This window comes from Vitis vinifera, chromosome 3 (genome assembly GCF_030704535.1).
Source record: "Vitis vinifera cultivar Pinot Noir 40024 chromosome 3, ASM3070453v1".
Lineage (NCBI taxonomy): Eukaryota > Viridiplantae > Streptophyta > Magnoliopsida > Vitales > Vitaceae > Vitis > Vitis vinifera.
This window is the reverse complement of record NC_081807.1, coordinates 17,820,740-17,892,828: the sequence shown is the minus strand read 5'-3', so window position 1 is coordinate 17,892,828 and position 72,089 is coordinate 17,820,740. Positions and strand designations below refer to the sequence as shown.

The following is a 72,089-nucleotide window of genomic DNA, read 5'->3' as shown; positions in this document are numbered from 1 at the left end:
ATTGGTTCTTTTCTTGAGATAAAGTTAGTATTGGAGATCTATTTTGGGATGTGAACAATTTTTTTTTTTGTAATGCTCTTGTTTATATTAATATTGTTATATTTATGAATATGATGGAAGAATTTATGTTTAAAGCTCTTTTTTATTTTAATGTTGTTATATATATGGAGATTTTGTATTTTTATGTGTCGTAGTTTTAGTTTTTGATAAATTTGAAGTGTTGCGCTCCTTGTATATTTGGTCTTTTTTTTTTTTGGTCTCTTAAATTGTACTTAATTTTTATCACTTGTTAGGGCTTGAACACAATTTCAAAGGGAGATATGATCTGGTTATCTTCATAAAGGAGTGCAAAAATAATAGCAACTTTTGAATTCTGGTGTTTGAAACTATTGTCTCTTTGAATCTTAATATAGGTTAGAAGAGCTTTTATTCCATGATCTTTCTAATAGATACTTGAATTGGACATCTATACTGATATCATGATTGGTGATGACATAAAAAAGGGTATTTCCAGTGGATAAAAGAAGTGTCATTATTGTTCAGTTTCAAGAAATTTATTTTCTTCACACATGAAACAATGTTTTAACTTCATTTTTTGTTTGTAAAGTAAAACTATAAATTTATCCATATGGAATTTTGACTCACTTTGAATTCTCTTATGTTTCTTGTTGTTTCTTGTTGATGTAAGAGTTGTAATTTTATTATTTTTTTCCTATTTCTAATTATTCTTTTAGTTTAAATGCATATCAATTCTTGTTGCTTTATGAATATTTTCCAATTGGTGAATCAATTTATGAATATCACTTCTTTTTGTGCACAATACTATTGGGTAATACTCTTTTGTTGTGGAGTGTGTGTGTTGTGGTTTACTCTTTCTTTAATTAGATTGTTTAAAAATATGGTTTATTTGTTTATTTCAATAGCATTATAAGAAAATGAAGGTATAGTGATAATGCATTAGTAAGGCCCATTCATGGCAGTTTTGAGTGGAACCAAATTCTAGTGCAAAAATTACAGTCTCTACAAATGAAGATCCCACGTGTATAGGGGACTTTCGGTGCAAGAAGTGTAAATAATGTGGGCCTATAGTGGTGGGAAATATTTGTTTCAGTCCTATAGGCCACAAAAGGCTTTTGGATGTGGCATGTTGTGGGCCGCGAAAACAGACCCAATGCAGCTATGGTAGATTAAGCCTTAACCATAAGCTCCATATATAATAAACCTAATATGCACGGTTTCATTTCTTTCGATAACCCTACACCTTTGTAGATGATGAAATATCTTATCTCTAACGTGCAATCTCCATTCTCGAATTTGCAATCTTCATTCTCTAATATTGGTACTAGCTTTGATGAGTCTTCAGTTGAGGGAGATCTTCAACAACCTTCAGCTATGAGTCATCTAGTAAGTCTCTTTGCTCTTCCCTTCTCCATGAAGAACTCCTTCAATCTACTTCCTGTTTGTTCAATTCTCCTCCATTTGTTTCTTGTGAAAACTTAGGAAATACAAACAAAGTCTCTTCCCATTTTCCTATTGTTTAGTGCTTGAGAAAGGAAGATTTTTTCTAATTGTTTTAAATCTCTAAATTTTCTATGAAAAGGAATTTTTGTCTTCCTCAACTCATAACCTAATTTAATTTTTTCAATGGGCATATGAGCCAATATATTTACCAATGGATTACATCAGTTGCACATCCTTATATTCTTTGTAGCATTCTTCTAAGTCTTGCACATCCCTATCATAATGATGTTGAGAGACTTAAAGAGTTCTAACATTTTCTTTTGGATTCATAGGAAAATGAGACTTAAAGAGCCAATTTGAATAATTTTTTGATAATGATTCGGTGGATGTCAGTGAATCTACCATGGGTAATTCTTTTGTTTTTCTAGAAATTAAAATATTGTGAATTTGTAGAATTCTTTTTTTTTTTTTTTTTTTGAGAAAAATTGGTCATAGAGATAAAAGACATATTTTTGTTCCATTAAATGTTATAATTGTTCAACTAGTTAGATTTGTAATAAGAGGAACCAATGGAGCATATAAGTATATATAGAGAGAAAGATATCTATTCTCTTAAGTTGAATATCCTTTTGGTTAGAGTAATAGGTTTCTGAATTAAGGATTCAGGAAATACATCAAAGAATGAAATTAGTCCACTCGATTATGAGCACTAATTATATAAATTATGAATACTAGGTATAGATGAATACCATTTGAACTATCCCATAATGAATTATCCAAATATATGTCTAATTATATGGATTTTTAAGATTCTTAGACATTCCCCTTGGCTTGAAAAATTAAAAAGCAAAACCTCTACTCCAAATATTCATTAATTGTTCATCATGTGTCCGTTAAAATGATCATTGAATCAAGGGATAGTAACCGTGCAAAACCAATTCAGCTTTTATTGCATTAAAGCACCTAAACATTCCTTGTTCATTTGTGCATTTTGCATTCAATCATAGAATTGTAGAAAGCCATACACTTTTAATGATAGAATTAGTTGACTGAAAGGCTATACCTTCTATGGTCAGCTACTTTTCATGGATATGAACAAACAAAAACAAATGAGATTGATATTAACCTTCCAACTTGGTAGTAGATTATAGGTCATTGACATTCTGATATTGCCAAGTATAAGGAGATGTGGTCATTAATATTATTTTTTCTGTTTCCATTTGGGTAGAGACATTTTTGGTGTCATAAATGGAAAATTCACATCATCTTATTATTGGTGGGTGTGACTTAGTTTCTAGCTTATCATTGGTGGTTTCTCTAAGAGTTCCTCCTTCCTTATGGAATCTCTAGTTTGGAGATCTTTTATTATGTCACTTTATATAGTCATGAGGTTGGCTGGTGAGTTTTGTTTAAAAATGGCATACTTTTTTAATTTAATCCGAGTTTAATTAAATGAAAAAAGTCTTTAATGTTGTTAATAGGTGTACAGTGTACTAACAAATACAAAAATAATACACCCACATTTAGTTCTTCTGTTTTGGTGTTTTAGATCAACCTTCAACAAGCATTGTTGTAGGTGATATGGATTTCTCATTGATTGATTCTTAAAAAGGAAAGATGCCAATTTCCAAGGTAATTCTATTAAAATTTTCATAGCTTTTTATGTTTAGATGAATAAATAAATCAAAAGTTCACTATAGATGTTTGAAAGATAATTTTCTTATTGCATTTGGTGATAAGTCCTAGGCAAACCCTTACAAAAAATAAATTAAAAATAAAATAAAATAAAATGTAATGAGGCAACTACTCATGGATTATGATCATTTGCTTATTTACATGATAATTTGTTAAAGTACTTATGAAATTTGATTGGATCAATTTTGTTTATGTAGAAATCATTTAGATGCTTGTATTCTTTATCATTCACTCCTTTTGTATATTATAATAAGGGCATTTGAAATGTCAATAAATGGTTTAATCTCATCAGTTTATTTTTGGTATTATGATGACACCTCCATGTTAACTTCTCCTTTGTGTGTTACAAGATGGATTACTGATATTAAATTACCCTATTAAGTCAACACTTTTACGAAGTAAAAAAGTTGAATTATATACTAAAAGAAATGAATAAAATTAAAATTGTCTTGCTTTTTGAGAACCATAAAGAATATAAGTATTGAACAATTTATGTGGACGTAAAATATCTTTTAATTATTTCCTTTTTGGATGTTTGAATGTAAAGTTATCATCCAAATCGAGTTTTGTTTCGATGAAAAAGAAAAGAAAATGCGCATAAGCTATGGTAAGGTTTTAAACATGTTTAGAATTTTCACCTTATCTTTTTAAAATCAAATCTAGTTGAAGAAAACTTCTTTTCTTGTATTAGGATGACATGGCTTCATGGATTATAATGTCTTACTTGGAAAAATATTTAGGAGCACATCTAATCTGAGCAACAAGGAAATAAGGAAGCATGAAGAATGTTTTAAATTTGACAAGGAACCTTTCAGGCTTGGGAGTGTAAGAGAAGGTATTTCTATTTTCTTGTTTTCTTTAAGATTTTTGTAGTTTCTATTTTGTTCAACTAGTTTACTCAATAGAGAGCATCTGATAAACTACTTGTAGGATAGACACTTGGATTGGGATCTAAAGGGGCACCTCACCATAATGGTTATCATTCGGTTGCTCTCAAGCAAATTTGATAGATGTTTCAAATGCATGGATTTGATACATGGAAGTGTAGATTGTATTGCAAAAGACAATGAGCTAGATTCTTATCATTTCAATTGTAAAGAAATATCTAGTCAACATTTATTTGGAAAGGAAATTGGTTGTTGAATGCTTAATTTTTAAACTTGTAGGTGTAATTTTGTATATATATTTTTTTTATTAGACAAAAGATAAAGCCTTTGTAAATTGTAATATGTGAAGGATAAACCTTAAGAAATTTCATTAAAGATGATATCCAAAATTATGAGATTTTATAGTAATATACAAAATATGCAATTTAATGTTTGAGAAAATTAAAAAAAGAAACTAAAATTTATGTTTGATAATTTCTAAAAAAAAAATAAAAACAAAACAAAAAACAAACATTCATATAGCCCTGTGGATGAGGTAAGTTGCATTTATATCTGTTATAGCTGCAACCAACTATTTACTCCCATTATATCTCATACCAAACTTTTGGTTGCAGGCAATAACCAACCCCAGCTATAAGACGTAATTTGTTGTACAATGCCTATGATCACTACCAAATCTTTAGACTTATAGTTGCAGAAAAGTCAGTGACCGCTACAAAAGGATATGGTTACACTACCCATAGTCACACTATGTTGCTGTCTATCTATTATGACACTACATGTTATGGTCATGGTTTTCACTAACTTTAGTCATGGCCAACAACTGCAACTATAGACCCTTCTCCTTGTAGTGTAGCTAATGGTTGAAATAATCACTAAATACTTTTGGAAAGTCAAGTGCTCTCTATTCCTAATTTTAATGGCATAGAAACACTAATCTCTTACCCCATCAATTTAGTGATTGATTGGTTATCTGTTTTGTCCTAGATTTTGTAATTTGTTTGTTAATATTTTTAGATGCTCATTACAACTTAATAGTGTTTCATTTAATCGAATGCATGGGAAATGTTGGTTGGACCAACAAAAGCTCTTTTAATGGATGAAATATCTACAGGGTTGGATAGTTACACTAGTGCCCTGATTGTCAAGTTCATGAGGCAAATGGTTCATATTATGGATGTAACTAAGATCATTTCTTTTCTATAGCATGCACTTGAGACATATGATCTCTTTGATGACATTATGCTACTTTCAAAAGGCCAGATGTTTCTCTTTTTTAGTGCATTCCATTTCTTGGCATTATATATTTTTAGTGGTCATTAAGATTTACTACTAAATGATACCCCAGAGTTCCTTTTGCTGATATGACATATCCATCATTTTAGGTTTTTTCTAGCAGTTACTAGCATTATTTGGTATACTTTGGATGGCTCTTTCCCTCTTTCAGTTCAATATTGTGGTATAAGGGACACAAGTTGTTGCAAACACCGTAGGTACCTTCACCTTGCTAATGGTTTTTGTGCTTAAAGGATTCATGTTTTTATGATAACTAACCCACTTCGACTTGGCAAAAAAACACATCTAGGAAAGGGATGGGATTATCACTTTTTCTTTTTTTCTTTTTTTTCTTTTCTTTTATTATATAATATATATATTGTAAAAGGGAATGGGGGACATCAACTTGCCCCATCCCAGGTTTGGGATGAGAATGGGAAATAATTACATAACTAAACCCGTCTTGTTGTCATCCCTAGACGAATGGTTTCAAATAATTAACATCCAATATCTTTATAAATCCAACCCACCATTCACAATATTGTGATTTCATTCATATAATTACAAGAAGTCAATTTTGTTTAAATCATATGAGAATGCTACCTCTCTTTTTAGTATTGGATTAATTTTTTCTTACCTTAGATCATTTTAACATGTAAAATAATTCAAACTTTTAGATATTTACAATATAACCTATTTTTTTAAAAGTATTATTTTCAACTTAACAAAATAATATTTTCTATATAATTGAAAAATGTATATTAATTCTATTGGGTTGAAGTGGTACCCGTAGTCGATGGGTTTGTAGGGAAGTGCATAGATGAAAACATTGATAATTTAATTATATGGATATATTGAGATATATAGGGAAATATCATAAAAAAATTCAATGAAAAATTATGTGAGATAGAAATTAGTCAAAACTTGTAAAAATATTGGAGAAAACTCCAAAAGATGATAGAAGTAGTAATAATACATATATTAAAGTTGTTAATTTTGATGAAGAATTTATATATGTATGATATAATGTATAATATTCGATAATAATTATACGATAAGAAATATGAATTTTCTAAGAGTGCACTCAATATTAATCTACATTAAGTAGTTGATTTAATTAAATGTTATATCAATAATTTATATTTATAACATTGTAATGATTTTCTTTAGCACTAAAATAAAGATTTATGTGGTTTCATGACACTATTAGATAAATAAATCTCATCTTAACGGAGACAATATTGATAATAAACATGAAAAAAGAAACAACAATGCATATGTTAACGTTGTTTTATCCAAGAAATCAATATATGAATTCATAATTTTTGACAATCGATAATAATAGGTAGAATTTGAAATTACATTTAATATTTAAATAATAGTTTATCTATATCTGCTTAATTAAAAATATTCATAATTTTATTTACAAATTAATATATATATATATATATATATTAAATGGAATTTGAAAATAAAATAATTAAAATTGATTAATTTATTAAAATTTTAATTTAATATTTTATTTTTTCTAAATATAAAAAAATTTATGTGCAAATATAATACATATAAGGGCATGTCTGTCAAAGTGGATGGAGGCACTCTTTTGCACCTCGAAAAACCAAGTTCAAGCCCCTGATACGCCTAAAAAAATTTGAGCCCCTTTGATCGGCCACACTAAAAAATTTAAATAGAAGTCAATTTGGATGCTCAATATAAGCCAATTTTGATGTTTTAAATAGAAGTGAAACTTGAGAAATAGGATCGACATAAAAAGACCATAGGAAAGTCTTGTAAGAATCCATCATAACATAAAAGTTGGTGCTACACTTGATCAGAGCTAGCACATAGGCCCCTTGAAATTCATGCTTCTCTTGCTTCATTGAATAAAAAAACCCTATATACACGTTAATCTTTGCCCTAATCAAACTCTCATGCCTACCATAATTGATTAATTGACAATCATCAACATTAATACACATGCATCTATTCTTATATACAAAAAATAAAAATAAAAATAAATAAATAAAATTGAATTTTGTGTAGCAGTTAGTAATTACCATGAAGAAGCCCCATTCTTGACGGCTTGGTCAAGGTCTTATGATTTTGGAGCCTTCAAGAAAACATCAATGTTAATAAATTAATTCGACATTAAAAGTGTCAACTTATATGAATAAGAAGCGCCAATTTTAAAAAATATTCTCCTAATATCCTAAATATTGACTATCAATATTTTTAATTTTTGTAGTACTGACGTTTATTTGTTTATGCATGTATGTAAATGATAAATAAGGTTGTGTTAAACCATGGTAGAGGATTATTGTGTGTCTCAGCAAGTTCAAAATAACATTCCTCCAAGGAGCAACTAGAGGTTGCAGCACTTAAAAACATAAAAAGCTAGCATATATATAAGTGCAAATCAATCTAGGTCTCACAAAAGTTGTGAACATCACAGAAGTCTATAAAATTTGGTAATTCTTGTTATTACTTAGTAGATTATCTTTGCAAGCCAAGGCCAATGGTTTTACCTAAAGTAAATAATTTTTCCAAGGGGTTCAAATTATGTATGATGGTGTTTTCTTATGCAATTATGGTTTGATTTGGTTGTGCGTTAATTTTTCATTAGGTAAATTGGATGAAGAACTATTTGTTTATGAGAGAATTAGGTTGGCAATAGAATCCAAAATTCTAATGGTCTACCTATTGACCTCAGTTAGTTTCATAATCTAAAAATACATTTTCATTTTAAATAAACAAGAAAAGAGAAATACACCTAAAGGAAGCATGTGTGAAAAAAATTCATTATGTTTAAATATCTTTTCATGTTGATTTTCACCTTTTTTTTTCATCTATTTTTTATCTTTACTCCTTTATTTGCTTTTTCTTCCAATTTTCCTTAAACTCCCTAAGCCTTAAAGCTACGTTTAGTTAGCGAGATAAGATAAAATATGATATGTATATCCTAGGATATCATATTCCATTGGATAGGAAATGCATATTAAAGGATATGATTAATTTCCAATGGGATATGATATCCTTAGATATTATATCCAATTGACATTATATTCTATGGTAACATATACAATGTGTTATGTTGTGTTATGTTATGTTTATATTTAGCATGTGAAATGAATAAATAAATAATATGAAATGTATATTATTTTTGAGTGCTTAAAATAAAAATTATATTATATTTCAATATTTGCTATTAAAAAATGAAAATTTTCTTATGTTTAACAATATTTATAATCGAAATATTTAAACTTTATAAATAAAAATTATATACAATGTTATCCAATATATAAAAATAAAACACACACACGTATATAAATTATACATATATTAATATTATTTTACAATATATTTTGTAAATCTTTTTTTAGTTTTTCTTTTTAACCTCAAATTTAATTTTATAACAAACACATTTTATTTTGCAAAATAAGTAATATAAAAAAATAAAAATTGATAAAAATAAATAAATTTATGATACATAAGAATGTATATTCTACATCTTACTATAGGATTAACATATTCCATATAGAAAGGATATAAAAAAGAAAGTGGATATTATATCCCACCACTTATCTTATCTCATATTTGGTTGAATATAAGATTGGGTAGATCATGGGATAATTTATCCTATCTCATAACCAACTAAACATGGGAGAAGATATAATGTCTCATCTCTTATCCTATCTCATGTTACATCCAACCAATAAAATATGACTTAAAAGTTTTTAGTTTCTTTTGGTTTATGGAGTTATCGAGCCCATAGAACCCAGATGGTCTAACCCAAATCGGTATAACTAAGCATAGGCTCTCTAATTGGGTAAGCCTAGGCACCTACATCACTCTAAAGACAAAGTATGATCATTTGAGTTCGGTCATGCACAACCACCTTATGCATAAGAAGGCTTCCTAGTTATGGAAGCCATTAAAAACCTATTACATTTTTCATTATGGGTTGGACACTTAGATTTTGTGACGCATTACAGGGACCATTTCCTTAATTACCTAGACAACACCCCTAAAAATTGTTGAAATTATAATCCGCCTTAAAGTCAAATTAGAAAAATTTTAGGAATTTGAGAAATATTAGAAATTGTTATTTATTTAGGTTTCGTATATTAATTAGGACTTTTGGTCTAATAGAAATTGGAGTCCTAGTATAAATATGATTAGTTTATTATAAATAAGCTTGTTATTATGTTGAAAAATAGAATGGAATAAATTTTTATTTTTAGCAAAAGTATTATCAATACCCAATTATATGGGTTCCAAAAAAAATAACTAGTAGGCCTGCAAAATGTGTTCGAATGGCCAATTGTAAGCATGTGACATTGATTTCTAACTGATATAAGCCAAAGATGTCTAATAATTAATTGTAAAACCACCCGTGACTAGGTATGGCAAGATTAATGCGCGCTCGATTAGAGACACATCCCATTAATAGAAGAGATTTTTGATAATTCATTGAGCACCATTTGACAAAGCTTTGAGCAACCAATAACAACCTCAACACTACATCTCAAGCACCACTTGCCATGGAAAGGACATCTACCCAATTGTTGACTCCTTCATGAGGAAAAAGTTGACTTTGATTATTTCATCCAACTAATTTGAATGTAATGGATCAAAACTATATAAACAAGTCCCAACGTCCAAATGCAAACTGTGTTTAGATGGCCAATCGTAAGCACGTGACATTGATTTCTAACTAATATAAGCCAAAGATATCTAGTAATTAATTCCAAAACCACCCATGACTAGGTGTGGAAAGATCAATGCTTGGTTAGAGACACATCCCATTAATGGAAGACATTCTTGAAAATTCATTGAGCATCACTTGACAAAGCTTTGAACAACTAATAACAAGCTCAACACTACATCGGAAGCATTGCTTACCATGGCAAGGACACTTGCCCAATTGTCAGCTCCTTCATGAGGAAAAAGTGGACTTTGATCATTTCATCCAACCAATCATAATATAATGGATCAAAACTATACAAACAAGTCCCAACGTCCAAAGAGGAGAAGTTTGTTCCCCCACACTCAAGCATTAGCCAACGCTTACCTACATTCTTCCTCTATATTCCTCCATCTTATCCCCTAAGCCTGAAGCCAATTAGGGATGATAATGGGATAGGTTCAAGACGGTCACTCCCATCCCAATCTCTTCTTAAGCCAATTAGGGATGGTAATGGGGTAGGTTTGAGACGGTTGCTCCCATCTCAACCTCGCCTTACCCCACTTAACTTTTTTTTTTTTTTGAAATTTTTTAAATTTTATTTTTAATTTTTTTAATTACATTAAAATAAATATATTTTATAAATAATTAAAATAGTATAATTTTTTATAACTCATTTTATTGAAAAGTATATTATTATTACTATATATTAAAAATAGAAAAATAAAAAATAAATTAAATTAATTTTATATATAATTGGGATGGGACAAGGCAATATCCAAACTCGTTCCGATTTTTTTAAAAAAAAAATCCTAAGTTCACCCTTAACCCATTTATTTAAATTTTAAATCCGTCCCATTAGGGCCAAATGGGGCAGGGCAGGTACTTGAAAAAAATGGCCCATTGCCATCCCTAAAGGCAGTCACTCATTATTGCTCCACTTTGACTTGCCATCATCAGAGGGGTGTAGACAATGTTTGTTCCCACTACACCTTGTTGTAAGTATCCAATAGCGAGATCAAACTAACTAACCAACCACTAGAGCATTGTTGGATCAAGCCATGCTGACATACCCAAATCCAAAAGTTTGAGAACCAACATTTTAGTTCTCATTTTTTGAATTCTTTTGAATGTTTCATATGTGGTGAATTTGTAGACTTAATTGGTGTGGAGCTATCTTTATTTGATACAACCTTTTTACTATATTTGGTTCCTAAAAAATGTTTAAAAAAGATATATGAAAAAAAAGGATAAGAAAATAAATATAGTTTTTTATTCAAGAAAAAAAAATTGATGGGAAGTATCTTCTTAAGAAATATCTCTATCAACTACTAACCTTTTGTAACACAAACCAAATTTACATTTTTTGTTGTCTAATAGAAATACCTAATATATAAACGAAAATACTATCCTTATTCCTACCTCTTCATTCCTTGCCCCTGTGCTCCTTGAACTTAAAGAAACATTTTTATTACATTCTCAATGGATGATAAAAGCACAAGATGGCAAAAACAACATCTTCCTGTTCAAAATGTCAACAACGAAATGGGGATGAAGTTGTATAAGCCAATAAAGTTTTGGAATATCTCCTGGAAAATTATAGTTTAACTATGAGCTTTCTACAACTTTATAATTGTTAGATAAGAGATACAATTCATACATAGGCACCAAAATTATCAACACATAAAAGTATGTAGCTCCTATCTTTAGATTTCTCACAGTTGCCAACAAAAGCTTTGCATAATATTATCAAGAAAATTACTAAGTTATTTCAGCTTCAATACTATCAATATTTTTGCATGGCAGAGAAGTACGTACATGTATATACTTGATACAATGGCAAGTGAAAGACTAAGGGATTTATTTGGAATGCATGTCCATGATAGAGGCCTACTTTAAACTGTTTAAACCCTGACTCTATCCAAGCTAGTTTTCCCATCAAGTTTGTTGCTTTGTTGAAGTTTCAAGTATTCTTCATATCCCATCCCAACATATGCCAGTGGATGGTTTTCAGGATTGATCAACATGGGTGTTGGAGTAATAACCGTGTCCAACGATGGTCCATTTGCAATAGCCAGGGATATTCGTGTCGCTTTGTTGTTGACCACAACACGATGTATAACACTCTTGTACTTGCCATTCCTCAGAATCTTGCACAACACATAATGTGTTTTCAAAATTATTAAAGTCAATTAAGATGCAATTGCAAGGATTTTTAATAGAATATTTATCTAAGGAAAGGGGAGAATAACGAAATAAAAGCAAAACTTTCTTGATACATCAAATAACACAAACTTTTTTATTATCTTATTGTTATTATTGGTATGTGTCTCACTGTCAATCTAAAAAGTGGAAGTCGTCTTTTAAAAAATGAGTTGTAAGTGATCTCGTCTTTTCAAAATGAGGAGTTCAATATATAAACAAAATAGGTAATAAAACATGTTGTATTTTTATATTTTTAAAATAACATTTTTAATAATATTTTTTTTCAAAAAAGAAAAAAAAAATCCCATTGTTCCATTAATTTGGTTATCTAGCAAAAATAGTCATAAAGATGGACATTTTAAAAATGTTTTCAATATTTCTTTTGTTAAAGAATATTACTCATTGAATGTAAGAAAATATTAAATTTTTTTTAATTGATAAACTAATTTATTAATTTAAGAAAATGATCAATAAAAATAATAAAAAAATTAATTTGAGGCATAGTTGTTCCTTGGAGGTGATTAGATTCCTTTCACATTGGAGTATGAGATATGACTGAGTGATTTGATTAGATGTGTTTATACGGGAGCATAGCCCTCTCATTGGTATTAACAGATTTTTGAGATGATTGGATTAGGACACAGACACTTTTGAGAGAATGCAACGGAGTTTAGTCATTTTAGAGATTGCCCTATACTGGGGCATAACTCTTTCATTGGCGATTGATCTTAGAGATACCAGCTTACATCGAGCCATGATCATGTCAAAGTGCATTTTTGTTGAGGCATACCACTTCGTTTGATCTTTTTCACATTAGGGCATGCTCTTTCTTTAGAGAAGGTCAGAGACTTTCTTCACGTTACCACGATGACTTTGAGGAGTGAAGATTCATTTTGATTAGATAATGTATGACTGGTTGTACTTCTCTCATCAATGTTTGCTTTGGAGATGCTTACATTGGGGCATAGCCCACTCATCGGTGATGGATTTTGTGAGATGACAGTTTATGATAGACACATACTTCCTAGAGATTATCTTGCACTTAGGGCTTACCCATTTTGAGAGGATGCATTCATACTAGGGCATAACCACCTTACTAATTTTGACATTGAGACTTAACCTTTTATTTATGATTGCTGCTTTTGATGGATTATATAGATGATGATATTTTTGGGATCAGTCTTCTCAGCTCACCTGGTTTGATTTGGCTACCCACTTACCTTTGTTGGACATCCAAACATCCTACCTTTGATTCCATTTAAGCACGCAACTCTTGGTTTCCCTACTTCAACTGCTCGACCTATTAGAGCAAGGACTGCATCCGTCGCTCACTCTCTTTTTGTTTTATTTCCATTTTCGCTTGCCAAGCCTGAAATCGCTCGGTGGCATTGGTTGATTGTGATGTAGGAGAAGTGTTAGCCATCTTGCTTCTGGTGGCTTTTGTGTTTTGCTTCCCATAGACAATGCCAAATGTTGGTGCACAGTCCAAATGGAGGTGGTCGTCTAACTCTCACGGGCTAGATGAAATGATCAACTGTGTTTCTTTGTCTAACCTGCTCGAGACATAGATGGATTTGTTCTCTACATAAAAGGATGTCTAGACTGATTGTCTGGGCACATTCCTTTCATGCTTAAGTCAACAATTGGCTTGAGCAAGTAAAGGGTGTTTATAGAAAAAAAAATAAGCATACCTTTCTTGGATTGTGTGTGGCTATTTATCCTTGCTCAAGTGTAACATCCTTTTAAGCGTATTAATAACACCTTAATTGTGCTTGATTATGCGATATTATGACATTGACTACCGAAGCATAACAACTGTCTTGCCTTGATAAGCCACTAATAATGGAATGTCTCCTTGCAATGGTTGCATTAATTATGGAGAGTGTCTGGTGCACAATCTACGTTTGAAGGTGAGTAAATGCTTGGAGGTTAGTCGAGCACCATTCTGATGTTGTTTCCGCTTAAGGATCGTCGTCTTAATTCTGGTTCTGGGGATAGACGAACCATCCACATGACCTTAGGTCTTTCTAGCAAACAGCCGTAACGCGAATGGGTGATGGACGACCTTGCAGAGAGGGCCCCATAGGTGGTAGCTTGCATATATCTTCCAAAACAAATCCATTAACATCCCCGACTCTTTCATTCTTCTCTCAATGCATGTTAATACTCTTTTCCCAAAGAGTCCTAGGAGAATCTTTCTTCATGCCTGGCATCTTTCCAATAAAGTCCTCATGATTCTCCAAAAATTTTCCATATGTTGTAATCTCCTTTATGTCAAGATGTGGCCTATGATTCTCATGCCAAAGAATATGAAAAATATGTTTTAGAAATCTTGTACTATAATAACAAAAACAAAATCATGCAAATTTATATATATATATATATATATATATATATATATATATATATATATGAGAAAATTAAAGTATTAATTCATCCAAATTTAATAATAATAATAATAATAAGAGATAAGATAACCAATCACATGCAATTTTATAAAAATAAATAAATAAATAGATAAAGAAATAAAAAAAAACTAAACAAATAATACTAAATAAAAACAAATAAATAAATAAATAGATAAACAAATAATAAATCAAGTACATGGAAGTGTTAAAAATGCAAATCATGTGAACTACGTTAGACATGTAAGAATTACCTAAAGGTGACCTAAATGGGTCTAGGTGCGTCAAGATGGGCCAAAGTGTGATTTAGTGAATCTAAGTGGGCTTAAATGAACCTAAGTGGGCCTAAGTGAACCTAAGTGGGCCTAGATGAATCTAAATGGGCTTAGATGAACCCAAATAAGCTGGATGAATCTAAGTAGGTAGGGTACTTAGTGGGTCTGGGCACCTAGTGTACCTAGTGTGCCTAAATGACCTAGGGTGTGTTTAAGTGTCTTAAAAGTGTACCTAAAGATGCCTAAGTATGCTATCCTAAAGGTTTACATGAATGAGTTATCCTAAAAAAAAGAATTCATATTATAAATCTTACTAGAATTGTTTGCTTTTTATCAGAAGCTTGTGATTTAGTTTTTGATGCAGCAAGTAGGGGAAAACAATTCTTAATTGTTGGTACCAAAAATAAAGCGGATTTAGTAGCACGGACTGCAATAAAGGCTCGGTGTCATTCTGTTAATAAAAAATGTCTCGGTGGTATGTCAACGAATCGGTCCACTATAGAAATGAGACTTCATAAATTTAGGGACTTGAGAACGGATCAAAAGACGGGAAGACTCAATCGTCTTCCGAAAAGAGATGCAACTATGTTGAAGAGACAATTATCTCACTTGCAAACATATTTGGGTGGGATTAAGTATATGACGGGAAAAAAAAAAATCCTAGATCTAACTTAAGGTTGTTAATGGTCATAGTAAAGAACCACATAAATCCCTCAACTAGAGTCTTCAGAGTGGCTCAAGGGGATAAGCTACACGAGTAGCAATGGGTCATTGGAAACTACTGTTGAGTATTGAAAAAGCACTTAATAGGGCACAAGAAAAGCACAAGAAAATCCTACACTATGTTGTCCCATGTGGTTTATATTTATACTATAAACATTTAAATCTCCATTTACTTTAGGAGTCTGACATAAACAAACACACATTTTCATGAAGCCTATAATTTATGGGATGGTTTTTGGCAGGAGGCAGAATTGGTGCTCTTAATTTATTGGAAGTTTCTTTCAATGTCATTAGCAATATAAGCAATGCACTTACTAGTCATCTGGAAGTTCTCTTTTCTGTTTAAGTGCCCTTTTTTTATGCTCATTACATCTGATCAGTTTCTTAATCTTACTGCAGGACCCCAGTACATGGATCGAATCAATACCAGATTATCATCTTCCAGAGCCTTCATACTTTTCCGACTCCTCTACCCAACCGTCCATATGGGGTCCGGCGCCGAGTCCATCAGGCAGGCATGCATCGGCCAGGATCTGATCTTCCATCTTCTAGCTCTGCTAACTACGGGTATCAACCAAATCCATCGGCCATAGCTGCAACATCTCAGCTAGGGACATGTCGCGCACCTTTACACTATGCTCCACATATAGTCCATCACAAGTACCCTATCAGTCCAGGCTTTTATTATCAGGCGAAGTTTCATGCGTCCAGCATCTCAGCCAGGAACTTACCCCATACCTTTGTTCGATACCACTGATAACCCTCCTACCCATGCAACCACATCGGGCATGCCTCCAGAATCCTTGCAAGAAATTTATCCGGCACAACCGTTACATCATAACAATCCTTTCCAATCAGAAGCTGGGGATGAGGCACACTCATCAGACATGCATGCATCCACCTCAAGACAGCACCAGAGTAAATGACTGAACGTTTAATGGTCAGCTCAACCAAATCCCGGGTCTAGAATTCAGCAGCTAATAACAATTATTAGATCCTGTTTCATTCTGGAAAGTACCAAGTAAAAAAAATAAAAAAAATTGGTTCTTATATTAATATTAAAATTAGTTAGTATTTTTAAATTATTTAATATTTATATTAATGAGCTAAAATAAGAAAAATAAGTTTAAAGTGATAAATAAAAATAAATTATTGAATTTTATTTTATTTTCTTCACTTCTTCTTCCCTAATGTTTTTTCTCTTTCTATTTTCCTCTAAATTTTCTAAGATCTTTGTTGGTTAAACCATTAATCTTTTTACATTTCTTTTGTGTATGGAACTTATTTTTATTTAAAATACTTTAGGAAAATGTTTTCTCTCCAACAAAGTGAATTTTTAATTTTTAGAAATAGTTTTTAAATTTTATCAAATATTTAATTTTTTTTAAAATAATTATATATATATATATATATATATATATATTAAAAACGTTTTCTAAAAAATTGTGAAATAGGCTGTTGGAGCAGAGCTAAAGCACTCGTAATTAACGTAACTGAAGTTGTTAGAATGTAATTGTATGAGAGTCAAAAACGACACCGTTTGGCCGGGTTTCACAACATAACTTCTATTTAACCATCATGGTTCGCTTTTCCCTTCATTTCTTCCGTCGAATGTTCATCACGCTCCTCTCTATCCCTCTCAAGATTTTCTCGGTTTTTCCCCTGCAAGAAATTCTCTGGATTTCCCTTCGGACTAGGGAAATGAATGAACAAAATCAAGGAAACGAAGCAAACAAGGGCGTCCTTCCAGAAACCATTGATCATGGCAAGAGAAAGATGGAGGAGGAAGAAGAGGCCCCGAATTCCAGAGAGCAATCTCTCCACCGCTCTTGTGCTTCTACGGTTATCCTCAATTCTTTACCTTCTTTATTTTAAATGATTTCTTGTCTACCCTTCTCTTTCCTCCTTCAAGTGTTTGTTTTGATGGAAAATGGAATCGGGGAAGAAAGAAATGAGGTGGTGCGGCCAATTGAAAGTTGCGATCAAGCTTTGTTTGAACAATCTTTTTCTTTCTTTTCTTTCTTTCTTTTTTTCTTTTTTTCTTTTTCTGTTTTCATTCTAAAGTTTCGGAGAATCCATTAGCAACCCCACTTCCAAGCTTTCCTCTTTTAGTTATCTCAGCTAAGAGATTACATATACCTGCATGTGATTTTTGTCTTTTAACAGGTTTCTTCTTACTTCTTTCTTGTTCTTTAAAGTTTCTTTATGGACCCAGTTCTAATGAAGTATAAAGCAATGAATAGTGTACTCTCTAATCAGAATTCATTGGTTAATTGATTAATATCCAAGACTTCTTTGACTGCTACTTACAAGTTAGTTTCGGTTTTGTTTGGGAAATGTTTTCAAGAACAGTTTCTGAAAATAGTTCTTAATAATGCTTTGCTGTATATTAATGGTTGAGTAGAGCGAAGCTGGACCACCTACATATGCGGGATCCAGTATGATTCGGACCAGAATAAAGGAGATTCCAGTGGATAAGGTGAATTAATTATCTTCTTTGTAGTTGAATAAAAACCTTAATATCTATTTCCAAATTGCACTGCCAATGCTCTCAGGTTGGTTATATCACTGGAACGAGAGGCCAATGCATTCGCGAAATACAATCCCTTTCTAAAGCTTCGATTCAGGTTTGTGATTTAACCACAAAAGATTATGTTAAAACCGATAATTTGCATTGCATATACAATTTTGTCATTTCTGCTTACAAAATCTCCTTTAAAAGTTGTTTCCATTCATGCTAGTTAGATATATATAGACTCATTCAAGAATTATATTTAATTTTTGTACTTAAACTATATATATATATATATACACACACGTGTGTGTGTGTGTTGAATGGCATTATTATGTATGTTAATTATGATAATAATTGTCTACGTACTTTCATCAGATTATAGATCTGCCACCCTTAGGACTTGCGATAATAAGAGGAACACAAGATCAGATTGAGGACGCCCAGCAAAGTATTGATGACCTGCTCGCTCAGGTGAGTCATGCAGTGCTTATTTTTCTTTTCAAATCTGTATATGGGAAGCTTTTTGACAGGAGGGCCAAAGGACGGGTGCTCTTAATTTATTGGAAATGTCTGTTGTGGGTTTTTGAAGTGCCTTGTTTCTGATGCTCATTTTATCTGGGTTTCTTAATTTTACTGCAGTGCCCAGACCATTCAGGTGTGCATCCAGACTTACTGCCCGATGCTAGCAGTTCTACCCCAGCAAGCCAATCGGGCATGCGTCCAGAACCAGCTGCTCAGTACCAGCCAAACCCAATAGCCGTGCGTCCACCAATTGGACCAGCCGGATCTTCTTCTCAACTCCCTTTAGAAGCTGGTTTGTATGCTGCCCATTACCAGGAGCCAAACCTACCAGCCATGAATTCAGCACTTGGGCCAGGATCTTTTTTCATATGCCCTTTAGAAGCCGGTTGCTATGATATCCAGACAGCTGCTCTGTACCAGCCAAACCCACTAGCCATGCATCCACCACCTGGGCCAGCTGGATCTTCTTCTCAACACCCTTTAGAAGCCGGTTTGTATTATATCCGGACAGCTGCTCTGTACCAGCCAAACCCACTAGCCATGCATCCACCACTTGGGCCAGCTGGATCTTCTTCTCAACACCCTTTAGAAGCCGGTTTGTATTATATCCGGACAGCTGCCCAGTACCAGCAGCCAAACCCACCAGTTATGATTCCAGCACATGAGCCAGGATCTTCTTTTCTACTCCCTTTAAAAGCCGGTTTCTATCATATCCAACCAGCTGCTCAATACCAGCCAAACCCACCAGCCATGCATCCACCACCTTTGCCAGGATCTAAATCTGTTATCTCTGCTGTGCCTGAAGTTGGTGCTTCATCCCCCCATCCAGAAAACTCATCAGCCATGCTTGCAACTCCTATTCCTTATCCAAGCTACCACAACTATGTTCGCCCTCCAAACAATACTATTGGTAACCATCCTTCCGATTTGAACACTCAATATCAGACAAGCCCATGGGGCAAACCTCCTGCACCCCGGCTGGAAATTTACTATGCACCACCACCACCACCACCATTACTTTATAACCATCCTTTCCAATCACAAGCTGGCTTACTTCCTACACCTCAGCTGGAAACTTACTATGCACCACCACCGTTGTTTGATAGCAATCCTATCCAATCACAAGCTGGCTTGATTCCTTCACCCCAGCTGGAAACTTACTATGCACCGCCACCATCACTTGATACCAATCCTACTCAATATCAAGCTAAGGATCCGGAAGACTCATCAGCCATGCATCCGCAAGCCTCAGAAAGCACAGAAAATTACTGAATGATAGGGCGGCTTAGAGAGGGTCAGCTTCAATCAAATACTACTTCCATTAATCAAGAATTCAGCAGCCAGTAACAGTTAAAAGTTCCTGTCCTGCTGGGAACTATTTGTCTTGCAAATTGAAGGAATTTTTTTCTCAGGCACCCTTTTTGTTCATCTCCCTTTTGTAGAAAAGATAAATAATCCTATCATTGTTGGGTGAGGAACTAGGGTTTGAAGTAAATGAGATATGTGGACAAATTTCTGTATAAAATGGGAAGAAGATGCTACTGGGTTCAGAGAATATCCTAGCTTTTGGCTATAAATTTCAAACTGGGGATCATTTTTAATTTGAGGTTTTCAGTCTGTTCTAAACAGTACTATTGTCAAAGAAACTTGCATTCCATTGGATTGGGGTCCAGGCTTCATCATATCAACCGTAGACAATATGGTGGTATCTTAAGGCGTTAAGTCTGTTAGCTGGCTAAAGCACTCATAATTAAGCTTAAGTTAATAATTTAATTAACTTAATTTAAGTTGTTAGGTAAAGAAGGACCAATAATAAAAAGGAAAAGGTTAAAGTTATATTTATATTAATTTATGTTTGATCAGAAGAAATTTATCAAACCCATCATCCATAGCATGGAAATGAATAATGGAATTAAAAGGCGGTTCTTAGAACCATTTGAGAGTAATTTTAATAAATGTTTCTAATATTTTTAACACTTAAAAAATTTGATCATTCAAATGTTAAAAATATTATAAGTATTGTCTAGAATCACTATCAAATGCACTTTTATTTTTCCAAATTTAATGATGAAAAAATCAAAAACAAAAAAGGGAATTTTAAATTGTTTTATTAATAATCCCATTTTATTCTTTTATGTGAAAAAGGAATTTCCCTGAAGAATCCAAAACAGCACCGTTTAGCAGGGGTTTCATAACATAAAGTCCATTTCACCGGCATGGTTCGCGTTTCCCTCCATTTATTCCTTTAAATGTTTATACCGTTCCTCTCTATCCTTCTCAAGAAAGTTCCTTGATTTTCTCGGCCTTTCTTCTACAAGAATTTCTGTAAATTTCTTTTCGGACCATGAAAATGAATGAAAGGGACGAAGGAAACATGGACGACTCCCTTCCAAAAACTATTGATCGTGGCAGAAAGAGAAAGGTGGAGGAAGAAGACGTTCCGAAATCCCAAGAACAATTTCCCAAGTGCTCTTGCCCTTCTACAGTTATCCTCAATCCTCTACATTCTTTATTTTAAATGATTTCTTGTCTAGCCTTTACTTTCCTTCTTCATGTGTGTGTTTGTTTTGAAGTAAAATGGAATCGAGGAAGAAAGAAATGAGATGGTGTTGCCAAATGCCAGTTGCCCAAGATCAAGATTTGTTTGAACAATCTATTTCTTTCTCCTTTCTTTATTACTTCTTCCTTTCTTTTCTTTTCTTTTTTCTTTTCTTAAAGGTTTGGAGCATCCATTATCAACCCCACTTCCAGCTTTCCTCTTTTAGTTATCTCAATTAATAGAATACCTATACCTGCATAAGATTTTTGTCTTTAACTGATTTCTTCTTATATTGGAAATTAATTTTTATTGAGCTATTAATCTCATTGTTTTATTAGGTAGGGATGATTTTAGAACCATTCCATGCCATATTTCTCCTCATGATTCTCTTTCTTGAATTCTTTAAATTGGGACTGGACAGGCCATGTTGTTGTCCAGTCTATGTTATCTAATTTTTGTTCATTTTCATAAGGATTTATTTCTTTCTAGTTGTGCTTTTAAGTTTCTTTCCAGAGTTTGAAAGTGGACCCAGTACTAACAAATTGTACAAGACAAGGTTTCACCTTCTCGATCAATAATGCTTTGTTGTAAATTGGTTGAATAGAGTGAAGCTGAACCATCTAGAAATGCAAGATCGAGTTGGATTTGGACCAGTGCAATGAAGATTCCAACGGATAAGGTGAATTAAGTACAGTATAATTATATATCTTCTTAATTAATTTATACTTCAACAAAACCTTCATAATTCCAAATTGCACTACCAATGCTTCCAAGTTGGTTATGTCATTGGAAGGGATGGCGAATGCATTAAGAAAATACGAAGCTTTTCTAAAGCTGATATTAAGGTTTGTGATTGAACCACAAAAGATTTTTCTCCTTCAAAAGTTGTATCCATCAAAATAATTATATGTATAGAAAATATTCATAGGGTCTTTACTTTCTTCAAATTATTACTAGACGTACTTCAAAAGCCATAATAACAGGAACAAAAGGTCAGATTCAGGATGCCAAGCGAAGGATTAATCACATGCTTGATTGGGGGAGTCATGTGGTGCATGCTTATTTTACTTTTCAAATATATATGTATATATATATATATATATATTATATTTACACGTACAAAGCCTAAAAAGGAATTGTGAATATGCAAAAAATCTATATGAAGGACAATCTAGCAGATGCGTTGACAAAACTAATTAATATTGACAAATTCAACTAGTACATACTAAGACAATAAGTTGTCAAAATGTGAAATGAGGGTATATTTAAGCCAGTTTCAAGTTGACAACTACTAAATTTGTCTTCCATGTGATAAAGATTTTTTCTCTGCAAATGATGTTTGAATTGTCCAGTTGGACAGTATAGGAAAACATGATATCTATCAAGTTAATTGCTTGTTCTTAATTCAATTTTTAGAAAATTTGGTAGTCTTTCTTTTTGTTCTCTGGGTGCATATTTGGACAAGGTCACATATTGTGCCTTATCCATTTTGTGTACTTGAAGAACTATAGGAAAATGCTGCTGAAATTTCTTTAAAATGAATTTAAGTATATTGGCAATTGACACATAGGGATTATGTATTCCTATATGGGATAGGAGCCACCACTTAATTAAGGATGTTGGAGATGTTAGAATGCCTAAATCATGTATAAATCACTTGCTTCTATTCATTCGAATCTTAGTTCCATTCGTTAATTTTTTTTAGTTCATGGTATCATTGTCTCATGTGGTTATGTGTTTTTAAAATTTTCAAACTTGGTGTATTCAATAATATAAGAGAAGACTAAAAGTTAGATCTTGCTTTTCATTCCTATTCATGAATAAAGCAAACATCATGAATGAACTAAGATCCATTTTTTATGCTAATATTGAATAACCTAATATACTAATTATGTTTCTTGTCATATTGCTTATTTTTAAATGACTTGCACATTGTCATTTTTTGGATTGGTCTAAGTTTTGTGACAATGTGGGAAATTTTAATTTGGTAGATTATATATTTTAAGCCTATTAATAGGATTTTATTAATAACTTTAGTTGTTGGTGGTATCTAGGAGTTGTGTTTATCTCTTGTACATCAAATGGATCGTTCTTGGATGTCAAAGGATAGGAGATCAAAGGATTATGCAGATGGGGTAGAAAGCTTTATCGCATTTGCATTACAATATTCCACATATAAAAACTCCATTAAATGTTTATGCCTTCAGTGTGGTAATGTGATATTCCACACTCCTCAAAAAATTAGAGAACATTTATTCTTCTATGGAATTGATCAGAGTTACCATACATGGTATTGGCATGGAGACGCTGCTCCAAGTGGACCACCAACTAGTAGGGCAGAATGGCATCATACAGTTGAATTTAACGATGTGGATAGTACAATAGAAATGGTTCAAGTTGCATATGATGATCGTAAGAATGACCCAAAATTGTTTGAAACATTACTTGAAGATGCTCAAAAGCCTTTATATCCTGGTTGTAGAAACTTTACAAAGTTATCTGCATTGGTCAAATTATACAACCTGAAAGCACGATATGGATGGTCTGATAAAAGCTTTTCAGAGCTTTTAAGTATTCTTGGAGATATGTTGCCTCTAAACAATGAGTTGCCTCTGTCTATGTATGAAGCAAAAAAAACATTGAATACATTGGGAGTAGAATATGAGAAAATACATGCATGTCCCAATGATTGCATATTGTATAGAAATGAGTTGAAGGATGCAACTTCTTGTCCTACTTGTGGAACTTCAAGGTGGAAGTTAGATGGAACAGGTTTTAAAAAGAGGAAGGGAGTCCCTGCAAAAGTAATGTGGTATTTTCCTCCTATTCCAAGATTTAGAAGATTGTTTTAGTCCCCAAAAATTGCAAAAGACCTCATATGGCATGCTCAAGAAAGAGAATTTGATGGTAAAATGCGTCATCCATCTGACTCCCCATCATGGAAGCTAGTTGACCACAGATGGCCTGATTTTGCTTCAGAACCTAGAAACCTTTGACTTGTCATTTCAGCAGATGGTATAAATCCTCATAGTTCAATAAGCAGTAGACATAGTTGTTGGCCTATTATAATGGTCATTTACAACCTTCCTCCTTGGTTGTGCATGAAAAGGAAGTTTATGATGCTATCTTTATTAATATCAGGTCCACGACAACCTAGAAATGACATTGATGTTTATTTAGCACCATTATTGGATGACTTAAAAATGTTGTGGGATGTAGGGGTTGAATGTTATGATCTGCATCAGCAAGAGGTCTTTACATTAAGAGTTGTTCTACTATGGACAATCAATGATTTTCCTACATATGGAAACTTATCTGGTTGTGTAGTTAAAGGATATTTTGCATGTCCCATAAGTGGGGAAGATACATTCTCTCACAGATTGAAGCATGGGAAAAATAACTCATATACAGGTCACAGAAGAGTTCTTCCTTGCAACCATCCTTTTAGGAAACAAAAGAAGGCATTTAATGGTAAACAAGAGTTTAGCTCACCTCCGCAACCATTGAGTGGAGAGGAAATCCTAAGGAAAATTGATGTCATTTCTAATTCATGGGGAAAAAATAAAAACTCCCGAGGCAAGTTGAATGTCAATACTACAAATTGTTGGAAAAAGAAGTCCATATTCTTTGATCTTGAGTATTGGAAATACCTACATGTTCATCATAGCTTGGATGTAATACACATAGAGAAGAATGTTTGTGAAAGCATCATTGGTACCTTACTCAACATTCCAAGTAAGACGAAAGATGGACTTAATTCTCGCCTAGACCTACTAGAGATGGGCTTAAGGTGTGAATTGGGGCCAAGGTTTGAATCAAATCGAACTTATCTCCCACCTGCATGTTATACGTTATCTAAAGTGGAGAAAAAGGTTTTTTGCCAAACTTTATCACAATTAAAGGTTCCTAAAGGTTATTGCTATAACATGAGAAACCTTGTGTCAATGGAAGACTTGAAGCTTTATGGTCTTAAATCACATGACTATCATACATTAATGCAACAGTTATTGCCAATGTCATTACGATCCCTTTTGCCAAAGCATGTAAGGCATGCTATTTGCATATTGAGTTTTTTTTTCAATGCTTTGTGTAGCAAAGTGGTTGATGTGTCTGCACTGGATAAGTTACAAAATGATTTGGTGGTGACATTATGCTTGCTTGAGAAGTACTTTTCACCTTCCTTCTTTGATATCATGCTTCATCTTACTGACATCTTGTAAGGGAGGTGAGACTTTGTGGACCAGTTTACCTAAGGTGGATGTACCCATTTGAAAGATTCATGAAAGTTTTGAAAGGGTATGTACGAAACCGTAATCGGCCCGAAGGTTGTATCGCTGAATGCTATATTGCAGAGGAAGCTATTGAATTTTGTACAGAGTATTTATCAAATGTAGATGTGATTGGGATTCCTATTAGTGCAAACATTGACCAAAAAGTTGGGGCACCAATACCTGGAGGTCAAGTTGTGACAATTGATTCCAATTTGTGGTTACATGCACATCATTATGTTTTAGAGAATACAACTATTGTTCAACCTTATATTGAGTAAGAACCACTAACACTTAATATTTGTGTCTGATACTTAAAATAACTTTAAGACATTAACTTTGAATTTCTTATAAATAATTACATAGAGAGCACATGGAATGGTTGAAATTGAAAAATCCTCGTCAATCAAAAAGACAAAAGTGGCTCCAGGATGAACACCTACGGACTTTTACTTATTGGTTGAGAAAAAAGGTATTGGAATGGTGTTAAAATGTGAAGTATTCTTTTTACTAATGTTTAACATACATAATAACTATTATTTATAATAACAGATTGAAGCTGCAATTGGTAATAATGAACCTATATCTGAAACCCTTAAGTGGATAGCTCATGGTCCTAGCCATTATGTCTCTAAATATCATGGATATGTCATTAATGGGTGTCGATACCATACCAAGGAACGAGATGACTTACGAGCTACCCAAAACAGTGGAGTTAGTATTGTAGCTTCAACAATGCAAATCGCAAGTGCAAAGGATCAAAATCCAGTGTTTGGTGAGCTTTGTTTCTATGGCATTATTACCGAGATCTAGGACCTTGATTATACCATGTTTAGGATACCGGTTTTCAAGTGTGATTGGGTTGATAATAAAAATGGCATAAAAGTTGATGATCTTGGCTTTACATTAGTTGACTTTAGCAAAATTGCTCATAAATCAGATCCTTTCATTTTGGCATCCCAAGCTAAGCAAGTATTTTATGTGCAAGACCAACTTGATCCAAGATGGTCGGTTGTTTTGTCAACTCCTCAAAAAGATTTCTTGGATATGGAAGGAGGTGAAGACTTTGTTGACAATTCGATTGAACACCATCCCTTTATAGGGTCATTGCCACAAATTGAAGCGTTTGATGTAATGGATGACTCAGATGCAACATGTATGAGAGGCGATTGTGAGGGGATTTGGATTGAGAACAAATCCTCTATGTAGCTATATTTTAATGCTAATGTATGAATAAAGGCCATGGAATGGGTTGCAACAGCCACAAAATAGGTAATTTTTATCCTTTCTTTATTTTTTTGCACAAAATATTGACCATTCTTTAACATCTCCCAATAACATATTTACTAAAACCTTTTCCCTAAATTGTGCATGGAAGATACTAAATTAGTTATGTTTGTGAGTAAAAAAATTATGAAATTTTTTATTATCAATATGCATGTTGTGTTTTCCAAACTTAATGTAACACAAACCGATAGTCTAAAAGCTTTCATAAGTTCTTATAGACTTGATGAACTTGTTGAAACCACGTGCTCCTTCCATGTTGATTCTTATAGGAAATTCCTACTGCAAATTTAGCTTTCTTATACAAAGGCCCTTGGGTTGCTTAAAATAAATGAAATGTTAAACAAAGCGGAAAAAAAAAGTTTAAATGAAGTGTTATCCTTGTTATATGATGAACAATTCTAAAAAGATCTATTGAATTAATGATCTATTGCATTTCATTGTGCAATGATTATGGATTTGTTTCTTTGAAAAGTTATGTTTTACAATTATTCTTTGACTAGGTTATATGCAATATAATTTTAACTAATCTTTATCATTTTTTATTTTTTTTCTTACAAGAATGGAGACAAAGGAAGGAGAAAAACCCATAAAAAGGAAGTACAGAGGGATGACACGGAAGCATATGATTATAAAAAATAGAAGCAAGGGGGTTAAGCTGCCGGTTAAGTACAATCTTGATGGCATTTTCATAAGAGAATCAGCAGTTCATCTAACAAGCTACTTAGGCATGTTAGCATGCACTATGGTGCCAATAAGATATAAAACTTGGCATGTTGTACCTAAACAGTTGAAGGATAAGTTATGGGACAACATTGAGGTAACCATTTCTTATTTAAATCACTTTGATGTAAAATGTCTATCATTCTTAATCTCTTGAAATTACTAAAGTTTGGTATTAAACTGCAGACTGCTTTTTCATTAAATCATAAAAGCAGGAGGAATTGTATGTTAACAATGGGAAAATGCTTTCGGTCCTTTAAAAACTTGCTAACAGTGAAGTACATTATTCCTTTCGAAGACCAACCGAAGCTCCTCAAAAGACCACCAATTCAATATACTTTTATTGAGGATGAAGATTGGACAATATTTGTCAAAGATAGATTGTCTGACAACTTTAAGGTATAATTAAGACTCTTTACATACCTCTTATTCACATTCATTAATTATAAAATTTTAATTTATAGGAATATCGAGAAATTCAAAAAGAAAGAAGAAAGAGAAACATTTATAATCACCATCTAAGTAGGAAAGGATATGCCGGTCTTGAGGAAGAAATGGTAAGTGTAATCCTATTAATTGTTTTTTATTTATTTTATGCATAATACATAATAGGGTTATATGATAATTATATTATACATTGTCCTATTTTGAAAGATGGTTGCAAGTGGATCAACTGAAACTATTGATCGAAGCATATTGTGGAAGAAAGCAAGGGAAAAAAAGGACGGCACCTTTGATGAAGTGGCCATACCAGTAATTGAGAAAGTAGTAAGTGAATATTTTTCAATTTTAATTACATATATTTATAATAAGTTATTTACAATAACAAATTTGCAATTTAACTTTATAATTAATATTTTTTAAGGACAAGCTATTGAAAGAGTCTCAAGAGAACGGTAGAAGTGTTAGTGGAAGTAATGATATACTTGTGGAAGCATTGGGTACTCCTGAGTATAGTGGTCGAGTTAGGGCCAAAGGGAAACACTACACACCTCGCCAATATTTCAATAGTGCTGCAAATCATGCTGTCAGGGATTTCATAGCAGCATCTAAAGAAGAACAAAGAATATTTCAAGCAGAAGTGCTAGCAAAACTGTCTCAAGTAGGAGCTGTTACTCCCTAATCTGATGTTAGCAGTTCAAACATGAAGCAAAAACAACTTCTCTCACCAGAAGTAGTGGATAAGCCAATCCGTAAAGTTGAAGATGTGACCCCACCAGAAGCAATAGAACCACAGAAGAAGGTATTTATTCAGTTAAGCTAATTTGATGACAAAGTTTCCTCTAATACGAGAAATAATTTAATTTAATTTTGTTGTTTGAATTGACTTCAAATGTTGGTGGCAACATATATGGTCTTCTTTGATGTGGCAACATATAATAGGATATGTCTAAATTATGGGTTGAGTTATATGCAATGGACTGAAATGTTATCATGCAAGTTTGTTGCAATTGAATGTAAATGAAATTGCATTTATCATTGTAATAGGAGCTATAAGGTGATTGATGATGATAATCCATTTATGTTAGTTTTGTATAAACCCACTAATATTGAAGTGATTATTGTGAATTAAGTTTTGTAGGTTAGAAAATGTGAGCTGGCCATAGGCACCAAGGAAAATATAGTGGCAGGTGGAACAATTATACTTGAATGTGGTCCCAACTATTTAGTAGTTGTTGATGCTCCTTATGATTCAAGTGCACCCCTTCCCATTCCTATTCCTGGACAAACTACTACTGTTGGGGCTGCAATTGGTTACCAAGTTTTGTGGCCAACTGATTGGTCATCATCCGTACTCCCATCTTAGTAAGTAAATTTAATTACCAAACTTTATAGTGACTTTATATATATATATAAACTAGTTAATTTGATTTGTACCATGGTTCTTAATTGTACAGGCATCTAAGAAAGCAAAGAAACAAAAAGTAAATGAAGTTAAAGTCAAATCCAAGGGTGAAAAACCACAAGATATGAAAAATTTTGAGACATTGGTTGGCCTCATGCTGAGTACATCAAGAACACACCCTGTAAACTTCCTAGATGATGTTTTTGGTGAGAGTTTCAAGACCTTCATGATGAAAGAAGATATGGAAATGATAATATCATCAAAAGAAGTGTCATCCAATTGTATTTTATACTACATCTGGTAAGAGATTTTATAATTTTTGAATGACTTTTCACAAGATTATGAGATAAAAGGTTATTTTCTAATGACCTATAATGATTGTTGATAACTTGTCATGTGGGTTATAATCAGGCATTTGCATAGAAAGTTGATTGATGCAAAGCAGGCCGAACGATATGTTTTTTTCAATCCAGCATTGGTCTCAAAAGCTGGAATGGGAGAAGGAAGCAAGGAAAACAGGTCAAGGGTTATTGCAAATCGACTAAAGAATACAAAGCATGCTGAATATATGCTTATTCCATACAACCCAGAGTAACCTTTTATCCTAAATATCAATATGGTGTTTGTAAGTTAGTTTGTGATGTTTGAATTTGTGGATACTATATTACAATTTTCATTTCTTTTCTTTAGTTTCCATTGGGTGTTAGTGGCATTGGAGATGAAGAAAATGATTGCATATTACCTTGATCCAATGGCCTGTCAACCATGTGATGATCTTAAGGACATAGTTAACATGTAAGTATATATTTTCTCCTATTTTAATACAATTGATAGTGTCTAAATAACATCTTTTTAATTCTTTTTGTAGGGCAATGAGAATCAACCCACCGGAAAAACAGAAAACATCAAAGAGGGAGCCAACTTGGGTGAAAGTGGTTGTAAGTACTTATTTGTTTAGATTAAAATATATTGCTTCACCACTTAATTTATGACAAAATTAGAAAATGAATGGTTATTAATATGATCATCAATAAGATGCTAAAGAAGTAAGAACATCATTCTAGTGTTTATTGCAATTGTTGATACTTTTCCCATAGTGCCCAAGACAACCAGGTAGTGTGGAATGTGGGTATTACATGATGAGATATATGAAGGAAATCATTGCTAATCCAAACCAACTAACATCAAAGGTTTGCACTCAATTCAATTCATATGGTTGGTCATTTTACTATAGCACTTTTTTTTTTTGGTCAATTGAACTTAGTGAATTGTATATGTCACTCCAATTCAGTTTTGCGAGAAGAAATCATATAGAAGAAATGGAAATTAATGAAGTTCGATCAGATTGGGTTATGTTAGTGACTCAGTTAATCATTACTCATGTTTGAAAGTACCTCTTCTAACTTATAGTCTAATACAACTTCATATTCTTTTAAAGATGTGGTCAATATTTTGTTAATGTTAATTTTATAATGGATTTATTCACAATGATAATTTGTTAATGTATATCTTTGTACTCCTAGTTGGCAGTGTTTTTAATATGGATCATTTTGGGGGTTGCTCTATTATGATTGATGTATAGTTGGCATATTGAGAGGTGAAGCCAAGTAGACATGGTAGGTGTAACAACTTTTGTATATTTCCTCTACAAATTATTATCAGTTAGATTTGGAGAAATCCTACAATAGCATAGCTACAAAAATTCCTGCATGTCCAAGCTCATTTTCGTAGAGCCTTTAGTTTCATTACATGTGCATGAATTAGGAATTTGTCTATTCTCTACAAAAGCATTTTTGGTCTTTAAGATTACTAGCTTTATAAACTTCTTTAATCCAAATTTATAAAGGTCTCCTACTATACTAATGGGCTTAAAGTCTATAATATCTTGTACTTCCATTTTCTTTTACATAAAAAATAGGAAGTTAGTTTAAGACTTCTTACAAATAAGCCTATGGAAGGAAATAGCACCTCTTACTAATTGGTTGTTAAATTGTTTATTATATATTCTTCAGGTTGTACAAAAAGGCATAGGTCATTCTATTAACAACGTCACTACTACTCTTGATGAAGGACACCCACAAACAATTCAAAATATATCATCAAAAGAATTTTGAGGTAACATGTTGTGGTTATTGTAAGTTTTATGAATCAATTCCATGTTTAGAGATCATTTCATGCAAGTTCCATATTTAGATAATAGATATCCTCATATTATTAAATGTTGATATACTAATACAATAAGAAGAACATAGATATTTTAACACAATTTTATAATTTTACATAAATATGTTAATTTACAATTTTATAATTTTTCGGACTTCTAGTTTTTTTTTGTTTTTTTTTTCATTCCTTAGTTCCTTCTCATGCAAAACATCTAATGTCTTGTACAACCTATAAGAAGAATGAGAAGATGTTAATGGTTGAATTTCATAAATAAGATAAAAATCATACCAAAATAGTCAATGAGATAAAAACTTTTTTTTTTCTGTTTTTAAAAAAAAATAGAATAAGAGTTCTAAAATATTTAGAAATTTGGTGTAATAAAATTATTGGAGTTTGTTGAGTTCTTTTGATATTTTGAAATTTATTGCAATGGAAGAAAGATATTTTGGAAATTTAAAAATTGGCATATACACATTTCATTTACAAAGTTGCTTCTTAACTATTTGTTAATACTAATAAATATGTAACCCTCTCAATTATTTTGCAGATTGAGCATCTAGAAAGTGAGTTACAACCATCCTTTTGCACTTGGAAGAAAAATGATGTAAAACTAGATGTAGTGAAGGTTATGAACAATTCAAAGTTGAAGAAGAAGTTGTAAAATTGTTGGTTTTAGTTATTGATTATGTATGATGTTTATGGATAAATTGTAATAGTGAAAAAGGAAGACCATATTTGATACTTTTTGTCAATGGAGATTCTTAAATTAAGTTTTCATTATTAATTTAATTGTTGATAGAAAATTATAAAACAGGGCATAATTAGGACATTTTAATTTCTGGGCTATTAAAATTTTATATGAGATAAGATGACGTTTTTTTAAAGCGTCATGCTTTACTTGAATAAACAGAAGATGACACTTCTCAAAAGCGTCAAGGTTGATGTTATGTCAAGGTATAAAATGTTGTACGATGACACTTATTATGAGTGTCAATGTTGCTCCTACAAATAAAAAAGCTATAAGATGACACTTATATTGAGTGTCAATGTTGCTTCTACTTATACAATGACGCTTTAATAAGTGTCAACATTGCTCCTACAAATAAAAAGTTATAAGATGACACTTATATTGAGTGTCAATGTTGCTTCTACCTATACAATTACGCTTCATTGAGTGTCAATATTGACATGAATGAAATTATTAACATATGATGACACTTATAAAGCGTCAATGTTTCAAATAATGACACTTACTATGAGCGTCATGGTTGACGTGCAAAGAAGATGACGCTTCTAAAAAGTGTCAACGTATGCGATTTAAAAAGATGACAGTCTAATATATGACGCTTTTAAAAAGCGTCATCTTATATCTATCTTGACACTTAAAAAGCGTCATTTTGACATTTTCCTTGTAGTGAGTGGTGCAAATCCTCTTATTGCTAAAATATTGACAAATTCAACTAGTGGTTTGGGGAGTATATAAAAACCTGAATTGGGTTCAGGGAGGGATAGGTTTTGTAGTTATCGCCCCCACCCCGTATATGAATTACCAATTTACCCTTATAGCATTACAAAATACCCAAAAAGTCTTCCATATATATAATCATTTCTTCCTAAAGATCCAAGGTTCTTTCGCTCGTAAGACAATAAGAGAGCTTTCGTTTTCTCATTTCTTCTTGTTTTCTCATTTCTTCCTAAATTGCTTCTTCTTGTTTCACCCTCAAAGCATAGTTTTTGCTCTAAAAAACAGAATACCAATTTCGTAGACAACAAATTATTAGGGTTTCTATGGATTCCTCATTTCCAAGTAAGAAAACCCTAAGTTTTGAGGCTTTGTTAGAAATGTCTTGTTTTTCATATTTTTCTTGTTTTAGTTGATGGATTTGAGATTTTTTGGGTTGTTTATTTGTAGATCTGTGCATTTTGTTCTCATATGTGCAGTTTGTAGTTTTGTTGCACAACAAATGCTTGATTAAATGTGGATGAGGAGACAACACAACATGGGTGTCGTCAAAGTATGAATCATTTGGAAAGAGGTTTTTTGTAGCTTAAATATGAGAACCCAAGTAGTGTTTATTGAAATTCTAGAGACTCATGTTCTGTAAAAACATAATCCTCAAAAACACATTTGGCACAGGGATGGGATTATCATCTCTTTTGTAAATGGGCATGGGGGACACCAACTCGCCCTACCCTGGGTTTGGGACTGGGATGGGAAAAAAATTATATAACCAGGAGGGAAATGGGGTAGGGGTCGCCCGTCCCATACCCGCCCCGTTGCCATCCCTATTACAAGTTCTAGTACTTGGTTTAATAAGGACATATTGGTTTTAAATAATGTAATGTCATTGGCCTTTCTCAATAATTGAAATAACAATCATGCTGCTTAGAATCACCTTATTTTGACTTAAATTGGCTACTAGGCATTCTATGATGTGGCTTCCTTGCAGCCATTTATATCCTCAAGATTGAGTATTAAGTTCATCAAGATGGAATTATTATGTTGTAGAAGCTTGCTCCCAACTAAGAAGATCTAACATTTGGCTAGATGTCTATCATGGATGCATGATTAGTTATCTCCATAATCTCACCTTACAACCTAGTAAGGAAATCTTTGGCGAGCAAAGCTAAGTTTTCATTATCAACCTCTAGGTTTGAAGGGTTTGGATCTATAAAATAGCTTCCTATCCTCTTGATAGGATTGTTCCATTTATCTAGTGAAATAATTTGAAATTAGTGCCCATGCACATTAAACTAGACAAGAAATTGATTACCTCATTAACCATATATAGGAATTTGTCTCCAATGCCAAGTTATCATGGGTTATTATATTGAAGATCAATTTTGCTACATGTGGAACAAAATAATTACCCAAGTTAACAAGGATATGTAATCACTTTAGCATCTTACTCATATATCAATTGAAAGAAATTATTAATTCTACATTACCTTGATTATCTATTAAAATTGATAGCACATGCAACATAGTATCTTTGAGAATATACATGTCCAACTAATACTATCTATGATGTGCATTTCTATAAGTCAAATCTATGTATAACACATATATGCTAGCACATCAAATCTAGAATCCAATTCTAATAACCAAGACAAGTCCTTCTGCTATGTGAAAATGTTGTCATCTTAAATCATGCATAGTAGAAGTGATATCAAAATGAAAATTTGGTACTTTAGGGTTCAAAATAATACCTTTTGGGTTTGGATGTTCCCAAACCCCCTTTTTTTTTGTGTGTGTGTGTGTGGTATGCTCTTGAAGACCTCGTGTGTCTTCCACTTGATGGTTGCTTCAAAGATCCTCACACCAAGCGAAAAGTAGTCTTCTCCCTTGAGTAAGATTGAGGCTAAGGTTTTGCAAGAAGATCTCAGAATTTTAGTCCTAAATCTTAATATATATATATGTTTTTATAAACAAATGATGAGCTTTAGTGGTTAGGGCTTGGACATAAGGCACTTAAATCTTATTCATTAGATCCTATTTAATTAATTAACTAATAAGATAGACTCCAATTAATTAAATAATCCAAATAAAACTTTAGACTCATTTAATTATATAATTAGTGTAACCTTGTGCAATTTGATGTTGCACATTATTTGGTAACTTTTAAACCTGAGATTAACTTATTGGGGTAAACACTTGTAAATATTTTGCATTTTAGTTCTAGATAAGATCTATAAAATTATTACCAATATTAAGGATTTTGGCTTACATATCCATATGTATTTACCCGATTGATCTTTATTTTATTGCATATTGAATTTGAGAAATTAAAGAAATTCATTAAAATTATATTAAATTTCAAAATATTACCATATAAAATCTAATGGAGAGAAAAATGCAAATAACAATAAGTAATTTTAGGTTCTTTACATAGAATCCTTATTTATTTATTTATTTTACTAGACCAATGAACTTCAAATTAAATAAGACTTAATGTGTTAGATTATTAGTGAGTCTAGTAATTTTTAATAACTTAAAACTCAAACAATGATCCAATCAATACTAGAAATTTATGAACAAAAATTGGTCCAAAATAACTCTATTATTTCCCTTCAACATGCGATCATTATTTTCTAATTTTTTTAATTAGGAAAATAAGATCCAAATTAAATAAGACTTAATGTGTTGGATTCATTAAAAGTTAAGTAGCTTTTTAAAGTGATTTGAAACTCAAAAAATAAACTTATTGATACAGTAAATTTAAGGATAAAAATTGCTCCATAATAGCTCTATTTTTTCTATACATAATTATATTTTTATAAATTTTCTCACTATAAAATTGCACTTCAAATAAAGTGACACTTTGTGTTGAATTTATTAATGGTTTTAATCATTTTTAAAAATAATTTGGAAATAAAAAAATAGATCTAATCATTAAAAAAAATAATAGGTCAAAACCAATATATTATGAGTCACTTTATTATTTCTCCTATACTCACAAATATATTTTTTGAATTTAGGTAAAGAAATTATAAATTAAGTAAGACATAATTAATAATTTAAATTATTTAATGAATTTTAGATTTTTAAGAATAATTTTGAATTCAAAAAGCCCATCTAATTAATTGCATATTAAATCAAAACATTTTAGATTATTATGTTCGTAATTTAATATTAAATCAAAACTTTATTCATTATCTATTTTAAATAAAATATTGTTAAAAAAAATATTATTTTAAATTATTACTATTCAATTTTAACCAAAAACATTTATAAAGATGTTAATGTCCTTGTGTTTCTAATATATACTTAAACAATACATTTTTTTTATATATATAAAATATATAATTTCTGATTTTACTATAATATTATTTTATATTTTATTAAAAAATATTTATTTTAAATTGATTTGTAACTACAAAACTATTTTCATATTTAATAAGACTTGAACTAAATTTAATTTATCTATATGTGTGTGTATGTGAAAAATAAGTTATCCAAACAAGTTTTTTGTTTTTTATTTTTAAAAACAACTTGCCTAACACAATTATTTTTATAACACACTAGAAAATTGTTTTTTGTTCTTTAACTTAAAATTAGTTTTTAAAAATAAGTTTAAGAAAACATGGCGAAACGGACCCTAAGGATTTCAAATGATGTGTTGCTTAATACTTTTCTTTAAATTAACCACATAAGGCTATCTAATTAATCAATTAGCCCAATCCAAAGACCTTATTTCTTATCCCCCCTATGCAACCTTATGTAATTACCAAAATACTCTTATGCATAATAATGAAGCTAGAGTCAATCCAACCCTCATAAATCGTGTCATCATGATATATGAGCTCAGAGTAGGGACCATTAGCACCCATAAAATCAAATTCTAAAGTTGATTCAACATTCTACTAAAGAGATTCAACTACACTCGAGTACCCTATGTAAATAACAACAAGACAAAGTTCAAGTTTGTGACCTACTATCCACTATATGCAAACTCCTCATGAACTAGTGTTCGTAATCTAACAAGGTAGTCCTATCACCTATTAAGTTTGCCTCTCGAATCCTTAAGTAATAGATCCCACATATTATGTGATCTACTAACATACTCTAACTCCAACGAGCTAACATATGCCAAACTCCACTAAAGGAATTATTGTGGTCATAGGTTTCTTGATCACATGTCCTTTGGATCACCCAAGGGGACACATTGTCTCAATCCTATGAGATATCATGGTGTTTCTATTGAGAATACTTATTGCTACCAGCCTTCATTAACGGTGACCTAATCCATAGGGATATATGACCACTTTAGGGTCTCACCCATAGACTAAAGCCTTCTGTTGATTTTGGCACAGACTCAATATCCTCTCAAGGTTAAAAGTCCATGTGGTTAATAACTTGGTGAATTATGACAATTGATAGTCTTATGTCATGATTCACTGTAGGTCCTATCTAGTATGTATCACATACGTACACTAGTGCACTCACCCTGAAAAAACCCATCCCAACGGCCAAGACAAGTCATCTCTCCAAATAGGAGGTAGCGCATTACAATCTTTACTAGATTGCCCAAATCCATGAATTGATTGTGGACAACTTATCTACTTACAAAGAACCCATGACTTGTATTTTCTATGCAACTCCTAATGCACCCAAGTCATGTAAATGTAAGAGATATGGGTTGAATGCTTAAATCAATGTCAACACACCAAAAGGATAGCAAGATAATGGTGAAGTCTAACTTTGTTATATCATGTCTTGATTTTAGGGGCTCAATCCCAACACATAGATCCTTCACATGAAAAATAAAAAGTGAGAATGTAATTGACGTATTATTATATTTACAGAATTAGAAGATAGAAATAAGATTTTTTTTTCATAGTAGGAACACAAAGGATAATATTTAAATAAAAGATATGAGAAGGTATAGAGAGAGATGTGGAACTAGTATAGGTGATGGGAAGACCCATGCCATCATCAATCATAATGTCATTAGAGCCATCATAAGGAGTAAAATGGAAAGATTACTCAAGTCAAAGGTGACATGGTGTGATGCTCCATGATAAAGAAGCCAATTTGGAGTACTAGAGTTGTTTGTAGAAGCAAAGTTGGTATGAGGTTACCATTATGGTGACAATTATGTGGCCAAAGTTAGAGTTAATGTTGTCAGCATCATACAATAGGTGGGGTAGCGTTTGGCAATGTGACCTTGTATACTGCAAGATTGATAGTAGCTAAGATAGGACTTAAGAGGTGGTCGATCACTACATAGGGCAGATGATTGTGGCCCAATGTTGTGGAACACGGGGAATGAAGAGTTTGCTAGTGGTGGAGGTTGCCAAGATTCATTATAAGGATGTCTGGAATTGGGTTGCAGGTTCGTCAGACTCACGGTGTTTATTGCGACCATTGAGCTTGATTATGTAGGATTGATTGGCTTATGAACAGGAGAGGAAGAGAGAGACAATCATGGGAGGATACTACTTTGATACCATAATGAAGTAAAGAGAATTTTGGAAATTATGGTCTAACATTCTTATTGATGATGAGGAATATTCATATACAAATACATTTGAGTTCTACTATAATTCAAACTTTATCTCCTACTCTAATTCAAACTAGTACTAAACTTCTAATCTAATTTAAACTCTATATTCTACTTTAATTCAAACCAATAATAAATAGATAAATATTAATAAATAAATTAAGGATAAATATTTAAATTATCTAGTTTCTCTATTAACTTGGTTAGTTTCTTCTTTACATATATCATATTTTTACAAATTTTTCACTAGCTAAATAAAATCCAAATTAAGCGAGACTTAATGTGTTGGATTCATTAACAAGTTTAGTAATTTTAAAAAATAATCTAAAGCTCAAATAATTATCCATTTAATATCATAAATTTATGAACAAAAATTGATCTAGATCAACTCTATTATTTCTCATCTACATAGAATCATTATTTTCCGATATTTTTCACTAGACAAATGAACTCCAAATTAAACAAGATTTAATGCGTTGAATTTATTAACGGGTTTAATAATTTTTAAAAATAACTTAAAACTCAAATAGTGATCCAATTAATACCATAAATTATAGACAAAAATTGATTTAGAATGACTCTATTGTTTCTCTTCTATATAGAATGATTAGTTTCCAATTTTTATTTTTTTACTAGGCAAATGAATTCTAAATTAAATAAGACTTAAGGCATTAGATTTGTTGACAAGTCTAGTATTTTTTAAAAATAATTTTAAAATCAAATAATAAACTCATTAACACAAAAAAATTATAGTAAAAAATAGATCTAATCACCGAAAAAATAATAAATTAAAACTAATTTTTAAATTTGTTCCCTAAGTAAATAGATTATAAATTAAGATATAATTAATAATTCAAACTCTTTAATGAATCTTTTAATTTTTAAAAATAATTTAGAGTTAAATAACCAATCCAATAAATTACAAATTAAATCAAAACATTTTAAAATATTATATTGATGGTCCAGTAGTAAATGTATACATGTAATAATAAAATATTATTTATATTTATTTTATTTTGTTAGGTCGATATTGCAGCTAAAAAAGGTGGTTAGAATAAAATAAATATAAATATAAAATTTGTCCGACCACCGTTCACCCCCACGGAATCACGGACCACCAACCACTCATCACCCACCGAGGCAAGAGAGACCATCTATAATCACTCTCCCAACTACCAATATGCCTATCCAAAGTTGGCATCCTCCTGTCGCCGTGTAATGGGTCAGACCAATGTGCATGCCTTTCCAAAATTGGCATTCTCCTGTCGCCATGTAATGGGTCTTGATCTTCAGGTATGTCTTGTCGCCATTCTCCTTAATTTTATTACCCTTCCTTTTCACTACCTTATCAGCATTGTGAGCATTAAATTTTCAACATGAGTAGTTCTGGAATATTTATGCACAGAAGGCCAGTGTCAATAAGCAAATACATGTGAAAAACAGAAGTTGATTTGAGGAAGCAACCGGTGATTCTAAGAATTTAAACACTAAATCCTATTTGGTAACTATTTTTAATTTCTATTCTTAGCTTAAAAAAATTAAAAATAAATAAATAAATAAAAACCCATGCTAAGACAACTAGACAACATAAAACAATCTTTTCATTCTTAAAAATATAAAAATAGCATTTTAAAATAATATTTTTGAGTTGTTTAATTGTTTTCATTTGTTTTCTTAGAAATGTTTTTAAAATAATTATATAAATATAAAAATGATTAAAAGTAAAATACAAATATAGAAGTTATTTTTAAACTTAATTTAAAAACAAAAATAAAAGAGGTTAAAAACATATAAAATTCTCAAACAATTTTTTAGATTACTTTGTGATTGATTCAAATATCATATCATGTAATTTTGAAAAAATATGATTGCTTATAATTTGGTTTTAAAGGTCGATCAAACTAACCTAAATACAATTAACATTTTGTAATATTTGTTGAAATCTAAAAAAGATTCATAGAAAAATGGAGAGAAAAGAAAATTTAGGATTTCTCATTATAAATTCTCTTGAAAATAGGTATAACACAATTAGTAGGTCTAATAAAAGAATATAAAGACTAATTTACCCTTACTTTTAAGAAGAAAGAATATAATTATAATATACTAACTAAATTAAAAAAGAGATGTAGTAAGGAAATAAATAGATATATAGTAACTAAACATATAATTCTAATATAGTAAGTAAATATATTAATAACTTCTAACAATATTAACTTGGATTCAACCTTATTGGTTTTTGAACCACAAGATAGCTTTTATGTAATGCTTGGTTCAATTACAAATCAAATTTGTCATCTAAAAGCCTTTCCAAAATTTGTCAAAAAAATTATGAAAACCATAGTTATATTTGTTATCATAGCTTATATAATTACTTCTTAAAATATACTTTTGATTTTCATCCTAGTTCATAGTGATATCAATTACAAAACCAAATGATTACTTGATTATGCAATGAAAAACTATCTTGATACAAATTACTTTCGATTTTCAAAAATTTCCAAGACTTAGTTGATTATGAAAATCTCTTTAATTTAACAATTCTAATTTCAAGAGGAAGAAATTCCTTAATTATTTTTCTATATTAACTCAAATAGAAATTTAACCAAATTAATATTTTTTTTTTCTTTCTAATCAAATTTTGGATTTTACTAATCTATCAATTCCACGGTATCTAAGGAAATTAAAAAACATAATATAAAGATATTCTATTTCAAAATAAATCATTAATTCTTAAAATTTTGTATGTTTCTATCTTTCTCATTCCTGGAACCTACTTCAATTTAGAAACTCTAATTCCATATGGAACTGACATGAAAACTTCCAATTTGTTTAAAGATTCATAATATTGTTTGATTGTTAATTTCTATTTCAAGTTTTTAAAAACAAAGTGATATTGAGAATAATTTTCAGAGAATAAGTATAATTTTTTTTTCACCAATTTTAAAAACAAAGGAAAACACAAAGAAATTAGGAAAAAAAAAACTATAAGAAAGCAAAAAAGTTGAACATAGTATCATTTTTTTTTCTCTCTCCACAATTGCATTTTTTTCACTATAGAAATAAATCTCAAATCAAGTAAAACTTAATGCATTGGATTCATTAACGAGTTTAGTAAATTTTAAAAATAATTTGAAACTCAAATAATGACCCAATTAATATAAAAAAATTATGAATAAAAACGGATATACAATGACTATTATTTATTTTCTGCATATAATTATATTTTTATAATTTTTTTTTCATTAAAGAAATGAATATAAAATCATGTGACACTTTGTATTGAATTTATTAATAAGTTTAATAATTTTTAGAAATAATTTAAAACTCTAAAAGCAAATCAAATTTATTCTAGATTAAATCAAAATATTCTAAAATACCCTGTTTGTAATTGAGTACTTAATATATGCATGTTACATATTAAAAAATAAATTTTATTTTAAATAACATATTACTAATAATTACTATTTTTTATTTTTAATAAGACTTGAATTAAGTTTATTTATATTACTTAAATTGAGTTTATAATGTTTTTTATAAAAACAAAATGAAAAACTTATTTTTAAAAACAACTTAACAAGTTTTTTGTTTTTATTTAAAAAAAAATGTTTTTAAAAGCAAGTTATCAAACACCCTTATTTTTATAAAATATTAAAAACTTTTTCTATCTTTAACTTAAAAATGGTTTTTTAAAAACAAGTATTAGTAAATATGATCAATTGGACCCTTAAAATTCCAAATCTTAGAGTTCCTTTTCATTAAGGAAATTTTATATCTAACTGTAAAATTTTAAATCAGCTTGTTTATGGCATGATGTAATCTTCAAAATTTTCTAAATTTTAACTTACCAAATTTAAAATTATGGGAGATTTTACAATATAAATTAAATAATCATGTAATATAAATATAGAAAGTAAAACTAATAATAATAATAAAGGCAAGATAGAAATTTCCAATGGCCAAGGAGTTCCTATATGGAAGGAAATCTGAATCCTTTCAAATGTAGGATTCAATTTCCATGAAGCTTCCAAACTATCCTCCATCTTTCGGCCTGCCATGAGTTGGAAACCATTTTGAGATTAATAAAAAATTAAAAACCATTCGAATTTCGTGTATCAACTACAAAAATCCAGCAACTTGCAGCCTCGAAATATAGCAACCTTTCATCCATGGTTTGGGTCAATTTTTTCAGCAAAAGGATTCAATACTTGGAGCCGATTTTTCAGCCATCACACGGCATCCATAATGGCCCAAAATGGACCAGAAAAAGGCTCAAAGTTCCAGAAGCTCAGGCCAGGCCATGGAGCACCCTTTGGGTCACGACACACACTAGCACAAGGTTGGTAGTGGTGCAGCTAAACCCATGCGCTTGCATGCTTGCGTGCAGCCGGGTGTGGCGTACAAGGCAGCCCACATGGCTCAGATATTGCTGCATAGCCGCCCCATTCGTGCTCCAGCCATACTAGCTTGAATCCTTCATGCTTGGCCACTTCTTTCTTCCTTCCTTAGACAAAAAATGAGTCCAAGATCACCATAGTTGCGGTTTGGACATGATATTGATGAAATTAAAATTTGTTGGATTGTGAAGTCTAAATCAATTTTGTTGTGCTTTGTAGGAAATGTTGGGGGGTTGAACTCCCCGCTGAGTTCACCAGGATTGAGGTGTTTAGTCAGCTCGCAGGGGTTGAAGAAGATAGCACCCTTTGAAATTTTTATTTTTTTTATGTATCTGAATGACAAGTTTGTCCATTGTATTTTAACTCTATGATTTAGGGTTTTGTTTTAGAGAGAGAAAAGACCGCAATCGAGAGGAGAGTGGGAGCCTTCATCTTTGTACCTCTTCTCTTTCGTTTGGTTAGTGGATTCATGAGTGTTGGTGCATTCTATAGACGTAGGGATTACATTGATCGTCGAACCATGCACATTAAAAAACTCTTATTTTTCTTTATTTTCTACTGATGTATGTGTGTGGTTTGGTTAACAACTGATATCAAAGTCTTCAAATTGATAAATGGTAGTTTTTTTCATTCATACTTTCATTCGTTGATGTACAGAGTATATATAGAGGGTAATCATCATTCTAAGAATGTGAAAGAATGATACAAGGAAAGAATGATATAAGGAAATAACAACTAATATCCTAATATCTCAACTTTCCTAATATCTCAATATTCCTAGTATCTCAATATTCCTAATATCTCAATATTTATAATATCTCAACTTTCCTAATATCTAAACATTCCTAATATCTCAACACTAAATGATATAAGGAAAGCATTCCTAATATCTCAACACTAAATGATATAAGGAAAGCATTCCTAATATCTCAACACTCCCCCTCAAGTTGGTGCATAGATGTCACACATGCCCAACTTGTCTAAAAATTTTGAGAACACTTGACTTGAGACAGCTTTGGTAAGGATATCGGCCAATTGATCTTCTGATCGAATCTTAGGCAATTCCACAATCTTATCATCCAACTTTTCCTTAATAAAGAATCTATCCACCTCGACATGCTTTGTACGATCATGTTGTACTGGATTATGAGCAATGTCACATGCGAATTTATTGTCACAAAACAATCGGATTGGTTACCTAGATAGGTAACCTAAATCCTGTAAGAGGAGTCTTAGCCATAATGCCTCACAAAGTCCTAGAGTCATACCTTTAAATTCCGCTTTTGCACTTGAATGAGCGATGACATTCTGCTTCTTACTTTTCCATGTCATAAGATTACCACCTACAAAGGTAAAGTAACCAAATGTAGATCGCCTATCATCCACTGCACCAGCCCAATCAGCATCAGTATATACTTCTATACTCTGATGATCAACATTTTTAGCGAACAAAATTCCCTTCCCAGGAGCATTCTTCAAATACCTCAAAATACGCATGACTGCATTCATATGTTGCTCTCCAGGATTATGCATGCATTGACTCACTACACTCAATGCATAAGCAAGATATGGTCTTGTATGAGTTAAGTACATTAATCTCCCCACAAGTCTCTGGTATCTTCCCTTATCGGTTGATACTTGATTAGGCTCAACACACAATTTCAGACCTTCTTCTATTGGTGTATTAACAGGTTGACATCCCGACATTCCAGTCCCTTGTAAAAGATCTAAGGTATACTTTCTTTGAGACAGAAAAATTCCTTCACTTGATCGAGAAACTTCAATCCCAAGAAAGTATTTCAGAGGACCTAGATCTTTCATTTCGAATTCTCTAGATAGATAATTTTGCAGAGCTTTTCTTTCTTCAGGATCATTTCCTATAACTACCATGTCATCCACATATACGATGAGTGTCGTAATCTTACCATGTTGCTTTTTTAGGAACAAAGTGTGATCTGAATTACTTTGACGATAGCCAAAAGCTCTCATTGACTTTGTGAACCTTCCAAACCATGCTCTCGGGGATTGCTTCAACCCATACAATGACTTCTTCAATTTGCACACCTTCTGACATTGCTTTTCTAACACCATGCATCCTGGTGGAAGATCCATATATACTTCTTCAGATAACTCGCCATGCAGAAAGGCATTTTTCACATCGAATTGTTGTAATGGCCAATCTAGGTTTGCAGCTAAAGACAATAATACTCGAATTGTGTTGATCTTAGCTACAGGTGCAAATGTCTCCGTGTAGTCAATTCCATAAGTTAGAGTGTACCCTTTTGCTACCAGTCTTGCTTTAAATCATTCAATACTACCATCTGCCTTGTACTTCACAGTATAGATCCAACGACACCCAACTGGCTTCTTTCTTGGTGGACATTCTACGAGCTCCCATGTTTCATTCTTATGCAATGATTTCATCTCTTCATTCATGGTTGCTTTCCACCTTGGATCAACTAAGGCTTCCTGCACACTGTTAGGAATAGATACAGTAGATAATTGATTTACAAATGACTTATTTGATTCAGATAAACGATGGGTAGACACATAGTTGCTCATGGGATATTTGACTTTAGTAGACAATTCAGGTTCATATGTGGGTTTAGGAATACCTCTATTATGACGATGTGGTAACCGTTTCATGAATGGATCAGGTTCCAAATTAAGAACACCCTCAACAGACGACGATTGGTTTGGTATTTCAGTGAAGACATCTTCGAACCCAAATTGTTGACCACTCATATCCAACTCACCCACTTCCTGGTTCACTAGTTCAGATTGTCCAGATTCATCTTCCTCAGAGATATGATAATCATAATTGAGAGTCTGAATTTCCTTATGGTACTCCCCCTGAAGTTCAGACTCAGATGAAAAATACATTGAATCTTCATGACACACCACATCCATTGTAATGTACATTTGTCGAGTTGGAGGATGGTAACATCGATATCCCTTTTTGTGCAATGCATATCCAACAAACACACATTGCAATGCATGGGAAGTTAACTTGGTGCGTTGGTGCTTATGTAGATGCACAAATGCCACGCAACCAAAAACACGAGGAGGTAGATTTGGGACGGTTGGGGCAACTACGGCATTAGTAAGAGCTTGGAGAGGTGTTTGAAAGTTAATTGAGCTAGAAGGTACCCAATTGATCAAGTATGCGGCAGATGTGATTGCTTCTCCCCAATAAGATATCGGTGTTTTTGCTGCTATCAAGGAAGCACGAACAACCTCTAACAAGTGTCGATTTTTTCGTTCAGCGACTCCATTTTGTTGGGGTGTATTGGAACAAGTAGTCTGATGAATGATGCCATGTCCTTCCAAATACTTTTGAAGATCAGAACTTTGATATTCTCCACCATTATCACTACGCAGAACCCGAACCTTTGCATTGTACTGAGTTTCAATCATTTTATGAAATTTTTGAAACAACAAGTTCACTTCATCTTTGGTCTTCATCAAGCATAACCAAGTCATTCTGGTACAATCATCAATAAAAGTAACAAACCAATGTGAGCCACTCAAAGTTGGGACTTTGGATGGGCCCCAAACATCAGAATGTATAACCATAAAAGGAAACGGACTTTTATTCAAAATTAACGGAAACGAAGCACGATGGCTTTTAGCCAATTCACAAATATCACAACGGAAATTAGAAATATCACTCTTTGCAAACAAACTAGGAAACAATTTTTTTAAATAACCAAAGGAAGCATGTCCTAGACGTCGATGCCACAACCAAATTTCAGACTTTTTCTTCTCCCCCTCAGATCCATCTACCATCAAGGCTTGTTGCAACTTATTTGAATCCTTTGATTGCAAGTCCAAGTAATAGAGTTTTCCCCGTTTAATACCACAACCAATCGTCTGTCTTGTTTGGATGTCCTTAATCACACAAAATTCAGGCCAAAAAATGACAATACAAGATAAGATTGTAGTGATTCGAGAAACTGACAAAAGATTGTAATCTAAAGATGGAACAACTAAAACAGAATCCAAATTCAAAGTATCAGTAAGAGTTAAGGATCCTTCCTCAATGACTGGGGTTGTGTTACCATTGGCTGTGGAAACAATTTTTTGTGAGGAAGGTCTAAGGGGTGAAACCTGTCTAGAATCAAAAGTCATATGATCTGTAGTACCAGAATAAATTATCCATGCACTATTAATAACAGGTGTAAAAGTATTTAAAAACTTACCACCATGATCAGTAGCGGCTACTAATGCAGAGGCTTTCTCAGCAACATTAGCCTCTGTTTTTATTTCGGCAACAGTTGCAATCGAGGTTTTCTTGGGATCCTTCTTTCGTTGATCACGATTATTATAATTAATAACAAAGTGTTGATAGCCTAAACATGATCTAAAGGTCCATGGTTCAAACCCTCGGTTCCTTATTGTTTTCCTGGTTATACCAAGAGTCGTTGCTTTGAAATTGTGGGATATCCAAACTGGTGGGACCAGTCTTATTGAAGTGAGTGCATTTGAAGGTTGACTTATCAATATTAGGGCTTGTCTTAGGATGGTTGATCGCTGTCGGACTACCATAGCGACAAAATATCCACGATTTTAGTTCCATGGCTCTGATACCATCTTCAAATTGATAAATGGTAGTTTTTTTCATTCATACTTTCATTCGTTCATGTACAGAGTATATATAGAGGGTAATCATCATTCTAAGAATGGGAAAGAATGATACAAGGAAAGAATGATATAAGGAAATAACAACTAATATCCTAATATCTCAACTTTCCTAATATCTCAATACTCCTAGTATCTCAATATTCCTAATATCTCAATATTTATAATATCTCAACTTTCCTAATATCTAAACATTCCTAATATTTCAACACTAAATGATATAAGGAAAGAATGATATAAGGAAAGCATTCCTAATATCTCAACACAAAGCGCCCTGTGGACCCTCACCCGATCCACCGGACCGACGCGACTCGCTTTTAAAAGAAAAGAAAGAAATGAAAAAGTTGGTGTTTTCCAGTTTTGAAAAACCCGTCCCCAGTGAGGAACAGTGTTGTTTGGAGTCGCCACTTACTTTTTATTTTTGTTTTTAAAATGGGGAAAATTAAGTAAGAACAAAAACCCCTAATGACCCCAGTATGGAAAAAGCGGTCTATGAAAACTAGATTCTGGGTCCGGGGATCAGGTTACCCGTTGGGAAGGTACCTCATGCGAGGTAGCACCCCTCTAGGCCCGGAACTCGGTCTCTACTAATGAATTGGGTATGTGGGAGCATATGGGTCAAAGGTCAAATGAAACCCTAAGCTAAATAGAAGTCATGAATCACACAATCCTAATTGGTATTTGGCATGCATATGAATTCAACCAAACAAAACAATGGGTGCGTACCTGTGGTCCCTAGCCAAGCGCTGCATAAAAGGTCAGCCAAACACAGATAAACACATAACAAACATTCAAGATTAAGCACCATGCATGCATATGAATTCAACAACCAAAGCCAACGATGCGTACCTGTGGTCCCTAGCCAAGCGCTGCAGCAGAGGGTGAGTCAATCACGCAACATGTATTCAAAATCAAGCATCAAAGCTTGTGCCAAAAAAGGAAGATAACTGGTTGAAATGAGGTAAGGGACTCCCCAAATGTCATACAAATCGAACTAGACTCATCTAGACCACACCAACCATAACTTCCAAATTGCCCATACTAACTGAAATCAAACACTGACTTAAACCTTCAAGATGGCTCACAAGTGCCCTATAGCAAATGGGTTTGAGCCCCCCATGGATAAGGGCTCGAAAAATGCCAAAATCAAAGGCTACCTAAAGTCCTCCAATAGAACAGGTTGAACTAGTTCTCAACTGGTACAACCTATTGATAAAAAATCCCAAATTTGGTCAAAAAGTTCCTAAGTGATTAAGGAAGAAAACAAAAGAAACGGTTCTCAATTCTGAGCTTGGATGAGTGAGAACCGGACAAAGGAAGGCAGGTGTTCCTCATGGCTGACAGAGGCTGCCAGCTATGGTGATGAACCGGTTGAACCGGTTCCAAACCGGTTCATCCGGTTGGTAAAAAATCCCAAATTCAGTCAGAAAGTTCCTAAGTGATTAAGGAAGAAAACAAAAGAAACGGTTCTCAATTCCGAGCTCGGATGAGTGAGAACTGGACAAAGAAAGGCAGGTGTTCCTCATGGCTGACAGAGGCTGCCAGCTATGGTGCTGAACCGGTTGAACCGGTTTCCAACCGGTTCAGCCGGTTGATAAAAAATCCCAAATTCAGTCAGAAAGTTCCTAAGTGATTAAGGAAGAAAAAAAAAGAAACGGTTCTCAATTCCGAGCTCGGATGAGTGAGAACCGGACAAAGAAAGGCAGGTGTTCCTCATGGCTGACAGAGGCTGCCAGCTATGGTGCTGAACCGGTTGAACCGGTTTCAAACCGGTTCATCCGGTTGGTAAAAAATCCCAAATTCGGTCAGAAAGTTCCTGAGTTATTAAGGAAGAAAAAAAAAGAAACGGTTCTCAATTCCGAGCTCGGATGAGTGAGAACCGGACAAAGAAAGGCAGGTGTTCCTCATGGCTGACAGAGGCTGCCAGCTATGGTGCTGAACCGGTTGAACCGGTTTCAAACTGGTTCATCTGGTTGATAAAAAATCCCAAATTCGGTCAGAAAGTTCCTAAGTTATTAAGGAAGAAAAAAAAAGAAACGGTTCTCAATTCCGAGCTTGGATGAGTGAGAACCGGACAAAGAAAGGCAGGTGTTCCTCATGGCTGACAGAGGCTGCCAGCTATGGTGCTGAACCGGTTGAACCGGTTCATCCGGTTGGTAAAAAATCTCAAATTTGGTCAGAAAGTTCCTAAGTGATTAAGGAAGCAAAAAAAAGAAACGGTTCTTAATTCCGATCCCGGATGAGTGAGAACCAGACAAAGAAAGGCAAGTGTTCCTTATGGCTGACAGAGGCTGCCAGCTATGGTACTGAACCGGTTGAACCGGTTTCAAACCGGTTCAGCCGGTTGATAAAAAATCCCAAATTTGGTCAGAAAGTTCCTAAGTGATTAAGGAAGAAAAAAAAAAGAAACGGTTCTCAATTCCGAGCTCGGATGAGTGAGAACCGGACAAAGAAAGGCAGGTGTTCCTCATGGCTGACAGAGGCTGCCAGCTATGGTGCTGAACCGGTTGAACCGGTTTCAAACCGGTTCATCCGGTTGGTAAAAAATCCCAAATTTGGTCAGAAAGTTCTTAAGTGATTAAGGAAGCAAAAAAAAGAAACGGTTCTCAATTCCAATTCCGGATGAGTGAGAACCAGACAAAGAAAGGCAAGTGTTCCTTATGGCTGACAGAGGCTGCCAGCTATGGTACTGAACCGGTTGAACCGGTTTCAAACCGGTTCAGCCGGTTGATAAAAAATCCCAAATTCGGTCAGAAAGTTCCTAAGTGATTAAGGAAGAAACAAAAAGAAACGGTTCTCAATTCCGAGCTCGGATGAGTGAGAACCAGACAAAGAAAGGCAGGTGTTCCTCATGGCTGACAGAGGCTGCCAGCTATGGTGCTGAATCGGTTGAACCGGTTTCAAACCGGTTCATCCGGTTGGTAAAAAATCTCAAATTCGGTCAGAAAGTTCCTAAGTGATTAAGGAAGCAAAAAAAAGAAATGGTTCTCAATTCTGATCCCGGATGAGTGAGAACCGGACAAAGAAAGGCAGGTGTTCCTCATGGCTGACAGAGGCTGCCAGCTATGGTGCTGAATCGGTTGAACCGGTTCATCCGGTTAGTAAAAAATCCCTAATTCGGTCAGAAAGTTCCTAAGTGATCAAGGAAGCAAACAACAACAATCATGTGTGGCCTTTATTATCCACACCCAAGCAATACAATCTTCATATCAAAGGGAAGAAAAGATGATGAGGAAGGAGAAAAAGCATATGAAGACGAGGAAGATAAACTGTAAGTAAAGAAAATTCAGCATGCTTACCTCAGAATCTCCACCAAATATGATCCGTGCATGCTGATGATGACTTCCAAAACTGAGAGGCTGTCACTCTCCTCTTCAAAAAAAACCACAGTGCTGAAGCTTTCCCCCACACTCTCAACTCAGAAGATGCTGCTGACCTTTTGTTTTTCTCACCAGCAAGATTTCCCCTCTCCAAAATGTCCAAAGGTCCTTTGCTCTCCTATCCTCTCACCTTTTATACTCATAACCCTCTTAGCATTTGAGCCTCCTGGGTTCCTTCCCCTTCAGCACCGAAATTCCCTTCATCAGCATGGGAACCACACCCCTCATTACTTTTCTTAGACTTACAAGGCCAGCTCACTCCCTTCAGTTTTTTCAGCTTGCTTCACCACCAAGAATCCATATGGATTCGTGGTGGGCTGCAAGGAACCCAAACCAAGGCCCAAAATGGACCCACAACATTGCCCAAAACCGATCTAGAGCTTATGGGCCTGAGCCATGTAGGATTTGGGCCTCAAAATTACTAGAATTAGTGTTTTACCTCAGCTGACTCAATGAACCGGCTGAACCGGCTGTACCGGATGCCAACTGGTCGAACTGATGGAAAAAAATTCTGAAAATTTGACATAATGTTCCTAGTAGAGTAAGGAATCCATTAAAAAAAACGGTGCATGATTCCAAGTTCGGAAGAGGGAGATATGATCAAAACAATTACCAAAAATCAGTGTTCTACACCGGCTGACTCGATGAACCGGCTGAACCGGCTGCCAACCAGCCGATCGGTTGCAAAAAATTTTGGAAATTTTACACAATGTTCCTGGAAGAATAAGTAATCCATAAAAATAAACGGTTCTTGATTCAGAGTTTGTATGAGGGAGATACAATCAAAACAATCCCAAGTGCTCCGAACCTCAACATGCCCCTATAAACCCCAACTAAGCTAAAACATCGGGATGACCCCACTTCCTTCCTATAGCGTGATGTGAATGACTAGTAAAATGGCCATGGTGACCCTCCGAAATGAACCACATATGCACCACAATGGACCACACACAAACCCACACGAGGCTCGGACACCGACTAAGCCCAAAAGGGGCCCAAGTGGTGCCATATGCGAACGATGGGTGGATGTGACACCCGAAGGATAAATGCCAGTGTCGAGGGACAAAATTGAGGGTCTACAAATATGCCCCTCTTCAGTAGAGTGAATGAACGAGTGAATTGTGAGTGCAAAGTGCATGTAATGCAAGAGTGAAATGAACTCTAGTGAAGAACCCAAATGACCAACAATTTTGTTCCCACCCAACAATAAAGAAGGTTAAGGGAAATAAGTCATGCTGACTGAATGGACTATGGGATCTAGGCACGATGTCGGAGAAAGATAAAAGGAGACCCGATCATGATGCTGGGAAAGATTAGGGATTTGATCCAAGCAAGTATTGGAGAAGGGTTCGGGCAAGTACCGAAAAATGGTGGAATCCGGGCGAGTACCGGAAAAGGGTTAGGGCAAGTACCGAAAAATGGTGGAATCCGGGCGAGTACCAGAGAAAAGTCCGGGCGAGTACCGGAGAAGGTTCCGGGCAAGTACCGGAGAAGGTTCCGGGCAAGTACCGAGAAAGGTCTGGGCGAGTACCGGAGAAGGGTCCGGGCAAGTACCGAAAAAGCTTTGGGTGAGTACCGGAGAAGGGTTCGGGCAAGTACAGGAAACGGGTAAAATTCGGGCGAGTACCGAAAACGGGTAAAATTCGGGCGAGTACCGGAGAAGGGTCCGGGCGAGTACCGGAGAAGGTTCCGGGCAAGTACCGGAGAAGGGTGGAATCTGGGCGAGTACCAGAGAAGGGTTCGGGCAAGTACCGGGAAAGGGTTGAATCCGGGCGAGTACCAGAAAAGTATGAAATCCGGGTGAGTATCGGAAAATGGTGGAATCCGGGCGAGTACCGGAGAAGGGTCCGGGCGAGTACCGGAAAAGGGTGGAATCCGGGCGAGTACCGGAGAAGGGTCCAGGAGAGTATCGGAAAATGGTGGAATCTGGGCGAGTACCAGAGAAGGGTTCGGGCAAGTACCGAAAAAAGGGTGGAATCCGGGCGAGTGCCGAAAAAGTGTGAAATCCGGGCGAGTACCGGAGAAGGGTCCGGGCGAGTACCGAAAAAGGGTGGAATCCGGGCAAGTACCGGAGAAGGGTTCGGGCAAGTACCGAGAAAGGGTGGAATCCGGGCGAGTACCGGAGAAGGGTCCAGGCAGGTATTGGAAAATGGTGGAATCCAGGCTAGTACCGGAGAAGGATCCAGGCGAGTACCGGAAAAGGGTGGAATCCGGGCGAGTACCGGAGAAGGGTTCGGGCAAGTACTGGGAAAGGGTGGAATCCGGGCGAGTGCCGGAAAAGTGTGAAATCCGGGCGAGTACCGGAGAAGGGTCTGGGCGAGTACCGAAAAAGGGTGGAATCCGGGCAAGTACCGGAGAAGGGTTCGGGCAAGTACAGAGAAAGGGTGGAATCCGGGCGAGTACCGGAGAAGGGTCCAGGCAGGTATTGGAAAATGGTGGAATCCGGGCTAGTACCGGAGAAGGATCCAGGCGAGTACCGGAAAAGGGTGGAATCCGGGCGAGTACCGGAGAAGGGTTCGGGCAAGTACTGGGAAAGGGTGGAATCCGGGCGAGTACCGGAAAAGTGTGAAATCCGGGCGAGTACCGGAGAAGGGTCCAAGCGGGTACCGGAAAATGGTGGAATCCGGGCGAGTACCGGAGAAGGGTCCGGGCGAGTACCGGAAAAGGGTGGAATCCGGGCAAGTACCGGAAAAGGGTCCGGGAGAGTATCGGAAAATGGTGGAATCTGGGCGAGTACCAGAGAAGGGTTCGGGCAAGTACCGGGAAAGGGTTGAATCCGGGCGAGTACCAGAAAAGTATGAAATCCGGGCGAGTATCGGAAAATGGTGGAATCCGGGCGAGTACCGGAGAAGGGTCCGGGCGAGTACCGGAAAATGGTGGAATCCGGGCGAGTACCGGAGAAGGGTCCAGGAGAGTATCAGAAAATGGTGGAATCTGGGTGAGTACCAGAGAAGGGTTCGAGCAAGTACCGAAAAAAGGGTGGAATCCGGGCGAGTGCCGGAAAAGTGTGAAATCCGGGCGAGTACCGGAGAAGAGTCCGGGCGAGTACCGAAAAAGGGTGGAATTCGGGCAAGTACCGGAGAAGGGTTCGGGCAAGTACCGGGAAAGGGTGGAATCCGGGCGAGTACCGGAGAAGGGTCCAGGCAGGTATTGGAAAATGGTGGAATCCGGGCTAGTACCGGAGAAGGATCCGGGCGAGTACCGGAAAATGGTGGAATCCGGGCGAGTACCGGAGAAGGGTTCGGGCAAGTACTGGGAAAGGGTGGAATCCGGGCGAGTACCGGAAAAGTGTGAAATCCGGGCGAGTACCGGAGAAGGGTCCAGGCGGGTACCGGAAAATGGTGGAATCCGGGCGAGTACCGGAGAAGGGTCCGGGCGAGTACCGGAAAAGGGTGGAATCTGGGCAAGTACCGGAGAAGGGTCCGGGAGAGTATCGGAAAATGGTGGAATCTGGGCGAGTACCAGAGAAGGGTTCGGGCAAGTACCGAAAAAATGGTGGAATCCGGGCGAGTGCCGGAAAAGTTTGAAATCCGGGCGAGTATCGGAGAAGGGTCCGGGCGAGTACCGGAAAATGATGGAATCCGGGCAAGTACCGGAGAAGGGTTCGGGCAAGTACCGAGAAATGGTAGAATAGGGGATCGAACTCGGGCATGATACCGAGGAACCATCGAACTAAAAGGAGGTAGGGATGCCATTACTAAGGCTCAAAACACCTAAACAGACAGGGGATGCCTTAAAACAAAACTCAGAGCAAAATAGGGGGACTCAAGATGCAACCGCTGACATGCTAACCTTGATAACAAAAGGGGTATGCCCTAGTATGACGTCCAAGGACTGCCAACAGATGACTCGAAGAAGCCAGAAATCAAACACCTTCATCATGAAAAAAGAAAGGGGTATGCCCCGGTGTAACACCAGAAAACGTTGATAAATGACAAGCGAGAAATCACAATCACCACTAACAAATGGAAAGAAGAGGGTATGCCCCTATAGGACAAACTCACAAATGTGACCAAGGGTGAAAGAAAGGAGTTATGCCCCAGTCTAAGATATCAATATCATGTCAGAATCCTATAACCGCACATATGGTTAAAGTCAGAGAGCTGAAAATATCACAATCATCCATTTCTAAGGGAAAAAAACCCTCCACTCTAATCCACAACATCCAATATCCACAAAAACTGATAGGGGATATGCCCCAGTGTGTACATCTGAAACTCAAATATGTTAATGAAAACTTTGGAATACATCACTGAAGACCCACTCATTTGAACTAACAAACAAGACAATGAATGGGGTATGCACCCCTGCTGGGTCGATGAATACCGTGAATCTGATCTCGGGTCAGACCTCAAAAGCACTCTGCTATATGAAGAAATTGGGCTGAATGCGGGGCTTACTCAAACTTTGATGTCCATAACATTGCTAGGCGAAACGGAATGCCTGCGTACATGTATAAAGAGCCAAAGCCAGCATGCAAGGATGGGAGCATGCCCTAGTATAAACGTGTCAAAACATCAGGTAAAGGTGCCCTCAACGGTCCCAACTCTCTGTATCATCTATCTCTGATCATGGACCTGAGGCAAGTAAACTGAATGGAAAGACAATATGTGACCCTCGATATCCCCCGAAGTAATGGAGACCTGTCAACATCCCATACTTAATCAGTAGACGAAGCCTATCCTAATGAACCGCATCGAAGCAAACACGAGATCTCATGGCCTCAGGGTGGTCTTACGACTCGGACCGTAATGTAGGCCAGGGGTAAAAGGTGAATGAAACGATAGGAAACAAAGGCCCAAATCTCCCAATAGATAATGCCAAACCCCTGTGTGCGCAATGTCAAATATCGCAGAACCATGTGAGCAAGGTGACTCAACCCTGCATCTAAATAAAAAACAAACAATAGGTGATACGCACCAAAGAACTCATCGTTCATGAAGTGAAACGACGATCGACGAGGATAGAAGCAGACGAAAAGGGACAAAGTGAATGATGAATGGGTGTAGAAGAAAATGGAGAAACCAACTGGGATACAAATATAGCAATATGTGACAACGAAGAACAACTCATCCTAAGAACGCCAAATCAAATCAAGTCACTATATGATGGGAATGGTGATGTAGACAATGATCCAAGGGCCTAGTGCCAAGGAAACCCAAACCTCACTCCCAATGTGTCGCCCAGATCCATGGTGAGAAGGATCGTACAATGCTCTCATCTGACTCTTAAAGGAAAAAGAAATCTCTCAAACCCAAAACCACATCTGATGATCCCAAGTATATCAACGAATACCAAACAAGCATAATTTTTCCTTTTTTTCATTTTTATTTTATTTTATTTTTTCCTTTTCCTTTTTTTTTTTTTTTTTTTTTGGGCCGAATTCCATATTATCACAATCCAACAAAAAGAACCCCAAACCTCCAATCTTCACCGACCCCTTCAACCTAAGAATCTTGGATCAAAGCCTACAGGCGGAACAAAGGGTGTGACAAACCTGACTGGTAGCTCTTGGACGAAAGCGCATCATCATCACACAAGGGAAAACAGAAGCGAAGTGAATAGAGATGATAGAAACTGGACTAACAGGTAGACGGTGTGAAGATGCAAAATGGAGACGAAAAGAAACAGGTAATGATGCAAGAAAGAACAAACGAAGAATGACACCATGCCCACAATGCTCATAAATCCAATCAATAAATACAAAGCGCACAAGGGTAGGCCCCCAACCCAGGTCAGAAAAGGTATGCAAGGCTGAATGAAAGAAAATGCCATAATAAACCACGTGAGGCTCAATGGGCTAGTCTCACGCATAAAACTTCTTCAACTGATCCACATTAACTGGCTCTGTGAACTGATTTCCGTCTAGGTCTGTCAACCAGGCAGCTCCCTCTCGAGTCAGATCTTGGATGACATAAGGCCCGCTCCAACTCGGTCTAAACTTGCCTCTAGGGTCGCTGATCAATCCCCTGAGGACTTTCAAGACTAGGTCACCTCTCTGGAATTTCCTAGGCCTAACCCTCTTTCTGAATGCACGGGTCATCTTCCTCTGATAGGCCTGAACATGATCTATCGCCCTCAATATCTTCTCATCCAACAGGCTAAGCTGATCATAACGAGCCTGGGCCCATTCGGCCTCGGATATATGTTGCTCTAGTGCTACTCTCAAAGATCTCATCTCAATCTCAATAGGTAGCACTGCCTCTATACCATACACCAAAGAATACGGGGTAGCTCCAATAGAGGTACGAAAAGATGTACGATAAGCCCACAATGCGAAAGGGAGCTTCTCTGACCAATCCCGAGAGGTCTCGACCATCTTTCTCAAAATCCTCTTGATATTCTTATTTGCGGCCTCAACTGCTCCATTAGTCTGTGGCCTGTATGCAGACGATCTGTGATGCTGAATGCCATACTCTTGAATCAACGCGTCCACCTCGCCCTTGAAATGCACCCCTCTATCTGAGATCAACTCATGAGGGACCCCGTATCGGCAGATAATATGCGATCTGATGAACTTGGCCACTCTGGCCGCTGTCAACCTAACATAAGAAGCAGCTTCTACCCACTTGGTGAAATAGTCAATGGCAACCAAAATGTACTCATGCCCACTGGAAGACTTGGGCGAGATCTTCCCAATAATATCAATACCCCATACTGAAAATGGCCAAGGGGATGCAAGTGCATGCAACTTAAAAAGTGGCACGTGTATCAAGTCTCCATGCATCTGACACTCCTGACATCTCTATACAAACTGGCAACAATCTGTCTCCATGGTCAACCAAAAGTAGCCAGTCCTCATGATCTTACGTGCTAGCATATGACCTCCCATTGTGGGCCACAGACCCCTGCATGAACCTCTCTCATCACTCGATCTGCAGATGCACGGTCTAAACATAATAATAACAAGCCATCAGGTGATCTCCTATACAGCGCATCCCCGTAAACAACAAATCTGGTGGCCAACTGTCTCAATGCTCTCCTATCCTTGGCTGAGGCTGACTCTGGGTAAGCGCCGCATGACAGAAACTGATAAATATCATGATACCATGGCAGTTCAATCTGATCCTCTATCTCTCCAATCAGACAATAGTAAGCTGGTGCAGACCTAGTCTCAATCAGCAATGGCCTAACATTCACCCCCGCAGGGATCACAATCAGAGAAGCCAAGGTGGCTAATGCATCGGCAAACTGATTCTCCGCCCTGGGCAAATGTATATACCTTAACACATCGAATCTATCAATCAACAGGTCCAAGTAAGCATGGTAGGGTTTCAGCTTCTCATCCCGTGTCCTCCAGATACCCTGAGTCTGCTTTATAACCAAGTTGGAATCCTCGTGGATCTCCAACTGTCTAATGCCAAGATCAAGTGCAGTCTCCAAACCTGTAATGCAAGCCTCATACTCTACAATATTATTCGTCAACCGGTGATGATCAGAAAATGCTAACCGGACTGATCTGGGGATATGATCACCCTGTGGTGATATTAATAAGATACCAATGCCAAACCCCGACTGATTGGCGGCACCATCAAAGTACAACCACCACCCCGTAATACTAGTCATTGAAACAATCTGCTCATCAGGGAAATCATCATCAACTGATCGGTCATCGGATATCGGCAAAGAAGCTAGATGATCTGCAACAATGCTTCCCTTTACTGACTTCTGCGTGACATAATGAATATCAAACTCTGTCAACAATACCAGCCATCTCATGACCCTACCGGTCAGAACAGGCCTGTCAAATAGATACCTCAACGGGTCCAATCGTGAGACCAAGAGCACAGAATACTCTGTCATGTAATGTCTAAGTCTCCTAGTGGCCCAAACCACTGCTAAGCAAAGACGCTCAATCATAATGTACTTGCACTCATACTCAAGCATCCTTTTACTCAAATAATAGATGACTCGCTCCTTCCCCAAATCATCAAGCTGAGCTAACATGCATCCTAAGGCCATGTTTGAAACTGATAAGTACAGAAGCAAAGGACGCCCCGGTGTGGGAGGCACTAAAACCGGAGGAGAAAGGAGACACTCCTTAATCCTCTCAAAAGCGCGCTGACAATCATCATTCCAAACTATAGGCTGATTCTTCCTCAGAAGGCGGAAGATAGGCTCACAAATGTCTGTCAATCTAGCAATGAAACGACTGATGTATTGCAATCTACCTAGGAATCCCCTATCTCTTTCTCAGTCCTCGGGGTAGGCATGTCAAGTATGGCTCTGATTTTCTCTAGATCAACCTCTATACCTCGCTCACTAACAATGTGTCCCAGCAATTTTCCAGAAGTCACCCCAAAGGTACACTTCTTGGGATTCAATCTCAGCCTGAACTGTCTGATCCTCTCAAAAAACCTTTGTAAGGCTGCTAAGTGATCTGCCCTGTCTCGGGACTTTACTATCATGTCATCCACATAGACCTCGACATCTTTATGCATCATATCATGGAACAGAGTAGTAGCAGCTCTCTGATAAGTGGCTCCTGCATTCTTCAACCCAAATGGCATAACTTGGTAGCAGTAAGTACCCCACTCAGTAATGAAAGAAGTCTTCACCATATCCTCTGGAGCCATCAAAATCTGATTATACCCAGAAAAACCATCCATGAAGGATAACATCAGATGCCCTGCAGTGCTATCAACCAGCATATCAATGTGTGGAAAGGGAAAATCATCCTTAGGGCTGGCCTTATTCAGATCTCGAAAGTCAACACAAACTCTAACTTTGCCGTCCTTTTTAGGAACAGGGATGACATTAGCCAGCCACTCAGGGTACTCAACCACTAACGAGAAGCCAACACTGAGTTGTTTCTAAATTTCTTCCTTAACCTACAAACTCCATCGAGGGTATAGTCTCCTCAATTTCTGCTTAACAGGCCTAGCATGTGGTAAAATGGGCAGGTGATGCTGCACTATGGTGGGGTCAAGGCCCGGCATGTCCTCATATGACCATGAAAATACATCCAAGTATGACCTAAGTAGGTCAATCAATCTACTTCTCTCATCAGGAGATAGAGAAGAGCCAATCCTAATCTCCCTGGGCTGATCTAGTGCCCCAAAATCTATCAACTCTGTGCTACTAGAAATGGGTGTGACTTTCCTATCCTCTGTATCAGAATCACACTCTGACTGACCACCCAGTGGGTCATCTGTATCTCCCACATCATCAACATCATATATATGTGTCGTGGGTGCTGGTGGTGCAATCAAAGGAAAATGTTGTGACACATTCAAGTACTCGAAAATACTCATATCATTATTACCATCAGAAATATCATCAAAGCGGGTGACAAACCCGGACATAGTGTCAAAAGAAAGAGGTGGGTCCACAGAGTCGGACGCTCCCTCAACAGAAGCAAAATCAGAAGTAACGACATCAAGGACTAACTCATCATCAAGTACGGAAACTCCAGATATGTCAAAAACAGAAAGGGGCCCGTGTGGGGCTGCATCAAGGATACGACCAATGCCTATAAAATCCATATCATCAGTGTAGGCATCAGGAATAGAGTCATCCTCATCAGTCTCGAGTACAAAAACTCCGAACATATCGAAAACAGTATGGGGCCCGTGTGGCGCTACATCGAAGATACGACCTATGCCGATCATGTCCATCTCATCAGTGCCATATCCAAAATCCATAGGTAGGTCATAGTCAGGGACCTCATCGGGGAAACACATAGAGAACGTACTAGCTTGGTCCGGTGATGAGGGCGTGACTATCATGGCACCAGGTGCCTCAGTAGTCTCGGTGTCCAAATGAATCTGACCCAGGGCCTGCTGGATGTCCTGAATCCCAACTGTCTCTGGAATGTGAACAGTCCCCTCTGTGCGAGGTGTATGCTCTGAACCCCTAATGAAGTAGTCGGCCAACTGGAAGGTGTATGGGCGGAGGGGATAATCAAATGGAATGTCAGACATGCGAGCCCTCACCCTATCCCTGTGCAGCTGTGACATATAACGCGCATCAGCCTCTGTGGGTATGTAACCTAATCCGTAGGGCATGTCGTGATCAACTGTGAAAGTAAACTCGTGGGGCCCCTGCTGGCGGCGACCCAATCCCATACCAGGCAAATAAGACATGCCTCTCATCATGCTGAGCACCAAAGTGCTGCTGTGCTGGTCAAATGACATAGGTACCATATCTCTGCTGCCATCCTCTAAGCTGACAACCTGAACCTCATCGAACGTAAACCCGGTCAAATGTAAGTCATCCTCACTGTGACTGATATGTAATACTGGCTCAGACGAAGTGATAATATCTCTATCAGACTGTATCGTGATAATGCGCCCCTCGTGTATGAACTTCACCTTCTGATGAAGGGAAGATGGTATAGCACCAGCCTCATGAATCCACGGGCGGCCAAGAAGCAGGTTAAAGGATGACTGAATCCTCAAAACCTGAAATACTATGGAGTAACTAACTGGCCCAGTCATGACATGTGTACTGAGTGTACCCATAACTGTCCTCTGAGTCCCATCATAAGCTCTAACAGTCTGTGTAGAAGGCCCAAAATCATCTGGTGAAAACCCAAGCGCAATGGCAATAACCAATGGACAGACGTTCAGGGCAGAGCCGTTGTCCAATAGAACAGACGGCACCCGACGGCCTAAACAAGCAACATCAATGAATAAGGGTCGAACATGATTTGATCCCTCTGGTGGCAAGTCATCATCAGAAAACACTATACATGTAGCTCTATCAGCTGTCAACATGTGAATAAGCCCCTCTGGGGTAGTAGCAGTGTCAACCCTAATCTGGCCAAGGGCTCTGACTAATGCATCTCTGTGTGTACTAGATGAGGCCAAAAGGCTCCAAATGGATATGCGAGCCTGAGTAGTGCGTAGCTGTCGTAATATCTCATCATCTTCTCTCTGAACCTCCTCTTTAGCAGCTATACCAGCAAATGGCCTGTCAACGGGTGGAGGTTGTGCTACCCTTCCACTCCGTGTAACTATCTGAACATCTCTATGAGGGGACCTATATTCCTCTGGGAACAGAATGAAGGGTGTCATAGGTGGCACATGCTATAAGTATACTGGTGATACTGGAGGCAGCCCATAAATCCTGTCCGGGGTCAAACTGAATGGCCTGGGGATGTGCTGTCTAGGTATATATCCAACAAAATCTGACTCCTCATATAGACTGATCGGCTGAGGAGCCTCCCCATCCCAACCCATCATAAATATCTCATCCCCTGCAAACTCAATCAAATGTACCCCTTCCGGGAGTGGAGGTACTGCTCTAGTGTCATGAGTAGGTAGCGGGTCTGTGGCTACACCCGGGCGCCCCAAATCAACCAAGCCTTGATCAATCAAATCCTGAATGGCATGTCTCAGTGCTGAACAACTGTCTGTATCATGGCCTGCTCTCTATTGGTAGGCACAGTGAAGATCTGTCCTAAATCCAGGGGGGGTAGGCTGTAGTGGTGGTCTAGGCGGTAGTGGGGCAATCAGTCCCCCCTCAACCAATCTCTGAAAAGCTCGGCTCAGTGGCATCCCAAGCTGTGTGAACTGTCTAACTGGCCTCGGTGGAGGCGGTGCTCTATACTGATGATGGAACTGCATAGGCGGCCTCTGCGGTGCCTGTGTAGCATATACCGGTTGTGGTGGCGGATGTAGATAAGTAGGCCCTACTGGCCTAATGGGAGCAACTGGTCTGTACTGATCATGTTGTATCATCTGATAAGGAGTGCCTAAAAACTGACTCTGAAACGGAGGACAACGTGAAAACCGATGTCCTATCATGCCAATAGTACCAACATCTGAGGGCCTGGGGCCTGATCCCGACTTCTTCCCCTTTGAGTCTGAAGGGGAAGAATCTGCCCATAAACCTCTAGATATACCCTCCTCAATGCCATAGAGGGCCTGCACTAATGAGCCAAAGTCTGTCTGAGGGAAGCCCATGAGATGCCTAGCAAAGCGGGGCTGAAGGCTGCGCATAATCATACTGATCTGATTGCACTCTGAAGGTCTATCAATAATTTGTGCTATCTTCTCCCTCCAATGGGAGATGAATGAAGTGACTGTCTCATCCGGCCCCTGCCTAAGGGCCTCTAACTCCCTCCGGGATACATCCACTATAGTATTGAAAGAATACTGTCTAATAAACTCCTGTCCCAAATCAGCCCATGTCCTACGTCTCGAAGGGTCCAATGAGGCAAACCAACGCTGAGCAGCACCACTCAATGACAGAGGGAATAACATAATCATTTGTGCCTCATCCAGTCTATGCCCACGCATAATAGTGCTGTATAACTGCAAGTGAATACGAGGGCACCCTATCCCCGTGTATCTCTCAATGTCTGGCATGCGGAACTCAACAGGCAAAGCTGCTACTGGCATATCATCATATCCATCCCAACCCATAATCCTATCAAAAACATGTAGTGATCTCATCCTCTACTCAATCTTATCAATACGAGCCTAGGTATCATCAACAATCTGTGCCGGTGCCACAACAGAATGCGGTGTAGTCTCAGTCTGACCATGCAACACAAATGCTCCAGCCTGGGGAGCTGACTGAACCGGTGGTGGTGGTAGTGGTGGAACTATGTAATCCTGTTGTATAGTAGGTCCAGATGGCCCAGATGGTGGTGGTGGTGGTGGTGGTGTGGTAGAGTCATGCTGGGTGCTCCCTGGAATCGGCAATGGCTGGGCCTGGTGCCCATCAATCCTCTGACCCAGTCCTAAGATAGCGTCCTTAAGTGACGCCATGGTATCGGTAATCTCAGCCAACTGGTCAACGGTAGCGTATTGAGGGTCCATATCTCTATGATCTGGTATCTGCTCTAACTGGCTAGGTGAATCTGATCCTCTAACCAGTCTATCTCCAATCCGGATCCAAGCTCGGGAACCCAGGTCGATCTCAATCAATAATCCTACAAAAGGAAAGGGGTACGTCAGTCCCCGTGACTATCAATCCTGAAATCAAACTAGGAACCTATAACTAAAATCTTCCGAGAGAATGAACTGACATGTGATGTCAATAGCTAAACTGATATACGGTTCCATAGGCAAGAACGGGATTCTGACATGGTGATACCTCAGGGGTAATGTGGCTCAAAAGTCAAAAAAAAAAAAAAAAAAGGCAAGTCCTAAAAGACTAGATGACTGTACCCACAGGGATACGCAACCTAAGGTCCTAACTAACAATCAATCAACAATCAAAGTGACATCCTGGCCACGCATGTATCCATGAAATCCAGCTCAGGGCTATACAGGTCTTCATTGCTCAGATATCCATCTTTTCCATAATGCTCCCAAACATTGATATAGCCCTTATGCTAGACCCTATTCCAAACCCCTAGCTTGGTCAAAGGTGAACAATTAGGAATGACTCCCAAGAAACACAAGCAATCCATGAGGAATAGTTGACCAAGACTAGTGATTCGGAAGTAAGAGGATACACACGTGCCCCACAAACACAAGCAGCAAGCAGTCATGCAAGGGAAGGAGCAGTCATACAGCAAATAGTCATGCACAAAGAGATAGCCTACCACACATCTACACGCAATCTAATCATCTAAGTCTAATCCCAAATGTCATAGCTAGATACCAATCAACAATGAGCAAGCATGCTAGAATCCAACAGGTGAACACACAAGCAACAACACATCACAGGTGCAAGCCACATACCAGCCAACTACATGATCATCAGTCATCTATGTAGCCTAAGAGTCTACTTATCAATGAACCATGTGCTCCGATATACCCAACTCAAGTTCAAGCTTGATCCTCTTATGAAACCAGAGATTCTAGGTTCGATCCCCAGTGGAGTCGCCAATTTGTGGACCCTCACTCGATCCACCGGACCGACGCGACTCGCTTTTAAAAGAAAAGAAAGAAATGAAAAAGTTGGTGTTTTCCAGTTTTGAAAAACCCGCCCCCGGTGAGTAACGGTGTTGTTTGGAGTCGCCACTTACTTTTTATTTTTGTTTTTAAAATGGGGAAAATTAAGTAAGAACAAAAACCCCTAATGACCCCAGTATAGAAAAAGCGGTCTATGAAAACTAGATTCTGGGTCCGGGGATCAGGTTACCCGTTGGGAAGGTACCTCATGCGAGGTAGCACCCCTCTAGGCCCGGAACTCGGTGTCTACTAATGAATTGGGTATGTGGGAGCATATGGGTCAAAGGTCAAATGAAACCCTAAGCTAAATAGATGTCATGAATCACACAATCCTAATTGGTATTTGGCATGCATATGAATTCAACCAAACAAAACAATGGGTGCGTACCTGTGGTCCCTAGCCAAGCGCTGCATAAAAGGTCAGCCAAACACAGATAAACACATAACAAACATTCAAGATTAAGCACCATGCATGCATATGAATTCAACAACCAAAGCCAACAATGCGTACCTGTGGTCCCTAGCCAAGCGCTGCAGCAGAGGGTGAGTCAATCACGCAACATGTATTCAAAATCAAGCATCAAAGCTTGTGCCAAAAAAGGAAGATAACTGGTTGAAATGAGGTAAGGGACTCCCCAAATGTCATACAAATCGAACTAGACTCATCTAGACCACACCACCCATAACTTCCAAATTGCCCATACTAACTGAAATCAAACACTGACTTAAACCTTCAAGATGGCTCACAAGTGCCCTATAGCAAATGGGTTGAGCCCCCCATGGATAAGGGCTCGAAAAATGCCAAAATCAAAGGCTACCTAAAGTCCTCCAACAGAACAGGTTGAACTAGTTCTCAACTGGTACAACCTATTGATAAAAAATCCCAAATTCGGTCAGAAAGTTCCTAAGTGATTAAGGAAGAAAACAAAAGAAACGGTTTTCAATTCTGAGCTTGGATGAGTGAGAACTGGACAAAGGAAGGCAGGTGTTCCTCATGGCTGACAGAGGCTGCCAGCTATGGTGCTGAACCGGTTGAACTGGTTCCAAACCGATTCATCCGGTTGGTAAAAAATCCCAAATTCAGTCAGAAAGTTCCTAAGTGATTAAGGAAGAAAACAAAAGAAACGGTTCTCAATTCCGAGCTCGGATGAGTGAGAACCGGACAAAGAAAGGCAGGTGTTCCTCATGGCTGACAGAGGCTGCCAGCTATGGTGCTGAACCGGTTGAACCGGTTTCCAACCGGTTCATCCGGTTGATAAGAAATCCCAAATTCAGTCAGAAAGTTTCTAAGTGATTAAGGAAGAAAAAAAAAGAAACGGTTCTCAATTCCGAGCTCGGATGAGTGAGAACCGGACAAAGAAAGGCAGGTGTTCCTCATGGCTGACAGAGGCTGCCAGCTATGGTGCTGAACCGGTTGAACCGGTTTCAAACCGGTTCATCCGGTTGGTAAAAAATCCCAAATTCAGTCAGAAAGTTCCTAAGTGATTAAGGAAGCAAAAAAAAAGAAACGGTTCTCAATTCCGATCCCGGATGAGTGAGAACCAGACAAAGAAAGGCAAGTGTTCCTTATGGCTGACAGAGGCTGCCAGCTATGGTACTGAACCGGTTGAACCGGTTTCAAACCGGTTCAGCCGGTTGATAAAAAATCCCAAATTCGGTCAGAAAGTTCTTAAGTGATTAAGGAAGAAAATAAAAGAAACGGTTCTCAATTCCGAGCTCGGATGAGTGAGAACCGGACAAAGAAAGGCAGGTGTTCCTCATGGCTGACAGAGGCTGCCAGCTATGGTGCTGAATCGGTTGAACCGGTTCCAAACCGGTTCATCCGGTTCGTAAAAAATCCCTAATTCGGTCAGAAAGTTCCTAAGTGATCAAGGAAGCAAACAACAACAATCATGTGTGGCCTTTATTATCCACACCCAAGCAATACAATCTTCATATCAAAGGGAAGAAAAGATGATGAGGAAGGAGAAAAAGCATATGAAGACGAGGAAGATAAACTGTAAGTAAAGAAAATTCAGCGTGCTTACCTCAGAATCTCCACCAAATATGATCCGTGCATGCCGATGATGACTTCCAAAACTGAGAGGCTGTCACTCTCCTCTTCAAAAAAAACCACAGTGCTGAAGCTTTCCCCCACACTCTCAACTCAGAAGATGCTGCTGACCTTTTGTTTTTCTCACCAGCAAGATTTCCCCTCTCCAAAATGTCCAAAGGTCCTTTGCTCTCCTATCCTCTCACCTTTTATACTCATACCCCTCTTAGAATTTGAGCCTCCTGGGTTCCTTCCCCTTCAGCACCGAAATTCCCTTCATCAGCATGGGAACCACACCGCTCATTACTTCTCTTAGACTTACAAGGCCAGCTCACTCCCTTCAGTTTTTTCAGCTTGCTTCACCACCAAGAATCCATATGGATTCGTGGTGGGCTTCAAGGAACCCAAACCAAGGCCCAAAATGGACCCACAACATTTCCTAAAACCGATCTGGAGCTTATGGGCCTGAGCCATGTAGGATTTGGGCCTCAAAATTACTAGAATTAGTGTTTTACCTCAGCTGACTCAATGAACCGGCTGAACCGGCCGAACCGGATGCCAACTGGTCCAACTGATGGAAAAAAATTCTGAAAATTTGACAGAATGTTCCTAGTAGAGTAAGGAATCCATTAAAAAAAACGGTGCATGATTCCAAGTTCGGAAGAGGGAGATATGATCAAAACAATTACCAAAAATCAGTGTTCTACACCGGCTGACTCGATGAACCGGCTGAACCGGCTGAACCGGCTGCCAACCAGCCGACCGGTTGCAAAAAATTTTGGAAATTTTACACAATGTTCCTGGAAGAATAAGGAATCCATAAAAATAAACGGTTCTTGATTCCGAGTTTGGATGAGGGAGATACAATCAAAACAATCCCAAGTGCTCCGAACCTCAACATGCCCCTATAAACCCCAACTAAGCTAAAACATCGGGATGACCCCACTTCCTTCCTATAGCGTGATGTGAATGACTAGGAAAATGGCCATGGTGACCCTCCGAAATGAACCACATATGCACCACAATGGACCACACACAAACCCACACGAGGCTCGGACACCGACTAAGCCCAAAAGGGGCCCAAGTGGTGCCATATGCGAACGATGGGTGGATGTGACACCCGAAGGATAAATGCCAGTGTCGAGGGACAAAATTGAGGGTCTACACGCCCAAGTCCATAAATCCTAAGCTTGACGTGTTCAACCAATCACCATTTGAGCAGAAGTAATGGGATCAAAGAAATATTCATACAAAATTAAGAAATTCAATAGTATGAATATTGGTTTCTAGAAGATGCTAGTGAAGGATTATCTATACCAAAAAGAACTGTATTTGTCATTGAAAGAGAAACCGGAGTGAATAGATGAAAATGAATAGAATTTACTAGCCCTTGGTGTGATTGGGTTAACCCTGTTCAAATCAATTGCTTTCAACATAAAAAACAAGAACACAACAATGCCCCTCATGGTTGCCCCTAACGAGTATGTAGGAACAAACTCTCTACAACAAAAAATGTACACTTGATTAAGAAGTGGTTTAATTTGAAGATGCTTGAGATGGGAATTTCAAACAACACTAGAATGAATTTAATGAGATGACAGATCAATTAAATTCAATTGATATTATATGGATGAGATTCAAACCCTATTAATCCTTGGTCAATTACTTAAGAGTTGGAAAGGTAATATCACCTTGATCAGTGGTTCATTTGGGAAATCGAAATTGGTGTTTTCAAAGGTAGTGGACATGATTTCGACTAAGGAGATCAGGAAACATGAAAAAGGATTTTCCAATTTAGGATGAACATTAAACATGGGAAGCAAAGGCAAAAAAAATAAAAATAAAGGTATTGGGCATAGTAGATCCAAGTCGAGGAATGATAAGTCAAAATCTAGAAATCTTAAGAATTCCTAGAATTAGGGGAGTAAGAAAGATATTGAATGTTGGTATTGCTGAAAGATGGGATACTATCAAAATGAGTGCAAGGCTATCAAAAAGGATAAGGATAGTAACAACAAAACCAATGCAAATGTTCTATTAGAAGAATCAAATGATGCTCTTATATACTCTTTAGAGGGCAAGACAAAATAATGGGTGTTGGATTCGGGGGCATTGTTCCATGCTACTTCAAGTAGGGGTTTATTTAAGAATTATGTCTCAAGTAAATAAAGGAAAGTGTATCTAGGTGATGACCAACTGTGTGATGTTATTGACAAAGGTGAAATGCAAATCAAATTGAATGAGTTTGTATTGAATCTGAAGAATGTAAGATACGTTCCAAACTTGAGGAAGAATCTTTTTTCTATTAGGCAACTGGCACTACTACAAAAATTGAAATTAATGACGCTTTATTTTATGACGCTTTCTAAAAGCGTCATTATTGAGGGTATACAATGACGCTTATAAGAAGTGTCATAGTTGTATTATTTATCTTGATACTTATTATAAGTGTCATTATTTGATGTCATCTTTTTCCTTATAACTGTGTATATAATGACGTTTATAAGAAGCGTCATAGTTTTATTATTTACCTTGACACTTATTATAAGCATCATTATTTGATGGGTATGTAATGACGTTCCTGAGAAGTGTCATAGTTGTATTGACTTTTAAAATTTTTGTTTTTAAGTTAACTTATACAAATTTTGATATTAGAATTTTATTCTATAAATTAATTATGGTAAATTGACATTCATATTAATGACATAAAGTTGCTACATTAAGGTTTTTTTAAAAAAATTTGGATATAAATAAAATAAAATCCTAATAAATTATTTTTTTATTGTTTGATATTAATTTTTTTATAGTTTGTATCAATACAATCTATTTTCATAAACTATTTTTCATTTTTATTAAATTAGAAATTATCTTATATTTCATTTAAAAATAATTTGTTAATTTATTTGTGGACCACAAAAAAGTGGCCTATTTTGAGCACTTGTTCGAGCCTTGGGCCACATTTATTGGGTTTAACCCTTTTATTTGAGAAGGTTTTATAGTTAATGAATATAAATTTGAAATTATTTAACTAAAATGAAATAAATTAATATTTAAATTAATTTAATGATGATTAGACTCACAATAAAACTAAATGCAATAAGAATATTTATAAAAACTTTCTAATATTTATGGGAATTAAGCTCATTCTATTAAATTAGTTTTTTTTTTTAAAATATCAATATTCAAATTAAACCAACATCAATCTAAAATATCAAATAATTAAACAATATAAATTCATTATGAATTCAATATATAAAAATTATTATTGGAAGATGAAATAAAGAATACTATTTTAATTTATTGAAAAAGGACATGTATGGTATTTTAGAATTTGTTATAAAGTCTCCCTTGAAAACCCTAACTTTTGGAAGATAAGAAAGAAGGGAGAGAGCCACCGTTTTTAGTGAGAAAGAAGAGAAGAGAGAAAAATGCAAGTTTTTCTCATCATGCCCAGATTTCATCAAAGGTTTGATCCCACTTCGTCCGTGGTCCGATCGAGCTGAAATTTGGAGGAGAGTTTCGTGACTCATTTATCTTCAATCTGAACGGTGAAGATCGGATTTGGAGTTTCAGAAAGTTATTAGAAAGAAAGAGGAGAAGAGAGAAAAACGTAGGTTTTTCTCATCATGCCCAGATTTCATCAAATGTCCGATCCCGCTTCGTCCGTGGTCCGATCGAGTTGAAATTTGAAGGAGAGGTTCGTGGCTCATGTATCTTCAATATGAACGGTGGAGATCGGATTTGGAGTTTTGTACAGTCATTAGAGGGAAAGAGGAGAAGAGAGAAAAACGTAGGTTTTTCTCATCATGCCCAGATTTCATCAAATATCCGATCCCGCTTCGTCCGTGGTCCGATCGAGTTGAAATTTGAAGGAGAGGTTCGTGGCTCATGTATCTTCAATATGAACGGTGGAGATTGGATTTGGAGTTTTGGACAGTCATTAGAGGGGGAAGAGAGAAAAACAGTGATTTTTTACATCATGCCCAGATTTCATCAAAGGTCCAATGCCGCTTTTTTCATGGTCTGATTGAGCTGAAATTTGGAGGAGAGGTTTATAAGTCATTAATCTTAAATTTGAACGGTGAAGATCGGATTTAGAGTTTTGGAAAGTCATCTTTCAGCCAAAAACAAAACCTTTATTTTATCAAAGATGACGCTTCCTGAAAGTGTCATTGTTGCCTAAGACATACAATGACAGAGGCGAAGAGAACGCTTTAGAGAAGCGTCATCTGTTACCTTTCTTGACGCTTAAAAAACGTCATTGTTTCCCATTTTTCTTGTAGTGTGGCAAAATATGGCTATGTGACAAGTGGAAAATCTTAAGGAGCGACGACTCTTGTCTCTGGTAAGAAGAGTGGTACTTGCTACAGGAAAACAATAGTTGTGGGTCTATTGCAGTTGTTGAAAGCAAAGAAAATTCAAATTTATGGCACTAGAGACTTGACCACATGAGTAATAAAGGACTAGAAACTATGCACTTAAATGGGAAACTATAAGGTTTGAAGCTAGTTGACATTAACATGTGTGAAAGCTACATACTTGAGAAATAGAGACTTCAAGAAAGTTAGAAGAACTTTAAAAGAAGAAAAACGTGAGTTAGTTCACATAGATGTTGGGGACTCACTTCAGTTTCATCAATTGGTGGAAAATGTTATTTTGACTTTCATTGATGATCATTTGAGGAAACTATGAGTATATTTTATAAGGTTCCCCTACTGGGCTTAAGCCATTTAATCTAGCCCAAAACGAGTCTTAATTAATTAATTAACTACAAAAGGTTATCTAATTAATCAATTAGCTCAATCCAAAGATCTTATTAACTATCCTTTGTACAACCTTGTGTGATTACCAAAATGCCCTTTTGCACAAGAGTGAACCAAGAGCTTATCTAACCCTCATAAATTGTGTCATCGTGGTATTTGAGCTCAGAGTAGGGACAACTAAGACCCATAAGATCATTGGCTCCCTTAGAATCCAATTTTAAAGTTGATTCAATATCCCACTACAGATAATCAACTGCACTCTAATGCCTTATGTAAATAACAATGAGGCAAAATTCAGGTTTGTAACCTACTATCTACTGCATGTAGACCCTCCATGAACTAGTGTTTGTAATCTAACAAGGTAGTGCAATCACCTATAAAGATCACCTCTCAAATCCTTGAGTTACAAATCTCACTTATAATGTGATCAACTGACATACTTTAGCTCCAAGGAGCATATGTCAAATCCCACTAAAGGAATTACTACGACCATAGATTTCATGGATCACCCAAGAGGACACGTTGTCTCAAACCCATAAGATATCATAGTGC

At 36.1% G+C, this 72,089-nt stretch overlaps 1 protein-coding gene and 2 long non-coding RNA genes across 3 annotated transcripts; 2 read left to right on the top strand and 1 right to left on the bottom strand.

Moving 5' to 3' along the window:
* The first annotated feature begins 1,311 nt into the window (after positions 1-1,311).
* On the top strand, positions 1,312-5,170 carry LOC109122351 (uncharacterized). The gene is made up of 3 exons (XR_002029746.1): positions 1,312-1,404; positions 3,897-3,991; positions 4,658-5,170. It is a non-coding gene; the product is annotated as an uncharacterized LOC109122351 (long non-coding RNA).
* A 24,673-nt stretch (positions 5,171-29,843) lies between these two features.
* Positions 29,844-30,322, top strand: LOC104878919 (uncharacterized). Its single transcript, XR_009465374.1, has 3 exons — positions 29,844-29,898; positions 29,998-30,102; positions 30,176-30,322. It is a non-coding gene; the product is annotated as an uncharacterized LOC104878919 (long non-coding RNA).
* Positions 30,323-56,695: 26,373 nt separating this feature from the next.
* LOC100853095 (uncharacterized) lies at positions 56,696-58,851 on the bottom strand. The gene is made up of 4 exons (XM_010649297.2): positions 57,736-58,851; positions 57,622-57,654; positions 57,242-57,520; positions 56,696-57,091 (listed from the first exon to the last, which is right to left on the bottom strand). Exons 1-4 carry the CDS (start codon positions 58,849-58,851, stop codon positions 56,696-56,698), a joined length of 1,824 nt encoding a protein of 607 aa, XP_010647599.2.
* Between the last annotated feature and the right edge of the window lie 13,238 nt (positions 58,852-72,089).

Excerpts from the sequence above, each read along its gene's own strand:
- LOC100853095 (XM_010649297.2), bottom strand. The coding sequence starts at position 58,851 with ATGGCCTTAGGATGCATGTTAGCTCAGCTTGATGATTTGGGGAAGGAG. Across the intron at positions 57,521-57,621 it reads TGTATAGAGATGTCAGGAGT|ATCTCGCCCAAGTCTTCCAG; the intron begins GTCAGATGCATG and ends ATTATTGGGAAG. Across the intron at positions 57,092-57,241 it reads CTAATGGAGCAGTTGAGGCC|GCAGTGCTACCTATTGAGAT; the intron begins GCAAATAAGAAT and ends TATGGTATAGAG.